This window comes from Gossypium hirsutum, chromosome D01 (genome assembly GCF_007990345.1).
Source record: "Gossypium hirsutum isolate 1008001.06 chromosome D01, Gossypium_hirsutum_v2.1, whole genome shotgun sequence".
NCBI lineage: Eukaryota > Viridiplantae > Streptophyta > Magnoliopsida > Malvales > Malvaceae > Gossypium > Gossypium hirsutum.
Genome location: NC_053437.1, coordinates 11337956 through 11409130, shown reverse-complemented (window position 1 = coordinate 11409130; position 71175 = coordinate 11337956). Strand labels below are relative to the sequence as shown.

Sequence of the window (71175 nt, the reverse complement as noted above, 5' to 3'; positions counted from 1 at the left end):
TCAAAAAGAACTTTTTGGAGAGTAAAAAAGTAACTTCAGAAGCACCTTATAATCTGTTTTCTGGCTGCAGCTATTTCTGTGATATTTTTTCAGTTAGAGGAAAAGAACATTCAATATAATCTGATGATTTCTGATTCTGGCAAAAAGAGTTTTTTGTTTCTTCAGGTAAGTAAGTTTGTTCATAGCTTGTAGATCTATCTCCTACTGCTGAAACTTGATATCTCATTAGTTTTATTGCGCACACACACATTTCATTTGCTTTGTTGAGGCATTTGCTGTGTTGCAATACATGAAGGAAAACGTGAGTACCCTGTTACATTCGTTTGCTTGCCTTGAAGTTATTGGTACTATTCTTTTAGGTCATAATTATGACACTATTATCTGGTTCAATTTATATACAGGGTGTGAAACCAGACGTTGTCACATATACCACACTTATGAAAGCTCTTATCCGTGTTGACAAGTTTCATAAGGTATAACGTGTCCTTCCTGTTATGAGAACGAGATAATAGCCCTTTGCTTTTCTGCATCACAAATAATATTTTATGTGCCTTTGTATAGATAGCCATTTGGATCAGTTGCATGCTAGCTTTGCTTTTTGCTTTTTTTGTATTCTTTCTCCGTATATGACTATGTTGAGTCATTTGATTATAGTTATTGAAGATTTGAATCTCGGCTGTAAGTCACCATCTATTGAAACAACTATAAACTTGCATCTTACCGAGATCTGACTATCCCTCACCCCTCCCCTCTCTTCTCTAAAAAAAGTAGGGTTAATATGAGATGTATGCTTATTTTTGTTGCAGAGTTGTGATTGACAACAATGCTTGTGAGGATGCCACTGTTATCCAAGTAAGCTTCTTGCCTCTGCCTTTGCTGTAATTAGGTTATCTTATGTGGCTAATTAGTTCCTTAGATCTCTGTTTATCAACCTATCTATAATGGTTTAAATATGAATTTTGCTGGTTAGGTTGACAGTGTCAACAAACATGGGATTCTCCTAGAAGTTGTCCAAGTGCTTACAGATATGAATCTTACAATAACAAAGGCATACATATCATCTGATGGAGGATGGTTTATGGATGGTAAGGGTTTTTTTTTCTTATAACCTACTTGAATTGTATGTTAAATCTCGGGTTAACCAGTTACTTGTATGTTTCAGTCTTTAATGTTGTTGACAGGCAACAAAATTAGAGATAAGGAAGTTATGGACTATATTCAGAGTGTAAGAACTTACCTCATCCTTATTGTTCAAAGTCAAATAATCTAGTTTTCCTGTCCACTAAAAAACGTTGAAAGATCAAACAGATTTGTGGTATTGGTCTGATCAATTCTGCTTCTGCATCAGTTGCTCTTAACGTAATGCATTGCATGCATCATCTATTTACAATTGTAACATCCATGTTTTGTTATTTAAAGATACTCTGTGTGGTTTGGATTAAGGTCCCAGTTGTATATGAAGAGATGATTTTGTCTGGTTGCACTCCTGATAGGAAAGCTAGGGCAATGTTGCGGTCTGCTCTGAGATACATGAAGTAGGCAGTGAAGTCATTGTTGACAATCCATAATCCATATGGCTAAAGCAAGTCATGACTGAACAAATTGTTGTTTGAGTTATCAGTTTGAGGTTAGTAGACATGATCTTTTGATGTATGAACATTTTGTATAATTCCATCGTGAAAATAAGCTTGTTTTCTGCTCACAAGTTACTTCGTTTAAAATAACCTACAATAAAGTGTTCTTTAGTTGAGAAGTATGGACCTGCACATTTTTATTAAACATTTTTAGAAAACTTATGTCAAATTGGAGGATTCAATATTGTTGAAAACTTACTGATGGATTAATTTTAATCCATCCAACAGAAAACTTGTGCAGCCTCTCATGCCATCTCAGCCTGGGAATGTGGGGGCTACTTGTTGTTCAGGAATAGGTACCAATTTAATATTTATATGTTAATTTATCTTATATATCATTTACTATTATTTTATTTATAATATTTTAATTGTATACTATAAATTATTAGCATTTTAATTGTATACTATAAATTCGTCATTACTATATTTATCTCTATGCTATTAATTACTCACGAAATATTAATTATACATCATATATTATTAATGTTATAGTTACACTAGAGTTCGTTGATTTTTGCTAGGTAAATACACATTCAAACTTTAGATTAAATTATATATTTTTATTAAATTATATTTAATAATAATTATGTTAAATTATATTTTATAGTATTATATATTATGATTTTAGTAAATTCATATAAGAATATATTTAATATTAAGAATTTTATTAAATTATATTTAATAATAATTATGTTAAAATATGATTAAATTATTTATTACTGATATTAATAATCTTATTAAAATTTAATAACAATAACAATAACCATTTATTTAAATAAATTTCTGCTAAGGGTATTCTAGTCATTTTAACTTTTTTCCTTATGCTATTACATCTCCATTCCATTCAACCAAACATAAGAATACTATTACGCCTCTATTCCATTATATTCAACAAAACAATTGGTTTACTATTACGCCTCTATTCCATTATGCCTCTATTCTAATACAGCGAACCAAAAGTGATGTAAATGGTTGAGATAATTTGTTTGAAAAAGAAAAAAGTTAGTAACCCAAGATGCTGTGATATGTTGCCATCTTCATTTTGGGATAAAGGCCATGAGAGAGCTGGTTGCTTATGTATTAAATATTTATCCCCATACTCCCAATTTCCAATCCTCATGCATCTTCTGTAGTCAAAGATTTAGTTTATATACTTTTTGGACCTCACATGAATATTTATTATTCTATTATTCAATGAGGTCTGAAAAGTATGAGAAAAGTTAAATTCTGATATTAATTTTTATATTTTATGTAAATTGTGAATTTAACTCTTATAATTTGATTTGATATTTTTAATTCCTATGTCGAAACCATTTTTTAATTTGAAAAACGGGGATCGACTTTAAAATGAAAATTGAAGTCGCTACCGATATTTTATTGAGGTGTGATCGGATCACCTTGAAAATAATTTTAGGTTTGCGAATTTTGAGAAAACAGGTTCGGGAGTCGGTTACGCACGAGGAAGGGTTAGCACCCCCGTGACGCCCAAAATTGGTACCGAATTGATTGTTTAATGTCTTAATGTCGAAATTTTGAAAGCTTTTATCTTGAATAAAATGAATTGGATGATAAGGCTCACTGATTTCAAAAAAATAAATTGTTACACTCAGTAAGTTAGAGTGCAACATTTCAAATCTTCAGAATTAAGTTTATCTTTTGACTTTTAAAACCTATGCATTTTGAGAAGGATATCTGATTATTTGGGTCAAATGAGAAAATCAAAACTCAGTAAGTTAGGGTTTGATTTCACAAAATTCCTAAATATCGAATATTGTCTTTATTTTATTTTTTGAAAAAAATCCTCATATCGAGAAAACAACATGTCATATCCAATGCGTTAGGACACAACGTATCGAATTCCCGAGAATGATTTTTTTATTCGTATGCTTTGATTAAAGAATAATCTCGGTTATTTAGATTCGACGAGAAAAGTTGGAACCCAATACGTTAGGGCTCAATTCTTTCGAGGATCCCAAATACCGAACTTTGTGTTATCTTTGAAAAACTTTTTGAATAAAAATGCTCTTGATACTTGAGTGATATTAAACATAATTTTTTTAAACAAATAAAATCAATGGAATAATAACGTACAACGTGAGGCGATAATTCGTAAACTTATATGTTAATGAACACAAATAATCCATAAATACCAATAAACAAATACCATACACATAAAGGCAATAATCTCTCATCACATGTAAATATCAACATTAGTATTTAAAACCTAATAATAATAAAAAACTAAGAAACAAGCAAATTAACACAAACACCAACCCAATGTACAAGTTTTGAAATAACCAAAAAGCATGAGGAAATAAATTATATATATGAGAATAAGTAAAAATAGAATAATATGGGATAAATTTAAACAACACTCATAAAGGATTTAAAATAATATTAAGCACAAATATAAAAATAAGGTTAGATTTAAAGATTAAATATATCAAAAAATAATGAATATAAATACTTAAATAAATTTTTAAAAATCTAATAAGGATTAAATTGGTTTTAAAACAAAATCAGAAAGAAAAAAAACGAAAATAAAATAAAATTGAAGGACAAAAATGCAATGCACGAATAACATGGGGGACTAATTGGGAAATATTCCCCATCCTCCCAAAACGCAGCTCTGCGATATGGACTAAAATGAAGCAACAGTGACATGTCAGGTAGAATTTAAAAAAATAAAAAGATTGATTTGGATGCGCTTTAAAAGCGAGGGACTAAGCGCGCAAATATCCCTCCCCATGCCAGAATACGTGGATCTAGCCGCATCTGGGTCGGGTCATCGGGTGAACGCCAATACGACACCGTTTTAGAGCCATTGGCACGGGCCTAAACGGTGTCGTTTTATGCCCAGTATAAATGCCCCTTCAAAACCCTAAAACCAGAATATTTCAAAACTCTATTAGGCTATCAGAGAAAAAAAAAGAAAAAAAACTAAACCTCTCTCACCCTTCACCGCCAGTCTGCCACCTCTTCGCCGCGATTACACCGTCAACGGTGGTCAAAGCTGCACCCCTAGGGGCTTTTTAGCTCCTCCTCGCGCGGATCCGAAGGCTTTTCGAGGTAAACCTTCTCCTTTCTCTTTTGTTCACACGCGATTAAAAAAATAAAAAGAAAATGGTAGAGAAAATTGAATAAGAAAAAAGAAAAGATCACCTTTTGAAACCCCCTTTTTTTTCTATTGCTTTTCTTTCAAATATTTTTGCTACAATCTCCGTGGGTCTCCCCTTACAGATTTTTTTAAATCGGCCTTTATAGTGCCAAAAAATCCAAAAGAAATAATCAAAATCTAAATTTTTTTTACAACTGTTATCTGTCCTTTTTTATTTGGTGCTGCGTTGTTCGTATTTCGTTTGTTGCAGGAATGGTCGTACGATGACGTGGCACGGCGTAGCGCGTGGAGGCGTGGGGAGAACGGCGCTGGAAGCCGTTGCGGCGCTCGTGCTAGGGCTGAATGCCTAGGGTTTCTTTTTCTCTTTGGTGTTGGGCCGTATGTATTCGGGTTTGGGCTTGGGTTTTAATGGGTTATTGTAAACGGTTTTGGGTCACTGTAATATGGACATTTTGGACATTTAATATATTTATTTTTGTTTTTATTATCCATATTGGGCCGGGCAATATTGGGCCATTACACTCTATACTTTTTTTTAAAAAATTTTAAAGTTTTAATCTTGATCAAATGATAATTGTTAATTTATTAAGTTTTGTTACATTTAAAATATGATGCGGGCATTTATAATTTCATTTCAGTTTACTATTTTCACGTGTTACACACAAAAATTATAGTAAATGAATTTAACAAATAACAATTATTGTTTGCATCAAAATTAAAATTTTAAAATTAATATAATTGTAGAACATGAGCTAAATCTAAAACTTTATGCATTGTACAATAATAATAGTAGAACTTAATCAAAACCAATTTACTTGTTTACGTATAAATCAGGGTTCAAATTTTAAAATTTAAAAAAATACAAAAATTAAAGTTAATCAAATTGAAATATAAAATTGAATCTATAATTTTATAATTTATACAAAGTATAAAGATTAATAGTAGAATTTGATGTAAGAGAAATTGACGAAGTGTAAAAGTTCACAGATTTGGCCGAGTTTAAGTATAATTTTAACATACTTTATATTTACCAAACCAACTTAATCCGAAATATAAATTTAAAATTTTGTCTAAACCCACTCATACGTGTAAATGACTAATTCAAACCTATTTTAAAATATCCATATTAATTTTAACTTCTATTCAAACTCTGGAAAATATTCCGACCATCAAGAGGTGTAATGGAGAGAGAAAGAACGAGTTTTTATTGTGAATGTTACGATGGGGGCTTAAACCGTGTGGGTCCATTTTTTATTGTGATTTGCAGGTTGGACGGGGGACTTATCCTTTTGACACTCCCCTAGCCCTGAACGTAACCAACTATGTTTCTTTCCTCCTTTTTCCTCAGTCAACTTTCAAAAGGTGTCTCCTTTCTCAGACCAAAATACCCTCTCCCCATTGGTAATGGAAATTGTTATGATTTCAGAAACTTTTCTATAGCTACTACTTAACCGATAAACAAGAAAGTTCAAACTTTTGCTACTTCTATCTACAAAAAATGATTTTTTATTTGTTCTTCTAATCATGGATGCTTATGTTTCATCTAACTACATATGTTTATTAATTGATTTTTCTTATAATTTGAGTAAATTATTGATTAAGTGATCCCACATAGATTAAATAAAAGAGACAAAGATCAACTGCCATTTCTCAACAGAAGACTTTGACATTTTCAGATATTGGCATTGGGATTATATTATTTGACTATAATTTGAAGGCTCCAAGCTAAAGTCTTTCGATAGACCAGTTTTTCTTTGATCAAACAAAGAGATAAGGCTAATAGCCTAATAGGGATCAAATATGATAATAATTTAAAGTTTGGTGGAGACTCTGTTGGCTGAGAGAGGGTGTTTTTGGTCTTTTCAAATAGAGCGTAAGGAAGGAGACACGAGGTTGAATCTGAGGATGGGTTGGAACTTGGATGTAAAGAAATGTGTGACTCATGTCTTAGGTAAGAAAATCTGTCATTTTGTCAGTGTCATTTATGTAATTTCCCATAATGAAGAATGTCATTTTTATAATGAAGCGTTCTTATAAATTGAAGGCTAATACAGCTTAGGAGGTTGGGGATTGATTTTTTGTTCTTGCCACTTTGTAGTTTGAGATTCTCCTTTTGTTCTTTGAAACCCCGAACTTAGCACCAAAACTTTTAGTTTAGAAGTGGAATCAAAATAAGGTATGGGATATCAGTATTCAATCCATTTCTTTTATTACTTAAAATTAACTAGGGTCTTTGTTAAAGCTTTTTTTCTGGTTTTGGGGGGTGATTTTGTTTTCCCAAATCACCGAGTTTCATGGTTTGTTGCTTTGTTTCTCGGTATTTATTTTTCTTCTTATATATGATGCAAATGAATGCATTTGAGGTCTGAAATGAGTTTTTTTTAGCTGAATTTTTAGTACCAAGTTTTCTTTGAGCTAACATGTGTGTTGTTGTAAAAGGTATAATCTTTATGCTCATGCATGTTTGAAAGTAATTGTCTTTTCTTCTTTAAACCCTGCCTTTTTTATGTTCTTATCCTTGAAATCTTCACTCTCTTGGGGAAATATAAAACAATTTCATAGTTTCATATTAAATAATGAATGTTTGTATTGTTTCATTGCAGAAAAACTTCATGTTCTTTTAATTTCGCTTACAACTTTTAGTTCTATGTTAGCAGCATAGCTCTGGTTTGATTCTGCAAATTTTTTTCTTTGTTTTACTGAAAAAGCTTTAGCTGCATGAATCTATTAGATGCTTTCTGTCATTTTAATGAATGAGCTGCTTTTTATTTCCCTTTCAAGTTCCTATATAAACCTTTTTCATGTTAATTCCTTGCTGATATTTGTTTATGAAATATATTTTACCTGAAGATTGAAATAAAGATTTTTTATACATCTTGCATCATCCTGCCTGCCTACTATTTCATTCATACAATCTTCTTTGCCAGCTATGTTACGCATGAAATCAATCTATATTTTTACTCTAGGGGCTGAAAACTTGTACTGGTGTCCATCTTATGCATGGCAGACGTGTTAGGTTATTAACACATGTAGGATCTTTCCTGTTTTATGCTATGTACCGTTTTGTTGTCACCATCATTAGTCGGATTAAGAAGACTTGAACTCCATTTCCTTTCCATTTGGTGCATCTTTTTTCTTGTTTGATTTCTTCTGATATAAAAGAAAAGCTGGTGTTACTTGATTTTTCCATCATAAAATATAGCTAATGCCTTTTGTTGACCTTCTATGCAGAATTCATCCGGTTCTTCTCTTTGATGTGTTATTCGTGCCAAGCAGCAGTTGTTGGAAATGTTTGGGTGATTTAACTTATTCATAATAACAGTGCTATCGGTTAAATACGGAGGTACTTTATCAGAAAGGTTTTGCAGTGCTCCGTTGTTGTCTTTTGACTCGTAGGATTAAATAAAAGAAACTTCTGCAATGCAAACGTCTCAGAAACATAAAATTACAGGCAAGTGCATTGACTGGCCCGTGCAAGAGCTGGAGTCCTATTGTTGGCCTCCCAACCAGAGCTTAGAGCCATACCAGTCAGGTTCTGATGATGGCAGCAATAGTGTGCAACATTCAGTTCCTAACCTGGAGCGATACTGCACCCTTGATTCATCGTCCAGTATGCAGAATTCTTCTTCGACAGCCAGTTTTTCACCCGATGGCAGTCCTGTTTCGCAGCAAAACTACACTTACCCATTGGACCTTCATCATTCCCCGGAAAATACGTGTGCTTCACCAATAAGTGGTTCTTGTGTAATAGACAATGAAAATGACTTGGGGCTTATGATAAGACAACTGGAAACTGCTATGCTAGGCATCGATTCAGGTGATCTTGACCTTCATGCAATAGCAGCTTCTGGCAGAGCCACTAAAGTTTCCGTAGAAGCGGAGAGGTGGAAATACATGAAAGAGATGATCGCCAGAGGGGACCTGAAAGAACTGCTTTGTACTTGTGCCAAAGCTATAGAAAGTAACGATATGTATATGACTGACTGTTTGATTGCGCAATTACGTCAAATGGTGTCAGTTTCGGGTGAACCAATGCAACGACTAGGAGCCTACTTGTTGGAAGGGCTTGTTGCACGGTTGGCTTCTTCAGGAAGTTCTATTTACAAAGCCCTAAGATGCAAAGAGCCTGCCAGTCCTGAACTGCTTTCATACATGCACATCCTCTATGAAATCTGCCCGTATTTCAAGTTTGGCTATATATCAGCAAACGGGGCAATTGCTGAAGCCATGAAAGAAGAAAGTAGAGTCCATATAATTGATTTTCAGATTGCCCAAGGAAGCCAATGGTTGACCCTAATCAATGCTCTTGCTGGTCGATCCGGAGGACCTCCAAGCATCCGTATAACAGGCATTGATGACCCTACATCAGCTTTTGCCAGAGGAGGAGGACTTGAAATAGTGGGGCAGAGACTACGCAAACTTGCTGAGTCATGTAAGGTACCCTTTGAGTTCCATGCTGCTGCTATTTCTGGCACTGAGGTTCAACTTGAAAACCTTGGTATTCAACCTGGTGAAGCCATTGCTGTAAATTTTGCCATGATGCTGCATCACATGCCAGATGAAAGTGTGGACACTCAGAACCATCGGGACAGACTGTTGAGGTTGGCCAAGAGTTTGTCCCCAAAGGTGGTGACGCTCGTTGAGCATGAAGCAAATACAAATACCGCCCCCTTCATTCCCCGTTTCCTAGAGACAATGGGTTATTTTTCGTCTATCTTTGAATCGATTGATGTTAGCCTGCCAAGAGAACACAAGGAGCGAATCAACGTTGAACAGCACTGTCTGGCCCGGGAGATTGTCAACATTATAGCATGTGAAGGGCAAGAGAGAGTGGAACGTTATGAACTTTTTGGGAAATGGAGATCAAGGTTTATTATGGCTGGCTTTACACCCTCTCCATTAAGTCCATTTGTAAATGCTACCATCAAAACTCTGCTGCAAAGCTATTGCGATAAGTATACTCTTGAAGAGAGAGATGGCGTTCTTTATCTCGGCTGGATGGATCGAGCTATAATTGCTTCTTGTGCATGGAGATGTTAACCGAAGGATAGCTGTTATTTACATTTCATCTTTGGCATACTCAGGATTAGCACTTAATTTGATGAGAATGTCCTTTTCAGGGATGTAATGAAAACAAGTCCTTTGTACAACTAAATGTTAGTCATAAATTCTAGTGGTTAACTGTTGCAGCTTGTCTTGCATACGCGTTTTACAGTGCAATGTTCACATTGTTGGACTTATCAGCAAAACAAACTTGTTTTCTTTTCATTTCATGGAAATAAAATGGTGGTAGCTGGTTCATTTGCCTGAAAACGTTCACATTTCAGTTGAAAACTATGACAAACAAGGAAGAATAACGCAGGGATATTCCACTCTGTGGTCCCGGTCGAGTCAAATCCTTCATATGCCCCATCAATTGTGTCGGGTAGCCTCCCAACATTGCCAGCAATCACCCTGCAAACTATTACATCCTTCTTCAAATTCAACTTGAAGGAACCATACTGTAACTCACTACTTGTATTCGATTTAATCCCATTTTTCCTGGTAAGTTCCGTCTCGAATCTTGACGAATTATGCGGCAGACTCGACAACTTGGACACTTGCTTCAGCTTTCAGCTGCAGCAGGCTAGTGCCATAGAACAGTAACAGCTCATTTCCATCTACCATGCTTGAACCTTTTGAGAACTATTGAGTTATTCACTTCTAGAACCCTTATGATCTTGCTTGGTGGCTTTGAGAATAGGAGGGCAGGTTGCATGCAAAATCACATGGCATGGAACAAACAATCTCTCAACAGTGGACCACGTTGAGAGCAAAGTTAGGACCATAGCCTACACATATATGATCGTGACTGAAGAATTGTTTTATGTAATCAAGTTTTACCCCTTTTTCATGCCTTCCCTTGAAATTATTCCTAATATAAGCTCAGGTCCATTTTGCCTTTGGTTTTGGGACCTCGCTTAAACAACTGGCAAACAAATTTCATCGCATTTTTTTTTCTATCTTCGCAGTGTAGTCTAGTAATATATACAACTGTTGTTATACATGGTCTACATTTGTCACAGTTGGTTAATGGTAGCTGCAAGCAATTAGAGTCTTGTATTTCAGCTTTAAAGTAGGTTACATTGTCATGAAAGTCAAGGTCTAGGAGTCTAAACTCATCTTTTTAACAGTTACAAGTTTCAAACAACCGTTTCTTTTAAGCTTTTGGACCTTTCTGATGAAGACTGAAGACTGATATATGAAACATGTTGGATGAAATGAGAGGCAAAGATTGACCATTTTGGCCTGGCCAAAGGGATTTCTCCAAGTAGATGATGGCCAAAACTATGGCTTTCAGTTTCATATTAGTTTTTGAGATGGTAGGCTTCGTAAGTTCCAAGTGGAGATATGGGCCACAGCATGGATACATGTGCTCTTCTACAATCCCTGCCAAAACAATGACAGATTGGTCATAATGGGTTTTGGATTATATCAACGGTCAATGTGTAAATGTTGGATAACCTGTTGGGTTTGTTCTAGAAATCTTTTCCTGATTGTTGATTTTGGTGTATTTCACCATTTCTTTTATCCTTTTCTGCTAGAAAAATATAATCCAATCCAAGTGTTGAAGAAAATTAAAAAATAAAGTTCAATGAGGCATTCAACAGGACCTGGAACAAGTTGTCTGCAATTGAATCTCAGCCCTGAATCAACAATCAGAACATCAAAAGGGTCAAAATTCATAACCTCGGATTCTTAAAATGTCTGATCAATCCTTCGGTCTGATCCCAATATTTCATAGCCTCTAGCAATAACTGTAGATAATGAGTGAGAATTTTCCATCAAAATGTGTAAGCAAAGATTGGTTTTGTGGGGCATTATCTAAGAGGCAGTGTTAAAGAAAAATACTCTGTACTACTCACAAATATTTAACCACAAGATGGAAAATACATATATTATATTCTTACAAATATCATTTCAAGAATTTGTTTTACAACATTTTCCTGTGAGAAAATAATACCTGTATCCGTTCCACTTTTGTACAAACTCCCAAGTTAATACAAACAGTGATTGGCAACATGATTGAGATAAGCTGAGATAGTAAACTAATACATACATACATACATACATACATACATACATATGTAGAAAAATCCGAATTTTCAGAATACAAATTTAACCTTCTCTTTTACCGGTGAAAAAGATGGAGAAATGAAATCCAGTCCATATTTTTATTCATCGCCACCTTCGTTGTTAATAGATTTTTACGGACCGGTTAGTATTCTTCCCATGCTCTGTGGAAATGCATAAGAATGATTTAGGGGTGTAATTTCAACACCACGGCCTTCACTCGGATTTTCTCTAGAAACATACTGATTCATGCTGCCATTTAGAGCACCGTAATATGCCATCATAGTTGGTTGAACAAATTTGAAACTTGAACCACCAGTCCGTGGCCGGCTTTGGACCAGTTCAGAATGCAATTGTTGATGCTCATTTGAAGCATGTTCGGGAACGGAACTGATCCCAACACCAAGATCAAGGCTAATGGCATCATTTTCTTCTGATCTAATCCTTGATGGCCCACACATTGCTACTGCTCCTGCTGTATCATGACTACCAGTTTTTGCAGTTGGCACATCGTGATTGTGTTTTCCCTCGTATGTGGTTATAACAGCTTTCGGATCATGAGATGCCCTCTCAACGTGTTTTCTAACAGGACAACCAGCATTTGTGCACTTATAATAACTCCTACATAAAAAGTAAGCAGAAAAAATAACATCATAAATAACATATGTAAGAAACAATAATAAAATAAAGTAACAAAAATCTATGGTCAAGAGTAGTCATGCATACGACTCAAATATGAGCCTCGAAATCAGCATGCAATAAAGCCATAGCGAGACAACAAAATACAAATAATACTCAAGATAAACTGAATAGAAGATCCTAAAACACTCAATTCTCATATCTAATTTATGACAAAGCACAAAACTCAACATGCCAGTAAGCCACCAACATAGTGTTTCAAGAAGGTATATGTTGAAACATATGAACGTATTAAAAGATTACTTGTCAGTGTGATATTCCAAATCTATCATCATTGATTTTTAATGGTACATACCGAGGATTAGGATTTCCTCTCACTACTTTTTGCCCATATTTGCGCCAACGATACCCATCATCCAGTATATCAACTTCACTCACAGTCTGAACAACAACACGTGGTTCCCGGATTGGCTTCACCACAGGAGTGATATCAATCCCACCATCCATCTTCCTGTTCATTGCTGCTAGTATCCTTAGCAAGCAGACAAATCCACAAAATAAAAACGTAATGCCTCTATTGACAAATAACAAATTAACATACCTCCGTTTCGAGAATGGATCATCATCTTCAATCTCATCTAAATTATCATCGTTAGCTGTGACAGGAGATATATCTGCAGTACTATTTGGCTCAATACTATGAGCCATCTGGCCATAACCGCAATATGACTTGTCTAAAATGGTGAAAAAGAAAGAATTAATTTGTAAGTCAAAAGGAAAAAGGACTCCACAGATAGAACTGAATATATAATGTTTTTGACCCTTACCATCTCTACCATTCAAAGATGAGACCTTGTCAGATCTTTCTTCTTGGCCAGACATGATATTACCAGAAGAATATCGGCGGCTAGGCTGAGGTTTAGGATGATCATGTGTACCTTTGTATATTATCTCAGTAATCTGTCCATCATGAGATCGCTCAAACAGCTTTTTCACTTCACAATTAGGATGTGTACATTTGTAATAACTGCGTGGAAATTCACATCCTTTCACATGTTTCTGTCCATACTTTCTCCAGTTGTATCCATCTTCAGATGACACAGGCCCAACTCCTCTATGATCAGACTGCCCAGATGGCATCCCACCATTTGGGTTACCTATCTGGTTTAATTCCTCTGCATCGACTCCAGCATGAGCACTAGCCACAGAAGTAGCTGTATGAACAGGTACAGAAAGGCTCAATACATTCGAGGAGCCTGCCATCTCACTCTTAACTGAAGCTGATGAATTGAATGATACGGCCTGATATTGAATTTGGATCTGCCGAGATTGCTCACTTCTCTGCGGGTCTAAATCTGCAGGAGCCTTGAATAAGGGGGAAAAAGAAGACCTTTAGATGAGTATACCTTCCAACCAGCAGAACATAATGAATTTAGACAAAGAATGTCGATAATGAATAGTTAAGATAGAAGAACAGGCTACTAGTTTAGGTGTGCCTATGACATCCTCTGGCATGATGCCACTATAGGTTAACTAATAAATTAGTTTCCTATTGCTAGGTTTATGGCAGAGTTTAAATTGATGCAAAAGAGTCTCCGCATAAAACCAGGATTCTAGACACTAAACTAATTATATGCCTATGCCTATGGCTATCATGAAATATAGAACAACTGAATATTAGAAACAATGGAAGTTATTATTTAAATTTTGATCTCAAAGTATGCATCAACATTTATCAGGAAATTACCATATTTGATCTAGGATGAGGTCTAAACTCAAAGGTGCTTGGATTTCTTTCGTCAAAAGCATTAGAACACGCAGTGGTTGCTGAATATGTACTACAAGCAACAGAGGCGTGTACTGCTTGAGGCTTGATAAGAGAACCAGTAGTCGGTGAAGGCTCCGCCTTGAACAACAATAAACAAAACAAGTTACTTGGCACAGCTATTGTCAGCAAGAGCAAGCATATAAAGCTCAAACCAACCAGTGACCAAAGATTACACAAACTAATTCCATCATGTTTATTTAGTGCAAAAAACAACTTAATATAAACAAAATGAGAGGGACAGCAGGGCAAGATTCCAGACCAAACCAACTAAAGGCGAGTAAAAGCAAAATCATTCATATACTTCAAGTAAACCCTACGCTTTACGTGAAAAGCAAGTCTGTAAAACCTCAAGCTCAACTTGTAACCTGCAATACCCATTTGCCTTCTGCAAATTCTACTCTATGTGATGTCATATCCTCCATTAAATCACAGGCAGTCACGCCTCCTCCTAACCTTGACCCACCAACTTTCTACTTTTCCACTCATTCATTTCATTGCCTCCTTGCACCACACATTAAACAAATCCCCATCCTTTGATCTAAAATCAAAGGATCACCTTTAATGAAGCATCCATCCATTAATGCACTCCACTCCACCTCACCCTTAGCATCAATTCCATATTCTACATTGCACAAAATGGAAAAGTTCTCTAGCATGTCCTCTAGTTAAGACAAGGAAAATCACATAAATATTTAAGTGTGTGTGTACATATAAAGAAGCCACAATTCCCATAATCAAAAGGGAGAGATTCATTGTGTGAAAAAACAACATTGGCATTAAAAAACACATAGAATATAGAAAAAGAAGTTCCAATCTAGATTTTTTTTATACTAACAACACTATAAAAATGGAAAAACTTTATTCCTCCCACAATATACAAATCCATGGACACTGAGAAGCCATATTTCATAATTTATCTAATAGTTGCAATATTAAAGCATCAGAATTTTTTTTCCTTTAAGTCCTCACCATCATGAACCACTTCAAATATAAAATCAAGCATTTAAGAACACAAAAGTGAAAGCAAACAAACATAGTAACCAAATTATTTTCCCACCTTAAGCACATCTTGAGCTGAAAATTAAATCCAATCACATCATTCCCAAACCAAAGAGGGAAACGTAGAAAGAAAAATTCTCCACTAAAAGCTACTGTAAAAAAATTAACAAAATTAAACTCTGAATCTCACACTACTGAATTCCTCAGTCAACTAGAAAAATCTTGGGTTTTTTTCCTAAAAAAAGGAAGAATTCAATTTCACCAGTGAATTTTTAGAAAGCATGCAACTTTCCTCTATTTTCTCAGGAAACAAACAAAAACCAAAAATCAATACAACCCAAAATTAAAAAAAAAAGCAGGTCAAACCTTAACGTCAGAAAGAAGAACTGGAGACTCCAAGAAAGAAGAAGGACTAAGCCCAGGTGGAATCGTAATACAAGCCGACCTTGAGATGGGTAGCTTAGCTGGAGCCACTAGCTTGTACCGAGCTCCACCAGAACCAGCCGAACCCGATAGATCGTGCTGCATAGTAGCCGCAGCAACAGCCGAAGAAGAAGATGATGAAGAAGATGCTAATTTTTGCTCCTCCATTTACAATTTACAACACGGCAAGGAAAAGAAAATTAAAAAAACAAAAAAAAAAAAGACAAGACAGTGAAGAGAGTCAAAATGGAGTTGATTTATCTTTTATGTCTGTAAGGAAAAAGAAAGGAGGGTTAGATTAGTAAATTAAGATTAAATAATAAAATAATTATATCATACACCGCAAATTAATTAACAAAACATAAATTATATATAAAAAATTAAAACTTTAAGGGTGAGTTTTACTGTTTGAGTGTGTTGGAGAAGGCTGTCAGAGGAGATGGACAGAGTTTGACTTGCTTCATTGGATCTGGCTCTGGGGCTTCTCTCATTCCCTCCACTTTGCAATTTTATTTTCATTTTTAACCTTTAATTTAATTAATAATTCATTTTTAAATATTTATAATTAAAATTAACCCATTTTGAAAAATAAAAATAAAAATTATTTATAAAATAAAAATAAAAAAACCGACCGAATTCACTGACTAACTATGTTTTATTTTTTTTTAAAGAAAATATGTGAAAGGTGGTTAAAACTTCAAAAGGTGACCCATTTTGTCATAGGCAATCATTGTTGTTATCTACAAAGGATCATACTTTTTCTTTTCTTCACCTCTATTTTTGTTTTTATTAATTAAAAGAAAAAACCTTTACTTCACAAATACACAAGTAAAAATCAAGTGAATGAAACAGATCCAAATGTGAAAAAAAAAGGCCTTCTAAAACTAGAGGAGATGACACCTCTCTTCTCTTTATTAATTAAAGTAAACAAATTTGAGCTTTGGAAAACCTCCTTTAGCTTTTAACAGATAAGTTTTAATTTACTTGATTTAGGGCACTTAAAATCATCCACAAGCAAAAGATAATACAATTTTGTTGTTTTTTATGCAATAGTTAAAGACATTGCTATAAACATTATAAAAGACAGATGATCATATGATTATGGGACCAAAGCAGGAATTTGCTGACATTATCCAGAAAAAAGGTTTAAAAATGAACAATTGTAAATAAGTACTAACAAACAAACTTTATTTGAGGAAAAGGTTTTGGATTTCGACATTCATGGTTTTAGCTTGAAACCAGACAAAGGAATTTTGAGTGAAATAAGTAGCTATATATATATATACAAATAAAGGTAAAGGTAGGGCAGAGGTTGAAGCCAATTTGCCACTAAAAGTTAAATGAAATTTAAGCATTGGGTACTTTCACAAGCAATATCTTACCTAGGCTAAAAATGGGTACTGCAGCAAACACAGACAGATTGGTTTCAATTTTTCTGTTTCCTTTTTATTTGTATTTAATATTTGTACTATTTGTATATTTGCCGAGTTAAAAAAGTTCAACTAAAAACTACAGCAATCTAACTAGCATTGAGCAATGTGTTTGACATAAATGAGAAAGTGAACGAGGCAAGGCCTGTAGAGCAGCTAGTGTTCCCTGTCATTGAACTTATATGTGCACCAAGTTTCATAAATGAACAACAATCATGTAACTGTGTCTGCATCTTGGAGATTGGTGTTGACTGTTGAGCAACAACGGATAGAAATAAATAAATAATGGTACCAAGGAAAGGGACAGTGTAGGTTACAACTTTAATTCCCAAACCCTTCCCTCATTAACTCAGATTCGGGTTGGCGTCGACATTAATCAGTTTAGAACTATAAATGGAGCCTAAGCAAATAACCAGTTACCAGACATATTTTATATGAAGGCAACTCAATAAATACCAGCTCTAGATCAATAAATATCATGGTGCATATGCACCATGCGTAGGCAGCTTGTCATAAGAATGTAAGTGGGACAGCTGATGGGCCTAAATATGGATTAACAGCAGGAGAAGGGCCTGCCAATCAAATATGTAGCTGACTGATCTGGCAATAAACCTACTGGCTGAAGATGAGATTGCTGGAAAGGTTGAACCACTGAACTAGAACCAGCTACACCAAACGAGGTCCATAGGGATAACAGAATTCAAGGCACCAATTATAACTTGAGTTGATCATTTTAAATTAGAAAACAATATGCTACAAAATTGCATGTCACACATTGATTTGATGCAACAAAAAGAACTCCACCCCCTTCCTCCGAAAACAAAATGCTTTCTTGTTTCCCTTTTAATCCATGATTTTTTTTTTCTTTTGGTCTTTTAGGAAGTCACATTTCTTACGTGTTTCAGTTGCTTGTTACCAGTGACAACCCTAAACCATAGAGCTTTTAATCAAGGTGAGTTTCCTATCTAAACTTTCTTGTTCAAATATAATGTGTACATATAAGTATCTTCCTTTCAAAGGCATCTAACGTGAGCATCACAACAGATCATAGAACTCCTAGCTAGAAATTCCAGCAGCCACGAGCAACAAATAAACATTGTAAGAAGTGGATTTTGATCAGGAGATCATGAACCTCACCATCAACTTTCTCCCCTGAACCAATTCACCTACACAACGTTCTAGCTTGCAGCAAGCAAAAAGTATTCCTACAAGCTCCCAAACTATAAGTTGCCACTAAAAGCAAAAACGCTAATGGCTCCGCATTGTTAGCTTTGCTCCTCAACCCTCACTTCTTCACTACAACTTAAACCAATTTCCATTGCCTTTTCGCCCATTCTATTGTCCTCCCAAGATTTTCCGATCACATTCTTTCAAGTTTTAACTGGATTGTTAAAAGGGCTTTTTCCCTTTTTTGGTAAGAAAAGAAAAAAGAAGTCACAGATTTAATGCGGATTAGAGGGGCTCATGGGTTGGGTTGAGTTTGAGTCAGGCCCAACAAAAAATTTAGACCAATTTGTTAGGTTTGGCCCAAAAAATGGGCTTAAAATTTTAACAATCCAGATAAAATAAATTTTAAATATATGTAATACTAGAAATATTAAAATAAATATTTTCCAACAAATTCAATTTAACAAGCAAATGTTTCTAAAATAATAATAATATTAACAATAAAATAAGTGTTATACAATATCTAAACAATAGCAATAAAATAGTAGTAATATAATAGTAAAATTATAGCAAAATAGAAAAAAAACAACAAGAAAATAGCAGATTTTTTTGTTATTTTTGTGAATTCGGGCCCAGACTAAAAATTGTATTACTCAAGGCCTGACCCATTTTTTAGACGAGCCTTATTTTCTTGCTTAAACTTATTTTTCGGACCTATATTTTTATTTAAATCATTTCACTTGTCCCGACTCGGAGCAGATCTAGTGCTAATGCTAGGTGACAAATTTTGCATAGGGTTTCAAATTGATTCGCATATTTGTTTTTCAATAGTTTCATCTTGCGAAAATCCCTAACCTTTTTCTATAAAAGAATTTAGGGTAAATTATATTGAATTTTTTTGTCAGTCAAAAGTTTTGAAATAATCACTATTTTTTTTGTCTCAATTTTAAAATTGATATAATAACATAATTAATTCTTAAAATTTTTATATTTTATCAATTTGGTTATGATTATAAAAAAATTAACCTCTAATATTTATAAATTATCTCATTTTGATCCTAATTCTATAAAATTATAAACTATAAAAATACATTTATATATAAAAAAATCATTTTCGGCCTAAAATTTAAATATGATGTTAAAAATTTTAAAAAATAAAACTTAAAATTCAAATAAATCATTTAAGATTTTTTTTCCTTCTCTTCTTCTCTCCTCTTCTCCTAAAATAAAACCCAACCGGCCACAACTTCCACCACCTACCTCCGGCCATATAGTGGGGGATTCGATCAACTCCAGCACGCATAGGCATCATCCTTCAAGTCTTTGTGTAATACCCCGAAAATTATTGCAGTAAGAAAGTAAAATAATATTCCTGATATAGTAAAATAAGGAAATAAAGTGATAAAAAGGGTAATTTTGAGTTATGTCAACATTGAGGAGTATATTATGACATATTAATTCAATAAAGGATTAAATGGCAAAAGTGAGAAAAGTTTTGTTGCCCAAAGATAAATACTCAAAATTTGAGGGGTTAAAGTGTAAATAAGAAAAATTTGAAGGACCAATAGTGCAAATATTTTAAGGGTGAAATAATCTAGAAACTAAGGAAAATGATGAATTAGGACCAAATTGAATAGGTGAAGAATTATGAGAGACTAAATCGTAATTTTATCAAATTAAGTCATGACTCAATGATGGAATTTTCAAATATCATAAAGGGCAAAATGGTCATTTAGAAGAGAGAGAAATCTAGAAGATAATGATGATGTTGGAGATATTTTAGATTAATTAAATAAATATTAGTTTATTAATATTTTAATTTGATTTTTAAATAATATGTTATTATTTTATTATTTTAATATTTAGTATATATATGTGGAAAGAAAGATGAAAAGCAACCAACCCACCATCTTTTCCATGCATTTTACGTTAGAAGAGAAGAGAAGAAAGAAAGTTTTGCTTTCTTTACAATTTGGTCCTTCCACCAAAAAAATTCACCATTTTCACTTAGAAATCAAAAGAATTTCCATAGCCATCAAGAGAGAAAGATAACAATGAGACTATGGGGAGCTAGAATACCAAGTTGGATTCAAGAAATTGAAGCTGGAGAAGAGAGAAAATCAAGTTAAAGGTTGAAATCAATAGGACAAGGTAAGAACATTGAGATTTCAATATATTTTTAAGTTTGATATTATTGAAATAGCATGGAAAAGATGTTATAGTAGAGTTTTCTTATATAAAGTCTTATGTTCTTGATATATTAGTGAAGAGAAATAAGTGAAAGTGATGGGAAATAATAAGGAAGTTATAAACTTAGTAATTAACATTTTACACTAAAACAGTTTTGGACAGTAGCAGTAGGTTAACTTTGAAAAATCACCATAAATTGTGCAAATGAAACTAGAAGATGAACAAAATATTTAATTAAAGCTTACTGAGTCTAGTTTCTCATAGAAGAAACGATGTAAGTAATGGAATTTTAAATCATGAGATATAATAGATTTTGTGAGACAAGGTCAGAATGATTTCGGGTTCCTCTGTTCTGACTTTGGAAAATCATAAAAAATTGTACACAAATAATTATGGGTTAGAATTTATATTTTTAAAATCATTAAAGAGTCTATTTTCAATAGAAACAAACAGAGATATCATCTGAATTCTGTATAAGGAGATAATTAAGTTTTAGTGAAGAAGGGTCGGAACTGTCAGACAGCAGAACAAATGTGAGTTTAAAGAATAAACTGTACTTATTGGATGAACCAAAAATTCTGAAAATTTTATGGTAATAATATATGTGAGTATAGTTTCAGGGAAAATTAGCGGATTCTAATTTTGAGTTCTGTAGCTCAAGATAAAAATAATTTAGCGGCTATGACTCAAATGGACAGTTTTGAATAAATTCACAAGTAAATAGTGAAATCATAGATAATGTTACTTATAAGCATATTATATAAATTAAGGATGTGGAATGGAGAGGAGAAAGAGGAAATATATATATATGAATATTCAGCTAGCATGGATAATTTGCACGTTTTAGTCTTAGGGACTAAATTGAATAAAAGTAAAACTTTAAGGGTAAATTTATAAAAATGTCAAAAAGTGACCAAATTGCATGAAATGAATTTTTATTATTTAAATTAGTAAATTGAATGAAATATTAATTTAGATCAAGATTGGGTAGAAATTTGAGAATAATAGAAAATTTCTAAAATGTTCCTGAATTTTGGTATTTCTGCAATTTAGCCTGGTAAGTTCGTATGAACTATATTCTGTATAATTTTAATTGAAGTGAATGCTATTTGGTAATGAATATTATATATATATGCGTGTTTTATTATTGGAATTGAATTATTATTGGTAATATGTATAATTATTTGATGCATTGAAATGATTATCGGAAGCTCGATTGAGTTGGAAGCTTGTTGGAGATATATCACATTATCCATTGGTTCTATCAATAATTTTGGATGATTTGATTCTGGTTATAATGACATGTACAAGTTAAATTAGTTAACGATAGCTCATTAATGTTTTGATTTTGATTGGTTATAAATATGAATGCTTGATGAAATGAAAAGTCTGCAAATTAATTAGTAAACTCTGGTAATGCTTTATAACCCTATTCTGGCGATGGATACGGGTTAGGGGTGTTACACTTTGTCATTTAAATCTTCACCTTTTCAAGACCATTCTTTCTCTCTTGATAAAGGATTCTAAAACTTTATAGTTTTATGTAATCTGGTTTTTTCATGATCAACTCTGGAAAACTCATGTGTATCAGATTTATTAGATTTTTTATTTTTGATTTTTGATTTCATGTAGTTGAGTGATAGTTTACCCCAAATAAATAATATTTAACTAAATTATATCTGATTGAATAAATGTTATGTCAAAATTATATTTATTAAATGATCAATTTTTTGGTAAAAGAGAAATGGATAGAGTTGAAGGTTTAAATTTTATGATGTTAGGTTCAGATTTTATTATGATTAAAATTTTATTGATTTTATATAAAAATATGAAACAGGTAAAAATATTCTTGTAATAATATAATATTTTTATTAAATACATAATTTTTAATAATTTTATAAATGAACTGAAATCTAATTAATGAATAATATTAATCCAATGAGGTTTTGGTACTGTTAGCAAAGACTAAGGTCTCGAACTTTAAAGTCTCAAATTCGAGTCCTACCATCTTTAATTGCATTATGTGGGTCTCTTTGTTCATCATATGCGGATGCCTTATATGAGTTCTGTCCAATTCTTGGTTTACTATGTATTGTATTGGTTGATTCTACATTGTAATTGGTCATGTATTAGTGAAACTTTTTAAAAAACACTATAAATACAAAAAAGGTTAAAATATGCCATAGGTCCATGTACTCTTTTTAAATTAGGAATTTAATCTTTGTATTTTTATTTTCAAGAATTTAGTCATTCTACTTTTTAGATTTCAAATTTCAGGTTCAATTGTTAACATTATTAATTTTTTTTTGTTAAATTTGTTGGTCTGACATTTTAAAATAAAAAAAAAATTCATTTGGTAGCAACGTAACTAAAAAATAATGTTGTAATGAACCTAAATTTAACAAAATAATCTTAAAAATATTAACAATTGAACATAAATTTTAAAAGCTAAAAAATATAGAGACTAAATTTAAAATTTAAAAAGAATATAAGGACCTATGACATATTTTAACCCAAAAAATTAATTTCATAAATAAAAGTCTATCATTCAGCCCAATAGGGAATCTCAATTCATTGGGCCAAATTACAATCCCCCTCTACGCATCCCACACTATTATTAAATAAATCAAATTTATTCATTATATTAATAAATAATTTTAAAAAATAAATTTCAATGAATATAATATTTATTGTTTAAAATATACCAATTATTATTAACAAAATTATATTTTAAAAAATTTTATGATTTTATAAATGAAATATTTTGTTTAAAGTTGAATTGTAAATGAAAATTAATTCTTTTTAATATTACATGGATTAAATTAATTTATTTAATAGTAAAAAACTAATTTGATCTAATCTCTATCATAAAAGAATTTCATAAATACATTCACCAACTTTTTCGAACATAATCCGTTTTGCATCATATATATAATCACTTTATCGGCTCAATTAGGGGTGAGCAAAACTTGATTTAATTAGAAAAAAATTCGAGTATCGAGCTCGAATCGAGTTAAATTTTATAATTTGAATAACAGATTGATGTAAAAACCCTTTTGATCGCTGGCAAGTTTGAAAATGAGCAAGTTGGTCTCTTTCTCAATAAAAATTACAAAATAATTCAAAATATTTATAAAAATTAAAAAATTATATGTTTTTAAATATTATAAAAAAATTCAAAAAAAATTCTAAAAAGTATATAAAAAAGTTAAAAAATTAAAATAATTAAAATAATAATTCTGGGAACCTAAATAAGTTAATTAATGATTCAAGTTTATCATACTAAAATATTTTTTTATTTACTTTGAAAAAGATTTCAAATATATATGATTTCAAACTTTATGTGTTCTAACATGAAATTAGTTATATTGTAACAAGATTTTAATTTGGCATGTTTAATTTTTTTAATTTAACTTGAACAATTTCACTCGATTCGATTCAATTTGACTCGACTTGGATTTTATTTCACTCGGCTTGATTGAAAAAAATTTCAAATCGAGTTAGGATGATAAAATAAAACTCACCAAGTCAATTAACTAAAAATTTTTTTACTCGATTCAATTCAACGCTCACCCTAGCTAAATAACATTTTTAAATTCTTAACCATGTGGGATTGAGTTGACTTTGTAATATATTGAATACATAATTATTGTAGTAGCTGCCAAATGTCTGTTGGTAAAAGCTAAAGCTTCCAACTCACTGTCACTTTAGTATGTAAGATAGCCTTCCATTTCTTATCCGTGCTTTGGCAAATGCAACCACACCAATCATAAAAAAATTGCACGAACAAGGAAAAATGGGATATGTAGCTTTGCATTCCAGCCATAGTCATCTAGTGCAATAGTTGCTCCACCGGTAGTGGTGAATTTCTATCACTAAAATCCAAATATTAGAATCTGATGTGTTGTGGGTTGTGGGATAAAATCGATCGTTTTCGATGATTTTATTTTCGGAATGAATGGAATATAGTTTAGGCATAGTAGATCGTAAGGATAACCGATTGGGTGGGATTAGAGAAAATCTTAGCATTTCAACTTTGCCAAATTGCCCAGAGAATTGTTGTCGCATTGGTAATTCATCTATCCCTTGTACATCCAAATGGGTAAATCAATAATTTAATAAGCTAGTATGGATATCGTAGCCTTCAAGGTTTTCAACCCTCATCACGGTTCTACTTAAAAAAATTTTAGGTCATAAATAATATCTAAATTGTTTTATTTTTCTCAAGTTGATAGTTAAGTTTATTTTAAAAAGGGAGCTTAATCTACTAATTGGTATTTAAATTATGCTCTTTTCCCATTTTGATATCCAAACCTTTTTTTAATTATAAGTGATACCTAAACTACCTTTTTTCTCAAGTTGATACCTCTATTAGTTCACTTGTTAATTAAACCGTTAAGTCTATTTGAAAAAAAAAATTAACCAATTAAAATTTTTCATATGGTAAAAAAGATAAAAAAATATTTTCTCTTTATATATATAGTATATATTTATTTTACTTAATAATTTTTTATTTATTCTTCCTCTCATTTTTTATTCTTCTACAAGTAAGTATTTTGGGTTTATGGTTTTGATTAAGGTTTTCAGAATTGGACTAATGGTCGAACTGATTAGGCCACTAGTTCTCGATTCGATAAAATAAATTTTAAAAATATTCATATGAATAACTTAAAATATAGAGAAAATTAGTTCAATTGTATATTAGCTTGGTTCAACCGATCTGTATTGGTTTGTTGGTCAATAGATTTAGCCATTGATCAATATCCCGATTGGTTCCCAATTTAACCAGTTCGATCGGACAATTTGACCTGGCTTTAAAAAAACATTGGTTTTACTCGATGAAAGAACTTTTATGATCTTGTCAAGTTGAGCAAGTAGGCAGTGAAATTCAAAAACAAAATTAATCGCCAGCATCTTAACTTCAGGAAGGCAAATTTTGAGCATTGCTGGCATTGCGGGACATTATATAAGAAGAACAAAAAAGAGGGAAAATAAAAAAGATAAAGAGAGAAATAATGTAAAAGAAAAAATAAAATAAAAGAATTTAAAAAGTATTTTTTTAAAAAAAGTTTATATGATGTAGTAGTATATTATTGGTTAGAACTTTTTTAACAGATATAACATTTTGGTGTAAAATAAGTAACGAAAGAATAGTTTAAGTATCATAGGTGGAAAAAGAAAGTCTAGGTACCAACTTGAAAAAAAATTATATAACTTAGGTACTAATTTGTGAGTTAAGTTTTTTTTTTTAAATAGACTTAATGGTTTGACTAACGATTGGACAAACTGATATACTAATTTAGGGACCACTTGTGATAAATAAAAAGTTTAAGTATCAAGATGAGAAAAATGATATAGTTTGTTGTCCATTAAATGTTATTCTCGTCATTTAAAAGTTTCTTCAAACTCATGTTTATATAGATTATTAATTGTAGATTAAAATGATAAATTTTCTATTTTAATTTATCAGAATTTGGTCATCATACATTACAAAAACTATGAAATTAATTTAATTGCGAGTTGAGTAACATTGTTAAATTTTATTATTAAAATAATAAGTTAAAAATGAATAATTAAAAAAATCTATATGTGTAATTTAGAAAATCTATTAAAAATGAAAGGAAAAAAAGGTTATGATTAAGAAAAAAGAAAATGCAAAATGAACGATAGGTCCATAACAACTTCTAAAACATGCATGATGCGTTTCCATTTGCCAAAAGGGATTTTAATTTTTTAATATACATTTTCTTTTTCTTTTTCTAATTTATTAATAAGGAGATAATTTTATGTAAACAATAATTATAATATTTTGTAGGAAGTAAAAGTGATGTTCGATTTAGAAAAATTCAAATTCAAGTCTAAAAAATTCATTTCAATATTTAAAAATTAATAAAATATTAAAATATATTTTTATAATTAAATTTAAATTAAAAGAATATTTTTATTGTTTAAATTAAATTCGGATGAAAGTGTAAAAATCCTCACACCCAAACTCAATTCTTAAATAGATTTTAGGAGGAAACGCGTAATATTTTTTGATTTAAAAAATATATAAAAATATCTCCATGTTTTACATAAAAGAATGTGCATATAAAAGGCTTTTAAAGTTAATTGGAAATGCTAAATAATTGCATATGATAGCCCCACGACATGCTTGCATAACTCATAGCCGTGGGGTGGGGAGGTGGGGGGATTAGCTCCATAATGGACAGATAATCATGACAAGCAAACATACATACATATGCTTCTGAATAAAGGAATGGATAATATTTTGACCATATCTCATTTTGTTTTCTCTGCTTATATAAGATAGACTTGCTTTCTTATTTGGTTGATAAATAAAATTTAAAAATACACCCATCATGTGGTTCTCAACAAATTTATGATCTTATGCACCTTCTTACATTAAAGTCGACAATTTACAGAGTCTGGACCAGATAAGAAGTACCTTGTAATCACAATTTATATCCTCTGTGGAGTATTGTTGCCTTTTCAGGTTTTTGTCCCCTACAACTGTCATTTTTATAGACACTTGCAGTTGCAAGTTAGGGTTGCTGCTTAGACTACATTAGTTCCTTATCATGCCTTTGCTGTCTTGTGTCTGTTTACGATAACCACAAGCGAATTAGGTTGGTGAGTCCAGAGAAGCAAGAATGGTATTCCACAACTGTCCAAAAAGAAATTGGAAGTTGAAGCATGGCATTGATGGGTCTCACATGTGCTAAATAGTGGCCAAAAACTCACATGTTCCTTAATGTTGTCACAAGAAAATGCCAACCTCCAAAACTAGGTACCTTAGCTTTATTATTCTTTCTCGTTCAATTCATTTAATCTTATACATACATCTTTAGTTATTCCGGGATTAAAGGTTTCCCATGTGAGCAACAGTTTTGACCCAAACCCTACGTTTAATTACAAAATTTAACTATAATCAATCATAGTTAAATTTTGAGCTTAAAAATCTATGGATAAGTTATCACTAAAGTAAAGTTAGAGTTGTCCATCAGCCCGATCAAGTAAAAAATTTAGACCCAACTCAAAATATGGGCATAAAATTTTACCCAAATTCGGCCTTAATAATAGATGTTAAAACTCGAGTCCGGCCTGTTTGTATTAAATTTTTTTATATAAAAATAAAATTAAAAAATATAATACATAAATTCACTAAAAACATTAAAATAAATGTTTCCCAGCAAATGAGAAAAAAATTAAACAAATATACACTTAAATAATACTAAGATAAGTGCAATTTAGCAAGTAAATACATCTAGAATAGTAGCAAAATTTATAATAAAATAAGAGTTATACAATAACCAAATAATAACAATAAAATAGTAGCAATATAATAGTGAAATGATAGCAAAATAATGAAAAAAAGTAAAAAAAACAACAACAGTATTTTTTTCTCAGCAAATTCAAGTCGAGTTCGGAGAAAAAAAGCTTACCTAAGGCCTGGTCCACTTAGAAGACATGTCTTATTTTTTTGTTCAAACTCATTTTTCGGACCTATATTTTGTCTAAACCCTCTCACTTTTCGGGTGAACATTCAGGTTGGGCCTGGCCATGAACAAGTTTACATAAAGCTGTTGTTAAAATATTTTATTTCAATATATATTTCTCGAAATTAATTTTTTTAAATTCCTTAAATTTGATTTTTAATATATATCTATCTATAATTTAATAAATTTGGAGAAATTTTTAAATCTATGTAAATACATTTTATTATTCATTATATTACAAAATTTATATTAAAATAATTTTTTAGATAAAATAATATATATTTTTATATTTTATATTCATATTAAATTACATTTATTATTTTAAATTAGTAATTACTATGATGACCACATTCATCAGATAATAATATTTGATATGTCAATCTTAATCACATGCAAGAAAAGATCTTTCATAGCAATATTGAATAAATAGAATAACATTAAAAAGTTAATAATAAATTCAACAATTTGATATCCTCAAATATATTGTTTATTATTAATAAACTGGGATTAAATAAAATTATAACTATATTTAATTAGGCTTTATATTTATATTAAAATAAACACATATTTTTTAGATTAATTGTTACTTAAATAAGTTTTACTTCGGTGTTGTTTGATAAATTAATAAAATTAAGTGTTAGAAAAAAATAAGCTGAATTTAAGTTACAAAATTGTTTGGTATATTACTTAAAATTAATTATGAAATATAATTAGATTATTTGATAAATATAAATTTTAAATTACAAAATAATTATTTTTTATTTTTTATCCTAAATTTTTAAACATTTCACTTTATTCTAAACAAAAATCAAATTTTAAACATAAAGTTTTTATAAGATAACATAATATTAAAATAAATAAAATTGAATTAACTAAAAATATTGTATACTGTTTTCTAATAAAAGAGTTTTCAAAAAATTCTTTTTTTAAAAACAAAATTCCTATTATATTAGTTAAAAATATCTTTTATATATATTTTTAAATCATATATTAAATTAAATAAATGTTATAATAGTATAATATTTTTTTTAAAATTATTTAATGCATTTTAAATATTTATTAAAAATTATTTCCTGCTTAAAGTAGTTTTTTAAAATTAGTACATTTTTTATTTAAAAAAATAGTACATTTTAAAATTAAAACACTTGAAATTATTGTATAAAAAATGTTTGGAACTATAAAGTTAAACACACATACAATAAAAACCCGTTTATTATTCAATCAATGTAATTGATTTTAATAAAATTATTTTAACTATAATTTTATATCTTATTAGCATAACTTTAATTTTTGTTTAATACATTCATATATATTATAACATTCGACGTTTAATCTAAGAAATTATATGTTTTAATCGATACATATAATAAAACTCGTGCATGTAATATATTATATATTTAGAAGGCCTACGATCCAAGGTTGATGTGGATAACTTATTTAATTGACACGTGAATAATTGTTATTATTTTAACAATTTTAAATAAATAAAATTTAAAATCTTAAGTAAAATCATATGTACTATATATTATAAGGTCTAAGATCTAAAGTTGATGTGTACAACTTATTTAATTGACACATGGATAATTATTATTTTTTAACACATTTAAATAAAATTTGAAAATTTTAGGTAAATTATTTATCTAAGAAAATAAAAATATATAAAATTATCATAAATATAAATAATATTATGTTAATTATAATTAAGATAGATAAATATTATTCATCTTAATCTTTAAATTTTTTATCATTATATTTTTAAAAATATCATTATAATTTAATTTTAATTTTAATTTAAAATTTAAGCATATTATTAATTATTTTATCAAATTTAAAAATTTTAATAAATATTTTATTATTTAATTTAAATTTAAATTTAAGATAATTAAATATATAAAATTTTAACTTTTTAAAATTCTAAAAAAATCTGTACACATGTTATATAAATTTATTTAAAAAAATAGTTGTAACAGTACTTTTTCTAGTGGCGCTAAAAATGAGGATTTTGGAATCTTATTTTTTATGTTTGAGTTTGTAAATATTATTATTTAATATTTACAAATCTAATTTAGTGTTATATTGAATTTTGGTCTAATGATTTTATTAATTGAATAATTAATTAATGTACAAGTGTAATGATCCTAAAGTCAGTAGTGTTAGAAAATGAGATATTGGGACCTTGTTTTTATAAACAGAGCTTGTAAATATTTTTATTAAATACTTACGAAATTATTATATAGTTGAACTGAATTTTGGATAGGTAATTTTTTCGAATTAGTGATAATTAAGATACAATAACTAAATTATAAAAATGGTAAAAATTAATCACTATAAAATTTTAATTAATTGGAGGACCAATTAGATAATTGGACCACTCCAAAAGATGCAAACGGTGGTGGATGACAACTTTCATCCACCAATTTACTTAATGGTCACTAGCATTTGTTAATTAAGTTTAATTAAATAAATTATATTTAATCAGTTTTAACCATAAGTGTAAAAAGAAACAAATAGTCATCTTCCTTGTCCATCTTCTTCACCGAATTTTAAAGAGGAAAAATAGGTTTCAAAGCTTCCATATAATTATTCTCTCAATTTGATAATGGAGAAAAAGAAAGAAATTTTAGATTAATCTTTACGCCTTGTTTGCTTGTTGTTTTTTTAGGTAAATTCATAGGGGACTTACTTTATTAATTCACGTTATGTTTGTATTATATTGTTTTACTTTTTAATTCGAATTGTTAGGTAAATAATTTCTTTTGGAACTATATCGTAAACATGAAATAAATGACTAATATGAATAGATACATGATAATGGTTAAATGCAAAATTGATATATGATTGAGTAGTATGTATGTGATGAGGTTACAGGGTTAGAAGTGTATATGAGATGTTATTCGAAATATGAAAAGCGAGTATACAGTTTCAAGGTTCGAAATGATTTAAAAATGGTAATGGAGCCCGTGTGAATTTAGTAAATGATTAGAATACGAATAACATACCATTAAGCTTCAAAAAGATATCGGTGTTGGTCAGGGATTTCTTTATTGATGACAGAGATCTAGCATTTGTTGTGGATTCTTAACAGTTTGAGTGAGCAGCATCGAATAAAATTTGTCAAAGTAAACCTGACCTACAGCTTGTGTGAATAGCCCAAATAGCACAGCTTGTGTGAGCAAATTCAAATTATTCTTGTAACTTTCCCAACCTGGCTTAGACGTTAAACTCGAATTCAAAATATTACATTTACCACCAAAATGACCTAACAGAATTATCAGAGTTTAAAAATAATTATTTAAAACATTTGCTTTAATTTTGGAAACGGATTGATCTTTAATGATTGTTTTGTAAAGGTTGGATTCTATATATATATGTATGTATTTTTCAAACCTCATTTACATGGTCATGCAATGGAAAAGTGATATCTAACATGGCTTTAATGAAAACCAAATTTTATGCATAATTAATTAAAATTCATAATTCAACATCCTAAAGTCAAATTAAATGTCATACATGTTATATAACCCAAAACTTAAGTCCCATCCACAATTCAAAAATAAAACAATATATTTAATGTAAAAAAATGATTCCAAGCCGAGACCCTCCGGATGCCGAGTTCGTGCCTTAACCTATTAGATTATCTGTAAAGATAAAAATAGATGGGGGTGAGCTTAAGAAGCTCATTGTAAGTCCTATCACAAGTAAATCACTGCAAATAGTAGATGACTCATACAAAATAACAATTTTCATAACAATCACACTAATATAGCGATTCAGAGTATCAATTCTTTAGACCAGCAAATCAATATTATAATATTTTAGAATTCACATTTTATGTATGCACATGCTCATAAATGGCAGTGCAATTTCAATTGATCAAAATATACCCTACCCAACTTCGCTACACACCACAATAGGAGTTCCCTAGAACCCTTCTACCCTTAAACCACGTTGTGGATGAACCCCTGATCGTTGCAGATGAACTGCTAATAATAAAAATATAGATCGATTGTAACGACCTGATAGTCATGGGTATCGGAAAGTATATTTTCGAGTCTCCATTTTCGTAAGACGGATTTGTAAATATTTATTAAAAATATTTATGAAGTTAGTTGTATGGTTAATTATGTTTTGGTTAGGTGAATTTGTATGAATTAAGGGTAATTAGGTATAAATACTAAATTGCATAAAGAATGAAAGTTGAATTATAGATTAAAGAAGAATAAAAAGACTAAAGAAACAATTAATCCTTATTTCAGCAAGTGTATGATAATATTAATTACATGTGTAAAAATAATATACATACGTATATATTAATAAAATATGTATTACTTAATATTTAAATATATTATATATTATTATATTATATTATTATAATAATATTAAGTGAATGAAACAATAAATAAAACAAAAAAAATTAAAGAAAAAAGAAATAGAAAAAGAGAAAGATAGAACGAAACAGAGAACGAAAGAAAGAAAAAGGAAAGAAAAGGAGAAAGGAGAATTAGGGTTTCAAGGGTTCAAAGCTCAATTGTTAATTTTGTGCCGAAAACTTCGACTAAGAAGGGAAAAGATAAAGTTGACTAGGAATAGCTCGGAAGCTTTGGTTTGTATTTCTATAATCCGAATTTAATTATTAATTGTTGTATTCTGAATTAAATGTTTATGGTAAGTAATTAAGGTGAGTGTTAGCATCTTAATATTGAATTGAATTTATATGAATATGTGATTAATGTGGAAATTGAATATTGGATGTATGTTTCAGTTAAAAAGTGAATTAAAACCCTATTAACTGTATCATGCTGAGTCGGATATAGATGGTATGCCATAGGATTGGAAGAGTTTAGGGATTCTTCGACCTCGAGTCAATGAGACACTGGGTGCCAATCTATTACTTTGGATTAATTCAATGAGGCACTGGGTGCCAATTTACTTCGGTTTAGCCGATGAGACACTGAGTGTCAACTTATTACTTCGAATTATCTGATGAGGCACTAGGTGCTAAACTGGTGTGTTTTTGTTGGATCCGTGTAACCGTCCGAGTCCGAGTCGTGTTAATAGGGGTAATTAAATGAAATGATACTATGATTGGTATTGGGAAACATTAAATGTGAAATGAAAATGAGACACATGGATTGTGCATCATATTGTGAAAAGCTATTGAGATAGTAAATGAGCAAATGATGAGAATTGAATATGTTATGAATGATTCATTTATGAATTGATTGGCTATTGTTATTGTATGAGTAAATGAGTATGTTATGTTAATTTTTTTTAAATATTCAGATTATAGAAATACCACTAAGTTTATACTCAGGGCACGTTTTTGTTTTCAGTGCGCAGGTTAGGTACTTAAGTGTGATCATCGATTCAACATCCATCAACGATCCCGATCTCATACGTGGTGAAGGATATCTCTTTTATGTCGGCATGTACCTAGGGCGTCTAAATGTTAACTATTTTGTGGTTTAGTTGTAAACAAGATTATAATTTTAATGTTGGTTGATATATATATAAGTATATGTTTGTGTTTGAAGTTTTAATATGGTATGTCAAATTGATGTTTAAGTGTTCATGATTTAGGTAAAAAAATTTGATTGAAATTGGTATGTTTATAATATGAATTAAATAATGTTTAAATTAATATGTTTTGATAATATAATTGTGGTACCACCTATGAGGGTACATTGGTTAGACATTTAGGCTGATTATTTTAACATGTTTTGAAGGTATTTGATTGTGTTTTGAATTGGTTGAATGAATGGTTTTTTAGTTGTTTGGTGTCCAAGATTGCAGGGAATGGTAAACTTGTTGTTTAAGGTTCATTTTAAGTCCACACGGCCAAACACACGGGCATGTGACTAGACCGTGTGAGACACACGGCTAACACATGGGCATGTGGTTTGGCCGTGTCTCCCCTGCAACTTTAAAATTTCAAAACAGAATGCTCAAGTATTTTCACACGGCTAGCACACGGGCGTGTAACTTGGCTGTATGAACCCTGTACGTTAATATTATAAGTCACTGTGCTCAAACGGCCTAGCACACGGTCGTGTGGCTTGGCCGTGTGACATAAGCCAGTGCACACCCAATTTTAGACACGGTCTAAGACATGGGTGTGTCTTTTGAGCGTGTGAGCCACACAGGCGTGTGTCCCTTATTCATTTGAGAAATTTGATGTTTTTGAAAAAAATTTCCAAGTATCCACTTTAGTCCCGATTTGTTTCTAACACATATTTTGGGCATCGAGGGCTTATAAAAGGGACAATATTATTTATTTATGATATTTTTTGTTAAATGGTATGAAATGTTCATTTTTATCTGAAAAGCCTGGTAATGCTTTGTAACCCTGTTCCGGTGACGGATTAGGGTTAGGGGTGTTACATTTATTGGTGTCAGAGCTATGCAGGTTTAGCCGATTCTCAGGCTAAATGAAGCTCATAATCAAGTCTAGAGGTACATGCCATAATTAAGTCAAATTGAGTCGGGATTTGCATGCTGATATATATTATTTATTTTTGTTTTATAATTGAAAATGTTGGATGATTATAATGATGGTGTTCATCAAGAAATGTATATAGGAGATGATGTTTCCAATGAATTGGATGAAACTGAATTGGTAACACCGAGTGTTAACCTAGTTTTTTTATGCTGAAATAAGGTGAAATGTCTGTGGTTGATTATGAATGAGAGTTCTCACGACTTAGTAGGTATGCCACTGAGTTTGTGCCGACTGAAGCTGACAGTTGTAAGTGATTTATGCGTGGTTTACGCAATGAATTACGAGTACAGTTGGTATCACATAGAATCACTGAATTTGCAGACTTAGTTGAAAGGGAAATAATGATAGAACAAGTTTTGGGTTTTTATAAAAAGACTGAGAATGCTCGTACTGTTGGAAAACGTCTTAGAGATGCTAGTTCAAATCCACAATCGAAGAGATCAAAAGAATTCCCGTGGTAGCTGGAGATCAAATTTTAAATTAGATAGAACTAATAGAAATCGTGATAGACAACCGACAGTGTCTACGAGTAGTGTACGAGGTCCATATCAGGATATTGAAATTCCAAATTATGAACATTGCGGGAAAAAAGTATTGTGGTGAATGCTGGAAATTAACTCGAGGTTGTTTTCGTTGTGGATCTACAGAACATTTTGTTAGAGATTGTTCGAAGAATGAAATGCTACACTTGTTACTTTTCAGATATCTATGCCTGCTTTTAGTGGTCGCGGCTCGAGTCGAAGTGGTTCATTTTTGAGAGGTGGTGCTAGAAAAAGAAATGATGTTGTTACTCAACAATCAGGGGTTAGAATGCCAACTCGAGCTTATGTTGTACGGACTCGTGAGGAAGGTGATGCAAATTATGTTGTGACAGGTATATTTTTATTACATTTAGAACTTGTTTATGCTTTGATAGATTCGGGATCTTCACATTCATGTGTTAATACTAAATTGGTTGAGTCGGGAAGTTTAAAATTTGAGATGTCTAGAGTATTGATAGTGGTGTCTAGTTTATTGATACAATCTGTGTTAGTGGATCGGGTGTGTAGGAGATGTCCATTGATGATACAGAATACAACCTTTTCTATTGATTTGTTGATAATGCCGTTTGGTGATTTTGATATAAATTTGGTTATGGATTGGCTTACGGAGCACGGGGTGATTTTGGATTGCTGCAAAAAGAAGTTTGTTGTTCAGCGTAGAAACGGTGATAAAATTGAGGTAAATAGTATTCGAACAAGCGGTTCAACTCGTATTATTTCAGCAATTCGAGCTAATAAACTTTTCCATCAGGGTTGTGAAACTTTTCTAGCTTGTGTTATTAATTTAGATTCTGTTGAAAGTCATTGCAGTAAAATTTGAACTGTTTGTGAATTTCCTGATGTATTTCCTGAAGAATTACTGAGATTACCACCAGATCGGGAAGTTGAGTTTGCAATTGAAGTATTTCCTGGCACGGCTCCGGTGTCAATACCCCTATATCGTATGTCACCTACAGAATTAAAAGAATTAAAAGTGCAACTGCAAGATTTATTGGATCGTGGTTTTATCCGTCCTAGTATATCGCCTTGGGGAGCTCCAGTGCTTTTTGTCAAAAAGAAAAATGGTTCCATGTAGCTTTGTATTGATTATCGGTAATTAAATAAGGTGACGCTTAAGAATCGACACCCACTAGCCCGTATTGATGACTTATTTGATCAACTAAAAGGAGCTTCTATCTTTTCAAAGATTGATTTGAGATCGGGTTACTATTAGTTGAAAGTGAAAGAAAGTGACGTACCAAAGACGACATTTTGAACACGGTATGATCATTATGAATTTTTAGTGCCGCCTTTTGGATTGACAAATGCTCCGACAACATTTATGATATTATGAATTAAATTTTCCAACCGTATCTGGATTAGTTTGTGGTAGTTTTCATTACTAATACTTTGGTCTATTCAAAATCTGAATCCGAGCATGAATAATATCTTAGAATTATTTTGCAAGTGTTACGAAAGAAACAGTTGTTTGAGAAGCTTAGTAAATGTGAATTCTGGTTATCAGAGGTTGTATTTTCGGGGCATGTTGTCTCGGCAAATAGAAATAGGGTTAATTTGAAAAAGATTGAAGCAATTTATCAGTGGAAAGCATCGATGAGTGTGTTAGAGGTTCGTAGTTTCCTTTGATTGGCAGGTTATTATAGAATATCTGTAAATGGATTTTCGTAGATAGCCTTGCCAATGACAAAGTTATTGCATAAAAATGTTCAATTTGTTCGGGACAATCAATGTTAGAAAAGTTTTGAGAAATTGAAGCAAATGTTGACCGAAGCGTTGATTTTGACTTTACCAGAATTGAAAAAGGATTTTATTGTTTATAGTGATGCTTCCTTGAGCGGTCTTGGATGTGTTTTGATGTAAAACGGGAAAGTAATTGCTTATGCGTCTCGTCAATTGAAAACGCATGAACGCAATTATCCGACGCATGATTTAGAGCTAACTTCTGTGGTTTTTGCTCTAAAGATATGAATACATTATTTGTATGGTGAGAAATGTTATATTTATATTGATCATAAGAGTTTCAAGTATCTTCTATCTCAAAAGGAGTTAAATTTGAGACAACGTCGTTGGATAGAACTTTTAAAAGATTTTGATTGTGTTATTAATTATCATCCTGATAAAGCTAATGTTGTAGCTAATGCATTGAGTAGAAAAATAACAATTGAATTACGAGCAATGTTTGCTCAGCTCAGTATTAATGATGATAGAAGTTTGTTAGTTGAATTGAGAATTAAACCAGTGATGTTTGATCGGATCAAGTTAGCACAATTAGAAGATAACAAGTTGATGAAGAAAAGAGAAATGGTTCAGAATGGTATGTTAAAAAATTTCAGCATTGATGATTATGATTGCTTAAGATTTCCTAACTGAATTTGTGTTCCAGATGTTTCTAAATTGAAAGAGTTAATACTTCGTGACGCTCATGACAGTTTTTTTGCTAGAGGAACAAAAATGTATCGTAATCTACGAGAATTTTACTGGTAGCCAGGAATGAAAAAAGATGTGGTCGAGTATGTAGCTAAATGTTTAACTTGTCAGCGAGTTAAGGTAGAACATCAGGTTCATACCAGATTACTTTAGCCTATTAATATTCCTGAATGGAAATGGGATTGTATCACAATGGATTTTGTAACGGGGTTACCATTATTGACAAGTAAGAAAAATGCTATTTGGGTAATTGTTGATCTATTTACGATATCAACTCATTTTATAGCGATCAGAACTGATTGGTCACTTCAAAAACTTGCCGAAGTTTATATTCAAGAAATTGTGAGATTGCACGGTGTTTCTATGTCGATAATTTCTGATTGGGATCTGCAGTTTACTTCGAGGTTTTGGAAACAGTTGCTTGAATCTCTTGGTACGCGACTTAATTTTAGCACAGCTTTTCACCTATAAACTGACAGACAATCTAAACATGTTTTTTAGATTTTGGAAGATATGTTTCATGCTTGTGTTATTGATTTTGAATCTGGTTGGGAACGTTATTTACCTTTGGCTGAATTTGTATACAACAATAGTTTCTAATCGAGTATTCAAATGACTCCGTATGAAGCTTTATATGGTCGTAGATGTTGATCACCTATTTGTTGGATGGAATTGAATGAAATAAAAATGATCGGGTCGGAATTAATTCAAGAAAAAAAGGCATTGTTATGAAAATTCGAGACAGATTGAAGGCAGTTTTTGACAGATAGAAGTCATATGCAGACTTGAAACGTCGAGATATTGAATACTCTATTGGCGAGAAGGTATTTCTTAAAGTTTCACCTTGGACGAAAATTTTGAGATTTGGCCGAAAAGGGAAACTGAGTCATCGTTTTATTAGACTGTATGAGTTTACGGAAAGAGTGGGACCGGTTGCGTATGATTTGGCTTTGCCTATAGAATTATAGAAAATTCATGATGTTTTCACGTTTCAATACTCAGAAAATATCGATCGGATCCATCTCATGTTATTTCAACAGAAGATATTGATATTTGACCTGATTTGTCATATAAAGAAGAACTGGTTGAGATTTTAGCACTAGAGGTAAAAGAGTTACGTAATAAACGAGTTCTATTAGCGAAAGTGTTGTGGCGAAGTCATAATGTAGAGAAGCGACTTGGGAATCGGAAGAAACAATGAGATCTCAGTACCCCCACCTTGTTTTAGGTAAATTTCGGGGACGAATTTTATTAAAAGGGGAGATTTGTAAGGACCCGATAGTCACAGGTATCGAAAAGTGTATTTTTGGGTCTCCATTTTCGTAAGACGGATTCGAAAATATTTATTAAAAATATTTACAAAGTTAGTTGTGTGGTTAATTAGGTTTTGATTAGGTGAATTTGTATGAATTAAGGGTAATTAGGTATAAGAACTAAATTGCATAAAGAGTGAAAGTTGAATTATAGATTAAAGAAGAGTAAAAGGACTAAAGAAACAATTAATCCTTATTTCAACAAATGTATTGTAATAGTAATTACATGTGTAAAAATAATATACATATGTATATATTAATAAAATATGTATTAATTAATATTTAAGTATATTATATATTATTATATTATATTATTATAATAATATGAAGTGAATGAAATAATAAATAAAACAAAAACAATTAAAGAAAAAAAGTGAAATAGAAAAAGAGAAAGATAGAACAAAACAGAAAAGGAAAGAAAGAAAAATGAAAGAAAATGAGAAAGAAGAAGAATTAGGGTTTCAAGGGTTCAAAGCTCAATTGCTAATGTTGTGCCGGAAACTTCGTCTAAGAAAGGAAAAGATAAAGTCAACGAGGAATAGATCAAAAGTTTTGATTTGTATTTCTATAATCTGAATTTAATTATTAATTATTGTATTTTGAATTAAATGTTTATGGTAAGTAATTAAGGTGAGTGAGTGTTAACATCTTGATATTGAATTGAATTTATATGAATATGTGATTAATGTGGAAATTAAATATTGGATGTTTGTTGCACTTAAAAAGTGAATTGAAACCCTATTAACTATATCGGGTTGAGTCAAATATAGATGGCATGCCATAGGATTAGAAGAGTTCCGAGATTTTTTGACCTCGAGTCGATGAGACACTGGGTATCAATCTATTACTTCGGATTAATTTGATGAGGCACTGGGTGCCAATTTACTTCGGTTTAGCCGATGAGACACTGGGTGTCAACTTATTACTTTGAATTATCCGATGAGGCACTAGGTGCTAAACTGGTATGTTTTGGTTGGATTCGTGTATCCGTTCGAGTCCGATTCGTGGTAATAGGGGTAATTAAATGAAATGATACTATGATTGGTATTTGGAAACATTGAATGTGAAATGAAAATGAGACACATGGATTGTACATCATATTGTGAAAAGCTATTGAGATAGCAAATGAGCAAATGATGAGAATTGAATATGTTATGAATGATTCATTTATGAATTGATTGGCTATTGTTATTGTATGATTAAATGAGCATTTATGTTAAATTTTAAAAAAAATTCGGATTATAGAAATAGCAATGAGTTTATACCTAGCGTACGGTTTTGTTTTCTGTGCGCAGGTTAGGTACTTAAGTGTGATCACCGATTCAGCATCCATCAACGATCCCGATCTCATACGTGGTGAAGTATGTCTCTTTTATGTTGGCATGTACCTAGGGCATCTAAATGTTAACTATTTAAACAAGATTATAATTTTAATGTTGGTTGATATATATATAAGTATGTGTTTGTGTTTGAAGTTTTAATATGGTATGTCAAATTGATGTTTAAGTGTTCATGATTTAGGTAAAAAAATTTGATTGAAATTGGTATGTTTATAATATGAATTAAATAATGTTTAAATTAATATGTTTTGATAATATAATTGTGGTACCACCTATGAGGGTACATTGGTTAGACATTTAGGCTGATTATTTTAACATGTTTTGAAGGTATTTGATTGTGTTTTGAATTGGTTGAATGAATGGTTTTTTAGTTGCTTGGTGTCCAAGATTGCAGGGAATGGTAAACTTGTTGTTTAAGGTTCATTTTGAGTCTACATGTCCAGACACATGTGCATGTGACTAGACCATGTGAGACACACGGCTAACGCATGGGCATGTGGTTTGGCCGTGTGTCCCCTGTAACTTTAAAATTTCAAAACAGAATGCTGAGGTATTTTCACACGGGCAGAGACATGGGCATGTGTCTCAGCCGTGTGTGCACATGGCCTAGCACACGGGCATGTGACTTGGTTATGTGAACCTTGTTCCTTAATATTATAAGTCAGTATGCTCACACGGCCTAACACACTGGCGTGTGGCTTGACCGTGTGACATAAGTTAGTGAGCACTAAATTTTATATATGGTGTAAGACATGGGTATGTCTCTTGACCATCTGAGTCACACGGCCTGGCCACACGGGCGTGTGTCCCTTATTCCTTTGAGAAATTTTGATGTTTTTAGAAACATTTTCTGAGTCCCTGGTTTAGTCTCGATTTGTTTCTAACACATATTTTGGGCCTCGAGGGCTCATAAAAGGGATAATATGATTTAGTTACAATATTTTTTATTAAATGGTATGAAATGTTCGTATTTGATCTAAAAAGTTTGGTAATGCTTTGTAACCCTGTTCTGGCGACGGATAAGGGTTAAAGGGTGTTATATGGATGACCACGCATCGGTGCAGAATAAAGTTGCTAGTAGGTTGTGGATGAACCACTGTAATATGTTGTAGATGAACCACTAATCGTTGTAAATAAACTGCCGACTGAAATACGTTACGGATGAACTACTGGTCATTACAGATAAACAGTTGAATCTTCCTCTGTTTATATCGTCCCACCCCATGCAATACAACATGACATGCTTATAAAAAATCAATACGGTAGCAATAACATGCTTATAATAAGTTGATACAATAGCAATTATCATGCTTATAATAGATCAATACGGTAGCAATTAACATGCTTATAATGGATTATTGCAATAGCGATAAACTTGCTTAACATATATTTGGTTTAACTGTAGGAGTAGGCATATATTATTTTCATATCATGCATATAACATTAATAATTCAGACACTCAGATCATAAGTTCCAATATACATATTATTAGGGATTCAATTAAGAGAAATAGAACTCTAAAAAAATAGTTTGGGGACTATGTAGGGACTAAACAAAAATTTTCACAAATTTCTGGGCAATATTGTAAAACAGGGATCACATGGTCGGGTGGAAGGGTTACACGACTGTACGACTAGGCTGTGTAACAAACTATGACCGTATGGAAAACATAAAGATTACCATACAAGAGAGACACGACCATGTAGAAGAGCTGTAGTCATGTGGTTCACGAACTAGCCTAGGGTTTTCAGAGGCATATGGTCATATGGTCTACATGCCCATGCGGGAGACCGTGTGGCCTTAATCCTACACACGGCTTATCTCGATTCATTTGGGAAAAAATACACACATTTTACCACGTTGCCAGTTGACGTTCCTCACACCCAATTCTGATCTAATTTACCTAAATTTGGTATTTCAAACAACATTACACACGATTTAGCAATTAGTGTCAAGTTTTCAACAAGATTTTCCAAGATTTGGCAAGAACATAAAAGATTGTTTAATTAACGAAATATTTGCTTTGGATATGGAAATATGGGATCTACTCATTGGAAACGAGGACTACTACCATTTCTTGGCAATGCTAATGATGTTATGGATGGAAATTACCAAAATCGATAAGAAGAACAATTGAATAGAGGATGTTTTGAGTTGGGATAGCAAGATAATTAACAGTACAAAGACAAAAAAATATGATGCAAATGAGAGGAGATAAAAGAAAGAGGAGAAGAAATAGAGAGAAGAAGACAAAATTCTAATAGGAATTGAAAAAGGGGGGGAAGTGAAAGACCAATTAGGAAATAAATTGGTTAAATACCTAGGGTTTGCAAACCCTAGGGGTGGCATGGGCAATTTACCCTAAAATTTCGGCTAAAACATAAAAATGCACTTGGGAAAAGAGTGGTTTGAACCTAGGAACACAAGGGGAGAGCTTAACTCTTAACCATTAGGCCTAAAGCCTATTTCTTGTTAAGTTTTATCCCTAGCTGAATACATTTTGGATATAGGTTTTACCCTAGGTTGTTAAAAATAAAGGGAAAATAAATAGGAGGAGTGGAGTTCGAAACTAGGACTTCTAGGAAGGACATTAAACACTTAACCATTCAACCTAATTCATTTCTTGTCTATCCATTACAATTAACCCCCTATACTTTAGGGCGTGAAAATTCTTTATTGATGGTTGAGATCTAGTACATGTTGCGAATTCTTGACAGCTTAAGTGAGCAACATCAAATAAAAGCTTGTATAAGTAAACTAGCTATACAGTTTGTGGAAGTAAATTAGTCTCATGTATCTAAATTTAAATTGCTATAGTTTTCTGGACAGAAGATGAAAAATTAAATGGTAATAAAATGATTGAATGTGAATTTCATTGATGTGTTTTAATATTGAACAAGGTTGAATAGTATAACGTAAAGTAATTTGGTTGTACATGTATATGAATTTAAATCCCATGATCTTGTTATGTGAGATACAAACCTATAGGTTGTCTTGTGGAATGGTTTATGAATACATATATATAAATAAGGATGCCAAAGACATGCCATATTGTGCCTTTTTGTTCAATAAGTTAAGTTAATTTATTATGAACTTACTAGGCATTCGATATGTTTACTCTATTTCGTTTTTTGATTCTGTAGTGACCATTTTACGGAACGCATCAATCGGATCGCCTTAGAGCTCACACTATCCAACCTTCAATTTATTAGTCTTTTAATTGTTCTGGACTCAGTTATGTGGCGTGTATATAGGTTGGTTATGTATAAGTGTTTACCTTGAAAGATGGTGATTTTGAACCTTAGATGATGCTTGAGTTTGAATAGTTATTTGTTATGTCTATAAGTGAATATGTTGGCAATGTATTCAGCTATAGTTGGAGTATATGAATAACAATCTTGGTAGTAAAATGTTGTGATGTTTGAATGGCATTCATAAGGGTTATTGAGCATGAAATGTTATGAATGAATGATGACTTGAAATGGATATATTACATGGTTAAGTAGGTTGAATTGGTACAAGTTGTATTGATATATTTTGATGCCTATTAGTGAAAAGGTTGTATTAGTTAAATTGAAAAGGGCTATATGAATTATTGGTATGATGTTGATGTTGAATGGTTCAAAAGCATATTAATATAAATTATGATGGATAGGTGAAATGATTAAGTTTGGTGTCAAATGTGGCCTTTTGGTTTAGTTAATATTAGGAATGATTAAATGGATGCCTTGAAATATGTTTTGAATTGGTTTTGTGCAGGTTTTAGTGTGTATTTATGCACCAAATGAGCTACTGATTTGGTTTGACACAAAATAGGTACTAAATAGCTAGATTTTACCAAAAATAGGGTTCTCGCCACAATGTGGAATATCCCTCGTCACAACGTCGACCGATAGTTTGTGACGTCGCAACATCGTGTAGTTTGACGTCGTGACGTGACAAACTATTTGGTGACATCATGACTTGGAGATAGTGACGCCACACGTCGAGCCCAAACTTTCAAAACCTTACAATTTGGTCCTAATTCGTTCTCGGGTCACTAAAAGAGCTCTTGTAAACTTGATTAGAGTTCAGATTTGATTGAATATCATAATATCTAGATGTTTATGACAAGATTGAATACTTTTATAATTTATTTATGGTGAGCTTGTTTTAACATTTTAAAATGTTACAAAAAGGTCCCTAATTGATCTCGAGTTGACTTTAAAGCATTCGTATGCTAGTATAAGACCCGAGAAAGAATGGTCATGTTATTCAAAGTTGTATTATTATAGATTTCATGATTGATGATGTGAAATTGTTAGTAGTTGCTTCTACAACGAATGTGGCATCCAATTGCTCGAACCCGACGATCGGGTCTGGTAAGGGGTGTTACAATAGTATTTTAATTTCTTCATTTTTAATATGTATTTTTCTATGTTCTCACTCTCAATTTTTTCTCTCTATGTGTTATCAATTCTTTTAAATTCTTTAGTATTAAATTAAAAATAAGTTGTATTTTAATTAATACATACAATCTATCAGTGTAAACCTTAAATGGTTTTACACTATTCCATAACTTTTTATATTATTAATATTTTAATAATATTCAATTGTTATATTTCCTTCTCTGTTCATGTAGATATTGCATGCCAAGTTTGGCATACCTAACTATTCATTTTATTTAAAAAAAAAACTTTTAATGGTTAAATATATATTAATGCAAACAATATTTTAGATCAATATAACAAAGATATTGGATCGATTAAAAAATTTATAGGTATAACAAGTAAAATATTTTGATAAATTCAATGGTTGAATAATTAAAATATTAATCATACAAAAAATTATGAAATGTATAAAACCTCTCAAGTTTTACACCTGTATAAATTGATCCCTTCCCATTTATTATTATAGTTTTATAATTATTTATTTAATTTGTAACACTAAAGTAATTCGACAACCATTTTACAAATTATTCTAAATATATTAAAAGTGAATGAGTTGAACAAAGTAATTAATTTATTATTATGAGTAAACTATAAAAATAGTCACTTTTGTTTGCCTCAGATTACATTTTAATCACTAATGTTTGAAATGTTACGTTTTAGTCACTTACGTTATCGTTTTGTTATGAAGTGGTCACTTTACCGTTAAGCTCTGTTTTGTGACAGTCCAAATGAGTTTTAAATGCCAACTTGGATGTCCTATGTGGCAGTCCAAATTAAATTTATTTAATTAAAAACTTATTTTCATCCTAGCGACTGGACATTCAAGTTGGCATTTAAAACCTATTTGGACTGCCACGTAGGAATGCTATTAGGGAGGTAACGAAGTTTAACGATGGATTGACCACTTCGTAACAAAATAATAATGTAAGTGACTAAAATGCAACATTTCAAACATAAATGACTAAAATGTAATCTGAAGCAAACAAGAAAGACTATTTTTATAATTCACCCAATTATTATAGTTGAGTGATAGGAATCTGGGTTCATTGAAGGTTAGGATGAAGATAATAGGCTAAAGATGAAGATCAAGTTTGAGGATATTTAAATATTTTTTATAATATTGTTAGTATTTTTAAAAAATTAATCTTATTTTAATTTTTCTTAAAAAAAGTTAACATTTTAAATTTGTTTAAATATAAATTTATGTTAATTGTTTTTACAATGTATTTGATAAAAACGAATAATGAAAACAACGTTTAAACTAAAAAAATAAAATTTTAAAAATAAGATAAGATAATATCCGATAAACATTGGACATCTTTTAAAAAGTTTACAAATGTAATTCTTTTAATATTATGTAATTAGTTTAATTATGATTTGAAAAAAAATATTCATTACATGAATGCATGTTTAAAATTAAATGGACGTCCACTAATGAAATACAAACATTATGTATTTGCATACTCGATATTAATGTCTCACCTACATTTTTATTTCTTGGGTTACAAGGTTGGCAGCTTGACCAAATTAAGAACATTTCTTTAGCTGTTATATGTGTGTACACATTACTGTAAAATACATTTTTTTAATTTTAAAAATAAATTTCAATTATAAAAAATATTTGAGATATGATAGAGTCACTCGAATCCAATATTACTAATATCTGATCTACACTTTAAACATGTATTTTTAATTCGAATATCAAATTTTAAAAAATTTATGAACACAATATTTAACTGACCAACGCTTAACATTTATCACATGAGAACATTACCAAAGTTTAATTTTGGCTCAACAACTTTCTTGGACGCCAAAAACGCTCCAAATTTATGACTCCATGACACAAAAAGCAGAACACAATATAAGAAAAATTCAAAGTCATAGACTTGCATCACAATTACATTCATTCTTCTTCCCTTCAGTCAATGTATATCTAAAACCTCTCTACTGTCATCTAAGCCGTCCAAATCATCCAAAACAACATGGACGGCCAGGATTCAGTATTAAAAAATGTGCCAAAGTTGACCTCTTTTAATTTTTCCAAAATACAAGGAAACAGAGCCTTAAAAAGGCAATAAAAGAAATGAGGTAAAATCTAGAGGACAGCGGCCAAAAATATTCAAATAGTTTTTTAAAAAGTTAATTTTTTAATTTTTTAAAAAATAATAAACACTATGAAAAATAAATTTCATCAACATAATAAAAATTAATTTTAAAATATTAAATCTAAGCTTACCATTAAAAAGATCTTATGATCTCATAGTTTATATTTAAGCTTATATAAAACCGTAATTAAATCCTGGTTCAGCTTAAAGCCATTTCCTCACAGTTTATTTATGATTTCGGTCCTATATTCTTTTCATATTTAAAATTGAATCCTTCTATTTTTAAAATTTAATCTCTCTAATCTTTCCATTAAATTAGAATATGTGATATTTTTAAAATAAAAAAAATTACTCGTATAAACAACTTAAAATTGAGTAAAAATCAAGTAAGAAAAAAAATCTCACAACCTCAAACTCAAGATATTTATTTACTTGACCTTACATTCACGTGCATAATATTAATCACGTGAGCATTTTTTTACTTTTAAAAAATATCACATAATTCAATTTTATTATTATTTAATTGAACTTCTGAATAAAAAAAATAGAAAAATTAAATTCTTGAGATAAAAAAAAAAAACTTCGCATGAACTAATAAAAAAATTAGACCTCTCCTCAATCACTGTGTATAAAAATATATAAATGTAAATATAAATTAATGATAGTTAAATTAACCTAATTTATTTTAACCTAAGAAGAAGCTTCCCTATAAATACTACTCATAAAAGCGACACTTCGGCTTTGCCATGTTCCGTGCTCCGCTATACCCTTCTTTTTGCAGAAAAAGCTTCTGCTTCTCCTATATATATTTTTTATGGTGAGCTCTCTAGAAACCTTTTTTTTTCTCTTTACTATTTTCCCTTCTTTTTGTTTTGTTTTGCCTTAAAACCATAAGCTTTTGATGATAAAATTTCCTTTTGTTTGATGGGTTTTCATGGAGTTTTAAGAAATTTCTCTTCATATTAAGATCTTCTGCAAGTATTTTATATTTTTGTCCTTGTTTTAGTTCTTAAAACTTTGATCCAAAACCAAACAAAAAGTGTTTATCTATATAAATTTAACTGGTTTTCTATATGGCTCTTTTATAACTTACGTTATTTGCGTGATCATTATCGTGAGCAGATGCCTAGCGTCAACCCAGACCAATCCGACAAGGATTCCGAGCCCTTCGTGGAGGTCGATCCGACCGGTCGTTACGGTCGGTACACCGAACTTCTAGGATCCGGAGCCGTCAAAAAAGTTTACCGGGCATTCGATCAAGAAGAAGGAATTGAAGTTGCATGGAACCAAGTCAAGCTAAGGAATTTCTCCGACGATCCGGCGATGATCGATCGGCTTTATTCGGAGGTTCGGTTGTTAAGGTCATTAACCAACAACAACATAATCTCGTTGTACAGTTTTTGGCGTGACGAGGAACATAACACACTCAATTTCATAACCGAAGTATGTACTTCGGGAAATTTGAGGGAATATAGGAAGAAACATAGGCAAGTCTCAATGAAGGCGTTGAAGAAGTGGTCAAAGCAGATTTTGAAAGGCTTGAATTATTTACATTCACATGAGCCTTGTATCATTCATAGAGATCTCAATTGCAGCAATGTTTTTGTTAATGGAAACACTGGTCAGGTAATAAAGTTACTTCTTTTTTTATTTTATGTTGCTTTTCGTACATGTTTGGTCACTAAGAAAAAAACTAAAAAAGTAAAGCTTAGTACTTTGGGTTTTGATGAGCAAATCTGGATCATCAACAGGTTAAGATTGGTGATTTGGGGTTGGCGGCGATCGTGGGGAAGAACCACTCGGCGCATTCAATCCTCGGGACGCCCGAATTCATGGCGCCAGAGTTGTACGACGAGCATTACACCGAACTCATTGACATATACTCATTTGGCATGTGTGTGCTTGAGATTGTGACCTTGGAAATTCCCTATAGCGAGTGTGATAATGTGGCCAAAATTTACAAGAAAGTGTCAAGTGGGGTGAAGCCTCAAGCCTTGGACAAGGTTAGAGATGCAGATATGAGGGCATTCATTGAGAGATGCATTGCTCAGCCCGGGGAAAGACCGTCCGCGGCGGAACTGCTTAAGGATCCGTTTTACGACGAAGTTGATGATTATGACGAAAACGTTTGATTATAGTACTTAGGCATATATTTTTGTTATTGTATTGTTACATTTTAAAAAAAAATCTTAATTAGTGTTTATGATTGTATGGTAAACTTTGATTATCTTGACTGATTAGAGTTTGGTTTACGTTTAAATGTGTACATAGATAGTGGTTTCCACAGAAAAACATATAGATTAAAAGTTTGAATGGGAGAAAAGAATATTGTGTGTGAACTTTAGGTTTCTTCCACATGAATTCCTCTATATTTTATGTATTTTTTTTAAACTAAAGATAAAGAACAAATGGGATTTTGGTTGTATTTGAAGTAAAGTCAAAACAATATGTAACTAAACAGAAAGATCCATTCAAAGGGTTGAATTTGTTGTAAAGAACATGCTATGTTTTGAACAGGCAGCCAACCTAAAGTGGCCCTTGGCATATATTATTATCATATAAAGTTGGTTGATAAAGAGGGCATTTGTTTTGTATTTGCTGTCACACTCAAAATTGTTGGGAAATGATTGCTACAGCATGGCACTGATCTGGCTGGCCTGCACTGATTTTCCATTTTCAAAACAAAAAATGTAGACTTTGATGATATATCATATACTTTGTTAGTGCCCTTCTTTGATAACTTTATCTTATATATTTAATTTATATAAAGAGCAAATGGCATATTGCCGCGCCCCCCGCCCCAACAAAAAAAAGGGTTTTTCAATTAATTTAGCAGAAGCTTGTAATTTACATTTGCCTATAAGGTGGAGTAATTTATAATATTTGAAGGGATGAGAAATAAAGTATAATGATATATAATAATAGTAATAACAATTTTCACTTTTGCTTTTTGTTAATATGTCAAACTAAACAAATTTTGGAGTGTTGATGTGATTAAAATAAAAGTTTTACAAAGTCAACTTCAAGCCCTTACTTTAAATTAGTATTTAGTTTAAATTAATGAAAATTGCTAGTTTTTTTGGATGTCTGAAAGGGTTGCATTCATCACATAAAACTTTTATGCAATTGTTTCTGTTTCCACTTCAAGCCTGCAGGTTGATATTCCCTGAAATAATGAACTAATTAGGAAAATGAATTTTGTTTATGCATATTCAGGTTGATTTAAGACAAGAAAAGGTAAAAATATTGTATGTTTGCTGCTTGGTGGCTGAACAGCACAAGGTTCTAGTTTCATAGGATGTTCCGAAAACAAACATTGTTTTTGTCCGCGGATATTTTTAGAAACAGCGAGCCAGATATGGAAAGGCATCTCGGTAATATGCTGGTACCAATCTAGTCCATTGAAGATATCAAATTAAGTAAAGTTGATCAAAATTGCTGACAGGAAGCTTTGGAATCCAAGAACATGTCCTTATCTGATGTATCAAACCAAGGAGGAACAACAATGTTCTCTGACTCCATAAAGGTGCCTTAATGATGAGCGGTGAAAGTAGTCGAAAGATGCAGAGAAGAGAAGGCTTTAACATGTTTGTCAAGGGGCTAATATGCATTGCAGTTGTTCCTCTGTTAGCCACAGTGTGTATGGGAGGTGAGTTAAGTGAATCCCAATCTTTGCTTAGCTTCATTAGATCAGTTGATCCACAAAGAAAACTAGGAGCTTACCAATGGAATGAGTTTTCAACAAGTCCCTGCTTGGTTAAATCTGAAGTTGTGAAGTGTAATCTGCAGGGTACCTCCATAATAGAAATAAGGCTTGAAAGCTTGAATCTCAGTGGGGTAATCAATGCAGATGCCCTTTGTAAGCTCCAAAGCCTTGAAGTTCTTAGCTTAGCGAGGAACCAAATACATGGGACGATACCTCGGTCAATATCGTACTGCAAAAGGTTGAGGTATCTAAACTTAAGCAGCAATTCTTTAAGTGGGAGAGTTTCATGGAGTACTCTAACCAAGTTGAAATATCTCAAGAGCTTGGACATCTCCAACAATCATTTCACTAACCAAGAATTCGAGCACGTTTATAAGTATAGTCAGTTAAATGCAACAGTTCAGAATGAAATTGTTGCAGGAACACCAGGAGAGTCTAATAATAACAAGTCAAACACACTATTGTGGACTTTGGTACCTTTATTTCTTGGCCTTGGGTTCTTCTTTATGTTCTTATACTGTATGGGCAAGATACTAGGTAAAAGAAGGAAAGCTAATGAGATTCCAATGGCTATCAAAGAATCTCCTCTCAAACATGTTCCAGTCAATGCTATACAAGAACTGAAGCCTGAGGGTAGACATCAAGAGCTTGTGTTCTTTGTTGAAGACCATGAAAGGTTTAAACTAGATGATCTACTAGATGCCTCAGCTAATTTACGAAGCCAAAGCCTTTATACCAGCCTTTACAAGGTAATACTTAAGAACAATGCTACTTATGCTGTCAAAAGATTGAAGAAATTGCAGGTTTCTTTTAAAGAGTTTGAGCAAACAATGAGGCGGATAGGGAATTTGAAGCATCGAAACGTTCTTCCACTTGTCGGATATAGTTGTGCCGACACAGAGAAACTTCTTTTCTACAAGTACCAGAGCAATGGAAGCCTACTAAGCTTGCTACAAGGTAAATGATTTTAGGGCACAGCACCCTTAAACATAACAGCATTGCATGCCTAAATTCTTACAGCTGCTTGATCTTGCAGGCTACATTGAGGGTAAAAAAGAATTTCCATGGAGATTTAGGCTGACAATAGCAACTGGAATTGCAAGGGGATTGGCATTCATATACCAGAGTTCCAATGACCAGGACAGCATTCCTCATGGAAATCTAAAGCTATCAAATATATTGTTGGGTGAAAACATGGAACCATTAATAAGTGAATACGGGATCTCAAGGCTTTTAGACCCCAAAAAGAATTGCCTCGTCTCCTCCAACGGTTACATGGCACCCGAGAAGAGTTTATCGGAACAAGGCGATGTCTTCAGCTTCGGGATTATCCTACTGGAGTTACTAACCGGAAAAACCGTGGAAAAAACCGGGGTAGACCTTCCTAAGTGGGTGGGGTCAATGGTGAGGGAAGAATGGACAGGAGAGGTGTTTGGCAAGGATGTCACCAAAGATTCAATGCAGTGGGCATTTCCTTTGCTAAATATTGCTCTTAAGTGTGTCTCACATTCTCCAAAAGATAGACCAACTACAGCTGAGGTTTTGCAGAAGATAGATGAGGCTTTGTTTGCGCATGAAGATCGTACGGTCTCCTCTATGTCTTCATGGGAATCTGGTCCCCGTGATTGTTGTATGCTGCATAGTGTCATACCTGAGACTTGGGACACTCCAGGATCAAATTATTAGTGGACAATTTAGCACCAGAAAAGGAAAGGTACCATTGAAGAACTTCCATGTTAAGCTAAATAAAACATAACATATATATATATAAGCCTTTTAGAGGAAATGAAGGAGCCATTAGGCCAATGTACATAATGGAGAATGAATATAGTTATAAGTCATGTTATTATCATAATAAACTTTACATTTACTTGTCATTTGTTTGCTTGTCTATTTTCTTTTTTTGGTCTGAAAGTTACCTGCTAACCCTTAGTAATGGTAAGCAAACCAAATTCTATTAAAAGCCGGTAAGCACCCCGACTCTTCGATTTTCTTGAAATATCTAAGTTTGACACTCGTGCCCGATGTATATCCGAACATGAACGATAAGACATGATCCGTGTCCTACTTACCATTTCTCTACTCTAATTTGATAAACAACAAAGGAAATAAGCACAAACAGCAGTCAATAGTGTGCATGTTTTTAATTATGGTATTTGGCAATATGGGACCATCAATCTGTTGTAATAGTTCAACTTGGTTTTGGAAGTTATGACCTATGTTTATATTTTATTTCTAACAAACCAAATTAATTTGGAGCCTGTAGAAAAAAGAAAAAAAGAAAGACATTGTTTATCTTGCATAGTTGCTTACATTGCTTGTTGCGTTATACTATGTTAGAAAGTTGCAGGCCAAATCATTAAATTATATCCCCAAATATATTTAACTATAAGCCAATATCTTTTTATAAATCTTAAATTAGATATTGGGCCTTTGCTTTCTGCTTTACGCTAGGTAAAATTTACACCCTTCTTTCACTGCAAAAAGTTGTTGAACCAAAATTAGAAAATTAGAAAAATAATTTATGCTACCAAAATATTACTCTTCAAACACCAATGGAACGAGACTCAAAGCTTAACTTGCAAAATTACATTGGATTTGAGTGTCCTATACAAAACCAAACATAGGATGAATTGTACTTGTAAATTTCCAACTCAAATCTGAAATGGTGTTTGAAAAGGTTTCAACTTTGGGAGACTTAAGAAGGACCAGAACAAGACATGATGATTGTGATGATGTTGTATAAATCCTTTTTGGTGTTCTTTTAGGAACGAAAGAAGGGCAAAGAAAAGATTAATAAATAAAATATCAAGAAAGGTGTAAGTTATAAAACTCCACTAATTAGATGTGTGGTCTCAACTGAAGCCAACCAGACTCAATATGTACCATAAAGTTGTATTGTAACATGAACTTTGGACAACAACAGCATGCCAAACCTGTCTATACATATAAAAAATTTGCAATTTGATTAAAAATAAATGCAAAAGTTGAACCTTGATTTGGTTCTAGCATTCCATCCAAGCAAAGAATAGTTGTGTTTTAAGGTTATTAAGTTGTAATAATATGTTTGTAATTTTTTTTCTTAAAATAGAAAAATAGAAAATAAAATAAAACATCACCATCTGCTGTCATCACTCTTTAAGCTACTCCAAATATTCTTACACCAGAGGATTGCTCTCAATTTCTCTCCATATATATATTCTCTCTTTCTTCCTCTACCTCTCTCCTCAAATTCCATTTCTTTTGATTTAATTAAGAGGAGTGGAATAACCAAGAAAGATATAGAAAAGAAACAGAGGAGGAGAGAGAGAGAGAGAGAGAGAGAGAGAGGAGAGACAAAGCTTTTTTTTTTAAAAAGATATATAAAAAATATGAAGAGCAAAACCTCCTCTTCTGTTTCCATTGTCATCGTTTCTCATCTCAGATCTTAATTTTCCTCCCATTTTCTCATCTGGGTCATTTCCAAGATGGTAGATTCTCTCTCTCTCTCTCTCTCTCTCTCTCTTGTTCATCATATTCTTCATCTCTGTTTTTATCTGTTTCCTGGTCTTTTCTCCAGACTTTTCTTTTGTCTTGATCCTCATGTTTCGATTGTCGATGTTTCTTTTTTATTGTCAGGAATTTTGGGTTGTTTTCTGATTGGTGCATGAAGTCTTCAGATGATCCTAGATTGGATTTGACAATTACCAACTCTGTCTCCGATCAGATTCTGTCTGTAATTCATATCAAAAGGTAATTTTCTTTTTCTAATATTCCTGTTTGATTGTTGTTATTGTTCACATTTTGATCTGTTTTGCTTCGTTTTTTTTCTGAATAAGGATAGATCCTTTTTAGCTGCCGATGGTAATTGGATAATTTGGTGTTGGCTTTTTTCACGAGTTTCATTCATTGAATTGGTGTTACTATTCTGATTGAATTAGAAATTTTGATCTTTGAATCAAATTGTGGTGCTTTTGTTTTGAGAAAAGTTTAGATTTTTGCTCTTGGGATTGAAATTGGTGGTTGATGATGGTGATTGTAGATAAGATGGAATCAGATCTTGGTAAACTCTTCATTGGTGGGATATCTTGGGACACTGATGAGGAACGTCTCAAGGAGTATTTCAGGAAATATGGAGAAGTGGTGGAAGCAATGATCATGAGAGATCGGTTTACTGGTCGTGCCCGTGGATTCGGTTTCATTGTCTTTGCTGATCCTGCTGTTGCTGAGAGGGTAATTATGGATAAGCATATGATTGATGGCCGCACGGTAAGAGCCTTGATTACGATATATTTTTATACCTTACCAATTAGTTTGAGATTTGTGGTAATCAGAATGAGTTAAATTTGCTAAAATTTTATCTTTCCTCTATAGCATTGACCGAATATATATTTATTCGAGTGAATTTGTATCCAATGGTTAGGTTGGGATAGAAACTGTGATGCAATTGTTTGATCAAATTTCAGGTTGAGGCGAAGAAGGCTGTTCCTAGGGATGATCAAAACATTTTAAACAGGAACATGAGTAGCATCACTGCGTCTCCAGTTCCTGGACGCACTAAAAAGATTTTTGTTGGAGGTTTAGCCTCTTCGGTCACCGAGACTGACTTTAAGAACTACTTTGATCAGTTCGGTACAATTACAGATGTTGTGGTGATGTATGATCATAATACGCAAAGGCCAAGAGGGTTTGGTTTCATCACTTATGATTCAGAGGATGCGGTAGATAGAGTTCTACATAAAACATTCCATGAACTCAAAGGGAAATTGGTTGAGGTCAAGAGGGCAGTTCCTAAAGAACTATCTCCAGGCCCTGCCCGCAGCCCTGTGATTGGATATAATTATGGTTTGAGTAGGACTGCCAACTTTCTCAATAGTTATGCTCAGGGATATAATCTTAGCCCACTAACCGACTTAGGAGTTAGGATGGATGGTAGGTTTAATCCTCTTGCTTCTGGTCGAACTGGGTTTCCTCCATTTAATAACCCTGGCTATGGAATAGGTATGGACATGGAACCGGGAATGAACCCAAACTTTGGCGGGAGTTCTAACTTTGGCAACAATCTTGGATATGGACGGTTAATTAGCCCCTATTATGGTGGGATTTCAAACAGGTATAATACTCCTATTGGCTATGGTGTTGGAAGTGGAAGAAATGATTCTAATTTAAGCTCTGGTACTCGGGATATCTGGGGAAATGGAAGCCTTAGCAATGCCACAAATGCCGCCAGCCCTGGTGGGTTCTTGGGGACTGGAAGGGGGAGTTTTGGTCCTTTAGGAAATAGTGGGGTTAATTGGAGCCCTTCCCCTCCCATTCAAAGTGGAGGAAATGCCCCTGGCTATACTGGTGGGATTGCTGGTTTTGGGAGTGCCGATGACAACTATGGTTTGGGTGGGGGAGGACATGGAAGAAACGGTGGCACTGTCACAGCTCCAACATCTTCTTTTGCTGGGCCAACCGTTAATTTTAAGGGGTCCTATGGGGATCTTTACCGTAGTGGTTCAGTTTATGGTGATTCAACTTGGCAGTCCACAACTGCTGACTTGGATGGTTCTAGCTCATTCAGTTATGGGATTGGGAGTGTGTCCATAGATGGTACTGCAGGATCCTCCGAGGATTATGTTGGAAGCTACGGTGTTGCTAATAGACAGTCGAGTAGAGGTAATATTCTGTTTAAGCAGTCCTGAGACTCGAGACTCGAATGCCAGCTTGCTGCATGTGTTTAATTAGTCTCTTTGGTTTCTTATCCAGGAATTGCTGCCTAGGGGGGGGGGGACTGTGATTTGGATATCAGAAGTCATGAAGTAGGGTGAATAAACAGGTGAAGGATTTGTGAATTCGATATACAACTGCCTTATTACAATGTCAGCTTACAAGGAAATTGATGTTATAACACTAATGAGGGATATTGATTTGAGAGTGAGCAGTTACAAGGGGAGGTTTTGTGTAAGGTTTGAGATTCGATTTGTTTGTTTGTTTGTTTGTTTTGTTTATGGTAATAGTGAAAATGTAGGTTGGTGAGTGAGGTGTACAATCAGATTGCGGGACATATACTCCGGAAGGCGTCTACGGCAAAGGCGCGCCAGTAGTGGTACATCAAACAATAGGGTACTAAATTTTTTTCTTTTTCCATTTTTATTTTGGGAAGCTGGTTCTTGTCCTGATAATTGTTGCCTATCATCTGGGATTGTTTTGGTCTCAGATTGTAAGGAGTTGTTTCAGTTCCAATTTACTACTACTACTACTACTAGTGTGAAACATTAGAGCCATATCCAATCATCATCCATATAAAATAAGTAACCAAACTTTCTGATTCAATACATCAACACAGCTTTACTACTCACACTATATGCTTTTGCTGCTCCTTTTCCTCAATCTTCTGCATGCTCCGTTACATTGTGTCTATCGCAACTACGGTCTACGTGGAGAATCGAGAGTTTTAAAGAAATGTAATAATCTTCAAAAGGTCAAAAAGGGTTGAACCACCCTAGTGGCAATGGATTGAAAGCCACCATTCTAAATAGATCGCACAGTTATTGCCCAATGTTTAGAAGAGTATAGCACTTACCTAATTTAAAATTGTACATTGTAAAATTAAACCATGTTTAACCCAAATTTTCAAAAAACACATGGTCATCATATTTGCATAAGTAACATAAAATCTTTGTAGTTAATTTTTCTAATTTACTTGAGGAACGAGCCTATAATTCAATAATGGAACTTTGAATTATAAATTAGAGGTTTAAAAGGTACATCTTTCTATGGTAATTCTAAAACATTTCAATCTTACTAACAATCGAGGTTTCCTTTGGATCACCTATGAGATTAAAGACAACAATGTCAATGAAATTAATTACTGTAGCAGTGACATTAAAATCAATGGCGGGATATATATTTGGATTCAATCATAACCATGGCAGTGTAGTGAAAGTATAAAATGACCATTAAGGACATTAGATTTAAATATAGATGTAAAATAAATAATCATATTTCATATTAAAAGATAAAAACTATATATATATAAATTTTTTATTTATCTTAAATAATAAATTTATTGATAAATAATTAATATTTTATTAATTATATTTGTTTTTGTTTTTTATTATTTATATAATACTTATTTATGATTAATTCATATAAATCTTATTATATTTATTAAATTATTATAAAACTTAAAATTATTTATTTTATATAATAAAAATCATAAATCATTTTAGCATTTTTATATATTATTTGAAATATATTTATATTAAATATTAAAATCAAATTATATTAAAATAATAGTTAAAAATATATTTATGATAATGAATTTATATATTTATTAGATTGCTTGTATAAAAATAAAATTTATATATAATAATATTTATAATATGTTTATATTTATATTTATTATAAAATATATGTATTTTTATAAGGGTTAGTATTTGGTACACTGATAGTGTATATTTTTATTCTGCAAGCAGCCTCTGAAAATTGACATGTGTCTATTTTTTAAATATACATTTTTTAATATTTTACTATATCCCTATAGACACTTGTCAACTCATTTACAGTAATATTGGAGTCTAAAAACTCCGATAACAATGTATCAAATGGTTTTCCTTTTTATAATAGCACTATAAGGTTAAATTGGGAAAAATGTTTCCCACTACAAATGCTTTCTTTTAACCGGAGTAAAGTACACATGTCTAAAATTTCATCCGTGCGTATAATACAATTGTACAATTTAAAAAAAAATTATCTTTTTAACTCAAATAAGTAAATTAAATTTTATAATATATATATATATGTGTGTGAAAATTCAATAAATTAATAAAACTCAATTGTATGATTTCCAATCAAATAATATGTACTCAGATCGAAAATATTTTTATAAGCAATTAAAAATTAAAAATTAAAAATTAAAAATTATGAAATTTTAAAATTCATGATCATTTAGTTTATTTGAAGCCATTCTTCGCATTTCAGTAGTTTAAAAATATGAATTTAAAGAATCAATATAATACTAAAATTTAGAGACTTGTTTCCTTAAAATTGGCTACAGAAAAACTGAAGTTTTGAAAGCCAAAACATAAAAAATTCATCCCAATCTGTCTAAATTTTTTATGTTAACAGTTTTGGATAATCTATTATGAGGCCTCGTATCTTTTAATACGATCCTCGTATGCTAAATGAATCTACAAACTTCATACAAATTTTGAAATAAACGAACACCTAAATATAGACTTCTGGTATATTGAAATTGATTGCTTCAAAATTACTCGATAAAAATGGATGTCACGCGTAGCATTGGAGGATGTTTGATGTTAGTAAGTTTGTGGTCCTCTCTCTATTCTGATGTCAATTTTTTTATTGCTTCTTTCTTTTACGTCTGAAAGCAAGTGCGGAGGCTGTCTGCTGTTGGAGGAGGCTGCCACTGCCACTTCCCATTTCACCTTTATTTTTGTGGGTTTCCACTTTCCATCTTAAACTTTGCCAGAAAAAACTAGAATGTTAATGTCAGCTTTTCAAAAGTATCAGTGGAGAAAGGCCCAAACTGATATGGGACTAGGTAAAAAATAGGAGCCCTTTTTGTTGTTTTCATGATGTAAAAAGAGTCCGTTTTATTCTCGATTCAGCCCTTGAACTATGCATGTGTTTTTAAATTTTGATATCTAAATTTTTTATCTCATCTTAATATCTAAATTATTTTTTCGTTACTCTAAATATTTAACAGTGTTAAGAAAAACTATCCAATAATATCATCCCATCTGTCTTTATCTTTTATGATTAAATGAAAAACATATTATTTTAAAATTTTTAAATAATCATTTTTCATTAAAACATCAAATATCAGAATCCATAGAAAAAAAACTACTATTATTATCTCAACTCAGTAACCAAAATGCTATTAATCTTTTAGGGTATGTTTGGGGTGAAAGATTTATAGGAAGAATTTCATTTATATCGAGGTTCTTAATATATTTCAGTCGATTATAAAAAGTTTTTTACACAATATAATTTACTAACATGAAAAAATTAAGGCAGATGACATGATTTCATTGGACAAAGTTTTTTAACGCCTTGAAATATTTAGATTAAAATCTATAACAAAAAGAAAATTTAAATACCAAAGTGAAAAAATATGTAAAATTTAAGGATCAAAGAATTATTTTTCCCAAATTGAGTATTCTTTTCTTGGTCCATTTACTTAATGAATGTTTGTCAGAAAAAGAAAAGATTGAGGTCCCCATGAATAACCCCCCCCCCCCCACATGAAATGATGAACCTTGTATGGTGACTCCCACCATTTTAACTCCAAAACTTACCAGAGCTTGAAAAATATTCTTCATTTGCTATATGATAATTGATATTAAGTTTACCATTCACCATGATTGGTTCAATCTTAGTCCTTCATGGGAATATATATATATATATATGTGGTTTAAGTATTTCCCACATGAAAATGACATACATATATGGGGTCCAAACTTGGCTGAAAATTTCCTACGGCCCTGATTGCACCGCAAATTCACGACTACGTTGGCCAATTTGCACATCTCTCGAGGCAATCTACTTTATATATTTCATTTATGGTTTTTCAAGATAAGATTTTAAACCCAGAAAGAGCATATGATTCACTAGCCAAATTGAGGTATGTTTGGTGGATGGATAAAAAAAAATTAAAAACCATGGTTAATCTTAACAGGATGTCCAAACATGTCCTCAGCATACATTAAACAAGCTTGTCTCTTGTCCTGTTGGGGATAATTAGTTTCCTTAAAAAGAGGTTAATTTGTCCATCACTTAACTGCCTTTTCTTTTTTTCTTTCTTTTTGTCATTGCTTTATAGGATTCTTTCATTTTCAATGAGAAAACAAAGTTAGAAGAAAGCTTCAGAAAAAAAAAAGTCAAAAAGGTGTAGACCTCCTTTTACACCTGTAAGAAGTACCACCTTTTAATCTTATTTAACCAAGTAAATTACTCGATAAATGGACCATAATGAAGTGGAGACATGGATTAGAATTTAGAAAAAAGAACAAAAGATGCAAGGATGCCTTTTTGGGTAAAAAATATATCATATTATCTTTAGTTTTAAACTGTATTGCAGTAAGGAATAACTTTGAAATGAAGGAGAGAATATGACAGAAAATTTGCATCAAAATTCAAAATGCACTGTAGCATATTACCATGAATATCAATATCATGCAACCAGTTTCAATATAATGGGGGTTTTATGATTTTCTTTTAGTTTTGGTATCTTTGTTGGTGGGGGGCAGTTTTACAATTGCAATGGCATCAAACCAGAAGTTGAGAGATCTTGAATGGCTTCTTCAAGCATTTGAAACTGAAAGCCTTAACCTACACAACATTTCCTTCTACCTTTCTCAACCCGTTTCAGGCTGTTATCAAGAAACAGAAAACTCCATGGCCATTAACATTTCCTCAGATTGCCTTCAATACTTCTCCCTCATTCTTATAGTGCTAGGACCAGCCAAGACCAGCTTGTTGTCTCTTCGGAATTTGGAGTTTCATTGTGTTGAATGGGAGTTAGAACAAGTGCAGAACCTTGGGGAGTTGTTAGATAGTAACTTGAACATCAAACAACTGGTGTTCATGAGGAACAGATTCAGTGAAGATTGCTTATCAGAGTTTTCTGATATTTTGAAGAGAAATGGAGCTATCAAAGAGGTGATGTTTTGTGAATCACATATTGGGACTGTTGGTGCTATATTTCTTGCCTCAGCTCTTAAGGTGAATGAAAGCTTGGAAGAGTTACAGATATGGGAAGACTCAATTGGATCAAGAGGTGCTGAGGAGCTTTCAAAGATGATTGAAGCTAACTCAATGCTAAAGCTTTTGACGATTTTCGACTCAAGCTCGATCACAGCAACTCCCCTTATATCTGCCGTTTTAGCAAGGAATAGAGGTATGGAAGTCCATGTATGGAGTGGAGAAAGTGGAGATAAAAGTTCCAAGGTGGTTGAGTTTACACCTCAAAACACCACTCTTAGGATCTACAAGATCGATGTTTCGGGTGCCTGCAGGGTTGCTTGTGCTCTTGGGATGAATTCGACCGTCTCATCGTTCGATATGACAGGAGTACGCCTAAAATCACGGTGGGCAAAGGAATTTAGATGGGTTTTGGAGCAGAACCGAAGCCTGAAAGAGGTAACCTTGTCCAAAACCTGCCTTAAAGACAAGGGAATAGTGTATGTAGCAGCTGGACTATTCAAGAACAGGCATTTGGAACGCTTGCACCTCGATGGAAACTGGTTCAGCGGTGTGGGACTCGAGCATCTGCTGTGCCCTTTGAGTAGGTTCTCTGCTTTGCAATGCCAAGCCAACATTACACTAAGGTCGGTGACATTTGGAGGCAGTAGAACAAAAATAGGAAGATCTGGTTTTGCAGCCATTTTGCATATGTTAACCACCAATGAAACTTTGACTCGGCTAGCCATCGTGGATGATCAAAGTATGAGACCAGATGACTTTTTTAGAATCTTCAAGAGCTTAGAGAAGAATGCCAGTTTGAGGTGTTTGTCTTTACAAGGCTGCAAAGGAGTTAGAGGGGAGAGGTTGTTGCAGGCAATAATGGAGACACTGCAAATAAATCCTTGGATCGAAGATATTGATCTCGCTCGAACTCCATTGCATAATATGGGGAAGGCAGATGCCATTTATCATAGATTGGGTCAGAATGGGAAGCCTGAAACTGAACCTGAAAATGATTTGCTCAAGGATATGCCACTTACTGAGCCCAAGTGCTGTAGGGTATTCTTTTGTGGCCAAGAGTATGCTGGTAAGTTTTATTAACTACACTTAAACATTTCCACTTATTAATGCTGAGATCAAAAGTAACCATTTCCTATTAATTGCTATTTTCAGGTAAGGCAACACTTTGCAATTCAATATCACAGAATTTCTCTTCTCCTAAACTTCCCTACATTGAACAAGTGAGGACCCTAGTGAATCCAGTTGAACAAGCTGTTAGAACAGTTGGTATGAAGATAAAGACTTTCAAAGATGAAGACGCAAAGATATCGATATGGAATCTTGCTGGTCAGCATGAGTTTTACTCTCTTCATGATCTCATGTTCCCGGGGCACGGGAGCGCCTCGTTTTTCCTCATCATATCCAGTTTATTCAGGAAACCAAGCAACCGAGAACCAAAGACTCCAGTGGAGATTGAAGAGGACCTCCAATATTGGCTCAGGTTCATTGTTTCCAATTCAAAAAGGGCGATCCAGCAGTGCATGCTACCCAATGTAGCAGTTGTCCTCACACACTATGACAAAGTCAATCAAACATCCCAGAACTTGGAGGCCACAGTGAATTCAATACAAAAATTGAGAGACAAGTTTAATGGCTATGTTGATTTCTATCCAACTGTGTTTACTGTCGATGCAAGATCGTCTGCATCAGTCAGTAAACTCACTCATCACATTCGAAAAACCAGCAAAACTGTCCTCCAGAGAGTTCCTCGGGTTTATGAGCTTTGCAATGATCTTATACAAATTTTATCAGATTGGAGATCAGAAAACTATAACAAGCCAGCTATGAAGTGGAAAGAGTTTGCTGAGCTATGCCAAGTTAAAGTTCCACCTCTGAGGATTCGATCTCGACGCGATAATAAGGAGAAAATCGAAACTCGAAGGAGGGCGGTTGCTACTTGTCTCCATCATATCGGTGAGGTAATCTATTTCGATGAATTAGGCTTCCTGATATTGGATTGTGAGTGGTTTTGTGGTGAAGTACTGAGTCAACTGATAAAATTGGAGGTTAGAAGGCAAAGCTCAGCAGAGAATGGATTCATCAGCAGGAAAGAACTGGAGAAGATTCTAAGAGCAAGTTTGCAGAGTCAGATTCCAGGAATGAGTTCAAAGGTGTTTGAGAACTTAGAGGCCAATGACCTTATTAAAATGATGATGAAACTTGAACTATGCTATGAACAAGACCCATCTGATCCAAATTCTTTGCTGTTGATTCCTTCCATTCTTGAAGAAGGCCGAGGTAAACCGCAGAAGTGGCAATTAGGAGGTGCTGATTGCCTTTATGCAGGGAGGCATCTTCAGTGTGATGATTCAAGCCATATGTTCCTTACACCCGGCTTCTTTCCGCGTTTACAGGCAAGATTTTTTCCACTCTCTTTCACATATCGCTTCATGTTGCTTTCCAGAACTTGAATATATAGATATATATAGAGACAGATGCTGATTTGTTTTCCTTCAAGTGTGAATATATTCAAATAGCTTACACCATGAGAACATATATCAGCAAGGAAGGTTTTTTTTAATGACCATGTCCTAGTCTTAATTTTTGACTCAGTTTTAATACTTGCAAATACAGGTGCACCTTCATAACAGAATCATGGCAATGAAGAATCAGCATGGAGCTACTTATAGCCTTGAGAAGTACCTCATTTCTATTAACATCAATGGTATCCATGTCCGAGTAGAGCTCGGAGGACAGTTGGGTTACTACATTGACATCCTTGCCTGTTCCACCAAGAACCTTACAGAAACACTCAGGCTTATCCACCAGCTCATAGTTCCAGCAATTCAAAGCCTTTGCCATGGTGTAACTTTGATTGAAAATATTATGAGGCCAGAATGTGTGCAAAACCTAGTTCCTCCCAGGTACCGGAAAGCCCAATACGTGCCTCTTCAACAACTTAAACAAGCACTACTCTCGGTCCCAGCTGAAACCATGTATGATTATCAGCACACTTGGGATTCGGTGTCGGATTCAGGCAAACTAGTACTTAGAGCTGGGTTTGATTTAGCTCGAGACCTCCTATCTGATGATGATTTCCGGGAAGTGCTGCACCGAAGATATCATGACCTGTACAACCTTGCTGTGGAACTGCAAGTTCCACCAGAAAACAATCCTGATGAAGAAGAGAATTCATTATCCAATGCTGTTGAAAGTGGCAAAGTTGATCCTTCTTTTAGTGGGATAGCCAAGGGAGTGGAAACAGTATTACAGAGATTAAAGATCATCGAACAAGAAATAAGAGATTTGAAACAGGAGATTCAGGGAATGAGGTATTATGAGCACAGACTTCTAATCGAGCTTCACCGCAAAGTGAACTACCTTGTGAACTTTAATGTTCACGTCGAAGGACGGAAAGTTCCCAACATGTTCTATTTTGTTCAAACTGAAAACTACTCGAGGAGATTGGTAACCACCGTTATTTCCGGCATGACTGCTCTTCGGTTGCACATGTTATGTGAATTCAGGAGAGAAATGCATGTTGTTGAAGATCAAGTTGGTTGTGAAGTAATGCACGTTGATAACACTGTTGTGAAATGCTTAGCTCCATACATGACCAAGTTCATGAAACTGGTCACATTTGCTCTCAAAATCGGAGCACATTTAGCAGCCGGTATGGGAAACCTGATACCGGATTTGAGCAGGGAAGTTGCCCATCTTGCTGACTCTTCCGTAATGTATGGAGCAGCAGGAGCAGTCGCTGCTGGAGCTGCTGGATCTGCAGCAATGGGACGAATAAATGGAATCCGAAACCAGAACAGAAGGGGAGACATTCAACAAGACCTAAGATCAGCGCAACAATGGGTGGTGGACTTCTTAAGGGACAGGAGGTGCTCAACAGGAAAGGATATTGCAGATAAATTCGGGTTATGGAGGGTGAGATACAGGGATGATGGCCATATTGCATGGATCTGCAGAAGGCATATGATCGTCAGAGCAAATGAAATCATTGAAGTACCTATTTAGATTTTGCTCCTTTACATGCAATAAGATCATCTCTTATTTTCTATCTTCTTATCCTTTAATTATATTCTTTTGAAATAAATACTGGTTTGCTCTCGCTTTGAATTTCAAATATTGGTAAAAGATTATGACACTGTAAAAAGATATATTAGCCAATTGCCTTTTCTATGATGGATATGTAAAGTAAATATGAATATAGGTCCAATGATATCTTGAATCTTAGTATTACAAACAGCAGAAAGCAAAATTTTGCATGGTTCACCCTGTGAAAGTGGGACCAACTTATCACAGAATATGATTACACGCATAAATTACACTGTGGTTAAGATTGGAATGTGATTTTTTGCAATTATTTTGAAAGTTGAAATCAGCAAGAAGACGATGTTATAGAAAAAAACGGAAAGGTTCATATATACTAACAGCAACTGCAATGGAACAAAGCTAATAACAGTACAGAGTCATGATTTTTGCCTCCTCTCATCTAAAGCATGTTGACATACAAAGGAAAAGACCACATTACATGATACATTATTATTACATTTCACTATTAGTAGTATTAGTCTCCACCCTAAAATTCTAAAGTCACCTGTGTGTCTTCCTTTGAATAGAGGATCAGGAAGCTTAGAAAAAAGCCCTGCTTCCGTAGAACACTCGGGAGCCGGTGTTTTTCGATGCCTGTATTTTCTGATCAGTGGTACTTGAATTCTCCGATTTGGTCGGTCCACTGTCGATGTCCAGAGGCAGTTTCATCTTAGCCAATGACTCGGTAAATTGCTGCATGCTTTTCATGTACATGTCTACTATGTCTTGTTGCACCAGCTTTTGCTCGGGCTCAATGTTAACAGAAACAACAGGTTTCACGATGGAATCGCTTTGTGCCCCTGAAGAATGGCTGTCAACATCTCCAATATCCACAGCTTTTTCTTTCGGGGCTGAAATGTGTTCCTGAGTAGAAGTTTTCGAAGCAGCCAGACCATCGAAGGACTCAGAGCTTGCACCAGCTGAAGGAGATGAAACCCCGTTGGTTGACACGCTGCTCGGAGGAGAATCGAGCTTGGGGGCTTGGATGGAATTGACTGTAGCAGTAGAGAAGCTCTCCATTAAACGAGCGCCCATGTCTGAACTAATTTGACTCTCAGCATCAGAGGTGCCCAAACTTTCGGAACTTTCAGAGTCCAAATTAGAACATTGGATCCCGATATACTCGGAAACCATCATCTGGTTCTCATTCGCGATTATGGGATCCGGGAACTCAATCTTTTCCAACTCACACTCACTTGTTTCCGAATCCTTCACAGTTTCATCAGCAGCCACATCTCTAGGCATAGCAGGAATAGCCATTACTTCAGGAGATAATCCAGCATATGCAAGAGACAACTGGACAAAACCAGCAGGTGAATGGAACAGATCAGTTGAAGAAAGAGAGAATTCTTTCTCCAACTTCCCATTCTTGAGGAGCACTTCAGACAGTGGCACCAATGCAAATCCCAACAACTGGTCTTCAAGATAATTCCTCACTCTACTCATCATGAATATCTCGATTTTGAGGGAGGAATCAACAGTTCGAACATTGAGGCGTAGATTATCATTGAACACCGGGTTCCTCCCACCGCCATTGATGATCTTGGTGGAAACCGTGCTTTCGGGGTCAGAGGTGAGACAAAGCTTAGCATACACATCCTGCTTGTGGTAAATGCAGATGTTATGGATATCTCTTGCCTGATGAACATAAACCTCAAGAACGCCAATGGAATTCTCCTCCTTTTTGTTAACCTCGGACCCGTTTGACAACAAACCACCCGAGTTCCTACTGAAAAACTCGGTTTTCTGCTTCTCAGGCTCAGCTACAACAGAGTTCTTGAATGGTGAAACAACTGACTGTGGGGAATCCATGATAAAGCACCAAGGAGATGAACCTGGCAAAGTAAAAACACCTTTTAGAATATCAAGTCACCCAAAATTTCAGAAGTAGAAACCAAAATAAGAAACAATCTCCAAATCAGAAACCTAATTAGAACCTAAAACCCCAAGTCTTCAAGCCCCTAGTGTATGAAAATTTTAAATTAAAGCCAAATCATTAACCTCTATATTACTAAATCCTTCCCTAAGCATACACATGCATGATTTTGCAAGAAAAAAAAGGTAAAAGGAAGAACTTTCACACAGGTAACACAACCTACAATTAAGAAACCAAAAACTTCCCAACATCCAGCACCCCAAGGCTCAAAAATGTGATTTTCTTTTTTAAGCTGGCAACTTAAAATCACCCACAACATCCCAAGAAAGACGCAAAAACAGAAGTTGAAAGATAAATCCCCAATTCAAAGCCTCACTAGACCTTACTTTTAACACAAAAATTCTTCAATATAAGCCAAGAAACCAACAAGGCATCAATCCCAAAAGCTGAACTCTTTAGCTTTAAAAAGAAAAACAGAGAATTCCTTCAATACCCAGAAACCAAGAACACCTGAAAAGTTGAGAATCTTAAGTGAGCTAGTTCCAATTCCAACCCCCTCCCCCGAGATTTAATATTAACCGAAGACCCATCAACAGTTTAAGCCCAGATTCCAATAAAGCAACCAACTTTTTCTTCAGAAAACACCGGAATCCAAGGAAGAGTAAAAACAGGAAAAAGAAAATCCCAATGAAAATTCCCAACTTTGCTCTTTAAAGTATTAACTTCAACAATTCAAAGCAAAAAGAAAAAAGGAAAAAAGAAAACATAAATTACAATCACCTTCGGCTCTGGCTTTTTTTTCTCCAAAATCAAGAAATAAAAGAAGAAAATTTGATATTTTCGTTGGAATCTACGGCTGTAATTCAAGATTTGGACACAACCCAATCCCCAAAATAGAGGTGTTTTATTTTTTATTTTTTGCTAAGAACTGAGCGCTTTTTTTTCCTGATTTTGTCCAACAAGAAGAAGTGGGAAACTCTGGTTGTAATGAAAAGCAAAACTACAGAGAAAGAACACGGGCGTCAAACTTGTTGACAAACAGAGATTGTGCGTGTGTGTGTTACAGTTTAAAGTTGTGGCCTTTTTTATCTTTTTATTTGCTTTATATCTATCTTTAATGATCACAAAAGCATGGGAAATTTTATTGTTACATTATTATTTCTTGTTACTGTTGTTAATTATTATCTCAACTTCAACTGTATATTTATCAGAAAAATAAAATAAAAAGTTTCATGTTTTTGATTATGCAATAATTACGGAATCAATTTTTCCCCTTTTAAAACATTTCTTTCATTACAAATTAACTCATTTTGTGATCATTAAAAGAAGCCATCATTTCATATTTGTTTTGCACAATAATTTTTTATATTTAAAAATTCTATGCGATGGTTTAATAATTAAGTGTGTTTATTATCTCAGATATGATCTGAAGTTGAGTCGCGCTAATCACGTTTATTGTTCGAACTTTATTCTGTTATTAAAATTCACTGATTAAAAAAAACTGCAGATTTAAGGTGGTGAAATCTTGAGTATTATGGGTTCTCCACCATGCATTAGCCGATCATAATCAAACAAAAACAAAACCATAAACTATTTTCATGAAATAAATTATAGTAAAATTTGAGTAATTATAAATAATGAGTTAAAATAGCACCAAAGTTGTATTTTGTATCAAACCGACGGTAAAAGAAAAAAGTAGTAATGATGAATGAGAGTAGAGAAGGGTTTGGAGTGGGACAAGCACCGGCCCACGACTATGCCATGCCCATGTACTCACCAATCACAACCCTTCTATATGCGCTTGTGGTATTTGTAGGGACATCATTACTCTTACTTTTTATTTTTATTTTTTCTTTTCTTTCTCTTTTCTCCTTTTGTTTAACGCTTCAAAAACTTTGGATTTTAAATTAAAACCCTCTAATTATTTATAATTATATAAATTGTGTAAATATAATTGGTAGAACTAGACATAATTAGAGTACCTCAATTATACTTTTTTCTTAGGAGAATATAAAAATTGGAGTAATTACATAAGTAATTACACGTAAATCTAATTTTAAAAATTTATTTTTACATAAATTATAAAAATTATATTATAGGCATGAGCACGTGCAAGTGTTTGAGACGGTTATGACAAAAAAAATTCTTATGTTATAAATCATAAAAATTTATATTATAAAAATAATTTATGTATTTTATAAAGTTATAACAAAAAAATATTTTTTAAATCTTAAAAAAATTCTAAAGTTATAAGAAAAAAATCTATATGTTATAAAAGTGTTTTAATATATTTATTTATAAAAAATTATTGTCAAGAAGAATGAACGTAACTTATTTATGGTCTATGCTATGTGTTATAAAAATAATATACTTACTCATAAGAAAATGTTTTAATTTTTTTATATAACTTTTTTATAAAAAAATAATTTTCTATGACAAAAAATTATATTATTTATAAGAAGTGCTATGAATGTTATTGGACAATTTATAAAACATTATTTATAAAGATTATATATATTCTAAAATTGATATTATTTTTTACTTTATTTACATATTATAAAAATAGATTTAACTTAGTATAATTTTTTTTCAAAAATTAAGTTTATATAAAAAAATTATAATTAAAGCTACAGATTATTTGTAATGTGAACCCAAATATAAGGTTGATGTTAATTATGCAAATACAAAAGATTTTCTTGAATCGTATCGTGAGGTATGATACCATTTGAGAAAATGGTGCCAGACAGAAACGTCATAGAAGCTCACAAACTTTTTAATTTGAAACATTCAAGGTTTCAAAATGTGATTGAAAAGACATTTGTTGTTCTAAAAAACTAATTCTCATATTAACAACACGACCTTAGTATAAGATAGAAAACAAGTTAGGATCATACTAGCATGTTGAATATTTTATAGCTTCAATCATCGGTGGAATTGAGATGATCCATACATTGAAGTCTACGTGGAAGGAGATACAATGTTTATTTTTCTTATTCTTTTTATTAAAAATTGTATTACTAATTGATTTTTAGACTAACATAATACGTATGATTATTTTATCATACTAATAATTTTTTAGTAATAAATATTTTGAAAAATATAAATATGTATAATTACAATTTGTACTACCAAACATGACATTGAGAATTATGATGTAATTATACTGTGTTAGTCAAACACATTTAAGGAATTACAATTCTTTATTTAATTATTTTGTGTTGTGCAAACAATCCTAAATCTAGAGTCCGTTACATCTGGAATTATTTTGATTGAGAAGTAAGTTTTTTATATGACATATACATAAATAAATAAATAAATAACCCCTTAAAAATGCAAAAAGATAAACTAAGCAGCTAAACCGATTTTATTAAATTTTTTAATGTTTTATTTAATTGAATTGGATGGACTTGTCGAACTGGCAAACTAGTGTCCTGATCGATTCAACCATCGATCTAGTTCTGAAAATCATGGTCAAAATATTTCATTATGACATATGCTAATAGTTGGATAATGAAATTTTGGTTAGATAAAAAACATTAAAAACAAATTGGTTCAACCGCTCAATTTCCAGGTCAACTGGTCTGATGGGTTTCTCTGGACCGATACCCTTGATGATTTTGGTCTAATTGGCCCGACCGACTACTCTTGTCCAATTCAAGTTTTTATGTTTTTTTTATAATTTTTATAAGTTTATATCAATTTTATTATTTTTAATAATTTTATATGATTTTTATAAGTTTTTAAGAATTTTAATATGTTTTTATTGTTATGAATATCTTATTAAGTGGATATCCATCATGATCAAGATAAAGTGTTTGTATACTTTAAATTCTAATAGTTATTAGAATTAGATCTCTATTTCTTTTATACTTCTTATGCTTATAAATAGAGACTGTGATGAAGTATTGTAACCATCTCTTTTGATCAATAAAGTACATCCTCTATTGCTTACATATTTTCTTTGTTCTTTATTCTCTCTATTTCTCTTTATTTTATAACACGTTATCAGCATGATCTTGCTCAAAGTGATAGTTCGTCGATCAAATTTATCCTTCATGATTTTCAAAATCTTTGGCGACAAGATGCACAATTTTACAGGAAGTTTCTTTTATTTAATGT

At 32.4% G+C, this 71175-nt stretch overlaps 7 protein-coding genes and 2 long non-coding RNA genes across 18 annotated transcripts in view; 7 read left to right on the top strand and 2 right to left on the bottom strand.

Annotated features, from left to right (window-relative positions):
• The window catches only part of LOC107921331 (uncharacterized), a 2887-nt gene extending 805 nt beyond the window's left edge, over positions 1–2082 (top strand). Inside the window, exons 2-9 of one of the 4 annotated variants that reach the window (XR_001691023.2) lie at positions 1–165; positions 296–301; positions 402–473; positions 807–852; positions 971–1085; positions 1163–1225; positions 1494–1627; positions 1863–2082. The exon at positions 1–165 is cut by the window's left edge and continues 186 nt beyond it. This is a non-coding gene — a long non-coding RNA (uncharacterized lncRNA). Of the gene's footprint in view, positions 474–806; positions 853–970; positions 1086–1162; positions 1226–1493; positions 1628–1862 lie in introns of all 4 variants that reach the window. The other 3 variants (XR_001691021.2, XR_005909287.1, XR_005909288.1) reach the window with 3 other exon arrangements.
• A 2124-nt stretch (positions 2083–4206) lies between these two features.
• Positions 4207–5234, top strand: LOC121213833 (uncharacterized). Its single transcript, XR_005909286.1, has 2 exons — positions 4207–4703; positions 5003–5234. It is a non-coding gene; the product is annotated as an uncharacterized lncRNA (long non-coding RNA).
• Positions 5235–6774: 1540 nt separating this feature from the next.
• On the top strand, positions 6775–9941 carry LOC107921996 (scarecrow-like transcription factor PAT1). Its single transcript, XM_016851804.2, has 2 exons — positions 6775–6928; positions 7984–9941. Exon 2 carries the CDS (start codon positions 8173–8175, stop codon positions 9790–9792), a length of 1620 nt encoding a protein of 539 aa, XP_016707293.2. The 5' UTR covers positions 6775–6928; positions 7984–8172; the 3' UTR covers positions 9793–9941.
• A 1721-nt stretch (positions 9942–11662) lies between these two features.
• On the bottom strand, positions 11663–16393 carry LOC107921995 (probable WRKY transcription factor 20). 2 transcript variants are annotated; one of them, XM_041087037.1, is made up of 7 exons: positions 16160–16247; positions 15698–16024; positions 14252–14410; positions 13332–13869; positions 13106–13238; positions 12860–13015; positions 11663–12486 (listed from the first exon to the last, which is right to left on the bottom strand). In XM_041087037.1, exons 2-7 carry the CDS (start codon positions 15920–15922, stop codon positions 12000–12002), a joined length of 1698 nt encoding a protein of 565 aa, XP_040942971.1. In that variant the 5' UTR covers positions 15923–16024; positions 16160–16247; the 3' UTR covers positions 11663–11999. The 2 variants fall into 2 exon arrangements, with proteins under 2 accessions (XP_040942971.1, XP_016707292.1); XM_016851803.2 differs by having other exon boundaries at positions 15698–16393.
• A 31043-nt stretch (positions 16394–47436) lies between these two features.
• LOC107922551 (probable serine/threonine-protein kinase WNK11) lies at positions 47437–49121 on the top strand. Its single transcript, NM_001327206.4, has 3 exons — positions 47437–47513; positions 47819–48322; positions 48448–49121. The coding sequence occupies exons 1-3, from the start codon at positions 47511–47513 to the stop codon at positions 48826–48828; spliced, it is 888 nt and encodes a 295-aa protein (NP_001314135.4). The 5' UTR covers positions 47437–47510; the 3' UTR covers positions 48829–49121.
• A 352-nt stretch (positions 49122–49473) lies between these two features.
• Positions 49474–52278, top strand: LOC107921853 (probably inactive receptor-like protein kinase At5g41680). Its single transcript, XM_016851688.2, has 2 exons — positions 49474–51359; positions 51439–52278. Exons 1-2 carry the CDS (start codon positions 50231–50233, stop codon positions 52086–52088), a joined length of 1779 nt encoding a protein of 592 aa, XP_016707177.1. The 5' UTR covers positions 49474–50230; the 3' UTR covers positions 52089–52278.
• Positions 52279–53540: 1262 nt separating this feature from the next.
• Positions 53541–56724, top strand: LOC107922125 (heterogeneous nuclear ribonucleoprotein 1). Of its 2 annotated transcripts, XM_016851976.2 has the most exons (5): positions 53548–53872; positions 54021–54134; positions 54424–54650; positions 54848–56042; positions 56133–56724. In XM_016851976.2, exons 3-5 carry the CDS (start codon positions 54429–54431, stop codon positions 56144–56146), a joined length of 1431 nt encoding a protein of 476 aa, XP_016707465.1. In that variant the 5' UTR covers positions 53548–53872; positions 54021–54134; positions 54424–54428; the 3' UTR covers positions 56147–56724. The 2 variants fall into 2 exon arrangements, with proteins under 2 accessions (XP_016707463.1, XP_016707465.1); XM_016851974.2 differs by having other exon boundaries at positions 53541–53872; positions 54848–56724.
• Positions 56725–60445: 3721 nt separating this feature from the next.
• LOC107922004 (protein TORNADO 1) lies at positions 60446–65321 on the top strand. Its single transcript, XM_016851820.2, has 3 exons — positions 60446–62163; positions 62250–63490; positions 63711–65321. The coding sequence occupies exons 1-3, from the start codon at positions 60654–60656 to the stop codon at positions 65100–65102; spliced, it is 4143 nt and encodes a 1380-aa protein (XP_016707309.2). The 5' UTR covers positions 60446–60653; the 3' UTR covers positions 65103–65321.
• Positions 65322–65486: 165 nt separating this feature from the next.
• Positions 65487–68130, bottom strand: LOC107922005 (uncharacterized). 5 transcript variants are annotated; one of them, XM_016851824.2, is made up of 2 exons: positions 67837–68130; positions 65487–67015 (listed from the first exon to the last, which is right to left on the bottom strand). In XM_016851824.2, exon 2 carries the CDS (start codon positions 66990–66992, stop codon positions 65721–65723), a length of 1272 nt encoding a protein of 423 aa, XP_016707313.1. In that variant the 5' UTR covers positions 66993–67015; positions 67837–68130; the 3' UTR covers positions 65487–65720. The 5 variants fall into 5 exon arrangements, with proteins under 5 accessions (XP_016707313.1, XP_016707310.1, XP_016707314.1 ...); XM_016851821.2 differs by lacking the exon at positions 67837–68130 and adding an exon at positions 67276–67816; XM_016851825.2 differs by lacking the exon at positions 67837–68130 and adding an exon at positions 67567–67814.
• Between the last annotated feature and the right edge of the window lie 3045 nt (positions 68131–71175).

Excerpts from the sequence above, each read along its gene's own strand:
- LOC107921996 (XM_016851804.2), top strand. The coding sequence starts at position 8,173 with ATGCAAACGTCTCAGAAACATAAAATTACAGGCAAGTGCATTGACTGG.
- LOC107921995 (XM_016851803.2), bottom strand. The coding sequence starts at position 15,922 with ATGGAGGAGCAAAAATTAGCATCTTCTTCATCATCTTCTTCTTCGGCT. Across the intron at positions 14,411-15,697 it reads TTCTTCTTTCTGACGTTAAG|GCGGAGCCTTCACCGACTAC; the intron begins GTTTGACCTGCT and ends TTGTTGTTCAAG. Across the intron at positions 13,870-14,251 it reads CTCATCCTAGATCAAATATG|GCTCCTGCAGATTTAGACCC; the intron begins GTAATTTCCTGA and ends CCCTTATTCAAG.
- LOC107922551 (NM_001327206.4), top strand. Across the intron at positions 48,323-48,447 it reads TTAATGGAAACACTGGTCAG|GTTAAGATTGGTGATTTGGG; the intron begins GTAATAAAGTTA and ends GATCATCAACAG.
- LOC107921853 (XM_016851688.2), top strand. The coding sequence starts at position 50,231 with ATGATGAGCGGTGAAAGTAGTCGAAAGATGCAGAGAAGAGAAGGCTTT. Across the intron at positions 51,360-51,438 it reads CCTACTAAGCTTGCTACAAG|GCTACATTGAGGGTAAAAAA; the intron begins GTAAATGATTTT and ends TTGATCTTGCAG.
- LOC107922125 (XM_016851974.2), top strand. The coding sequence starts at position 54,429 with ATGGAATCAGATCTTGGTAAACTCTTCATTGGTGGGATATCTTGGGAC. Across the intron at positions 54,651-54,847 it reads ATATGATTGATGGCCGCACG|GTTGAGGCGAAGAAGGCTGT; the intron begins GTAAGAGCCTTG and ends ATCAAATTTCAG.
- LOC107922004 (XM_016851820.2), top strand. The coding sequence starts at position 60,654 with ATGGCATCAAACCAGAAGTTGAGAGATCTTGAATGGCTTCTTCAAGCA. Across the intron at positions 62,164-62,249 it reads TTGTGGCCAAGAGTATGCTG|GTAAGGCAACACTTTGCAAT; the intron begins GTAAGTTTTATT and ends TGCTATTTTCAG. Across the intron at positions 63,491-63,710 it reads GCTTCTTTCCGCGTTTACAG|GTGCACCTTCATAACAGAAT; the intron begins GCAAGATTTTTT and ends TTGCAAATACAG.
- LOC107922005 (XM_016851821.2), bottom strand. The coding sequence starts at position 67,375 with ATGTTGTGGGTGATTTTAAGTTGCCAGCTTAAAAAAGAAAATCACATT. Across the intron at positions 67,016-67,275 it reads TTTTGGTTTCTTAATTGTAG|GTTCATCTCCTTGGTGCTTT; the intron begins GTTGTGTTACCT and ends TTACTTTGCCAG.